The following is a 66,813-nucleotide window of genomic DNA, read 5'->3' as shown; positions in this document are numbered from 1 at the left end:
AACCTGACACAAAGCAGTCCCAGAGCAGTCCCGGGGACTGCTTTCTGGGACTGCTAAAGCAGTCCCGCAGCAGTCCCAGAGCAGTCCCACAGCGGTCCCAGAGCAGTCCCACAGCAGTCCCAGAGCGGTCCCAGCAGTCCCAGCGGTCCCAGAAAGCAGTCCCAGCAGTCCCAGAAAGCAGTCCCAGCAGTCCCAGTGGGCGGGGTTTATTAATTTAATGGGCGGGGCTAACTCAGAAATGAGATTGCCAATAAACAATGGAACTATAAAAGGCAGCTGAATTTTTTTCTGAGCAGTATGCAAGGAATCCTTACAATGCGAAGGTCATTTACATGAGCAGTACCCGTATAGATTTGAAATAATTTGAAATAATATTTATTGAAGGAAGAATTAAAGCTTACAAACCTACATAAATGAATTACACTGAACATGAATATTTAATCACAATTATCTTGGGCTTTATGTGATTGATACTGGATCCCATTTTTATTTTCTATACAGAAAATTAAAATTGAATTAAATATATTTCATCAGAATAAGTTTTTAATAGATCTTATCATTATAGATCAGGCCGATTTCCATACTATCGGGGTACTCTTAAGGCATTTTTTTTAAAGTATTAGGGCTTTTGAAAAATTCGTTGCTAATTTTGCAAAGTAATGTTTTTTAAGTATTGATTATTCTTTACTTACATGTTAATTTAAAAATTATTGTTTTATTTGTAAATTGTATAAGTGACCAGTATAGAATCATAAGATTATGTTTAACTTTAATTAATCTTGAAAGAAATTTATACTCATTTCATTTATCTTTTTTTTTTTTTGCATTACATTTTTTACATAGATTGAAATTAGGGCCATTGTTAATTGAGCAGCATGTTCAATGATGTGTAACACTGATACGTGTACCCAAATAACATGCATGATTGGTTTTCTGCCCAAAGGCGATTGAAACCGTGCAGGTGTTTACATACCATTTTATTTATACACATTATCGGCCAGGTAAACAAAAGCACAACAAAAAAGAAATAGATCACAATTCCCGGTATTTTCAACTGATTATTTATTTATTTTTTTAATTTACTCTTTTAATAACTTATTTATAAATTAAAAACTAATTCATCTGTAAATTCCCGTATAATTGTTCACATTGCTTATGTTAAGGAAGAATGGTGGCATAATTTTATTTCATGTCATAAAATAAATTGTTAGATTTTTTATTTTAGGGTTACATGTAATACTTTTTTAGCGTGATGCTTGTAAAACGTGTAGCCTTTTCAATTAAAATATCTTATATCTACTTGTATATAAATAGTGCCAAATGAAAATGTCACGTATTTAATTTTAGATTTAATAATAAAATAAATCTACATGTAGATATTTTTTTCTCATGAGCCTGTAGTTTTATATATTTTAGAAATAAAAATCTCCTCCTGACTTCCTTGTTTAACAACTTTATTTTAAAAAATATTCTATATTACATATGTGTAAATATACAGTCCCTAAAACTATAAATTGACTATAATACATGTAATCTCAAGTTATTAAAAGATTATAAGAAATCCTTGCTTATTAAACAGTTTAAACTCCTCTCTGCTGCAAGTAAACAAAACAACATGAAACCTGCAAATTCACAATACACAAGGGGGCGGAGCTATCTGTCACTCAGAACCAATGTCACACACGAGTGAACAAAGCAGTCCCAGAAAGCAGTCCCAGGGGCAGCTGGGACTGCTGGGACTGCTTTTCATAGCAGTCCCAGAGCAGTCCCACAGCGGTCCCAGAGCAGTCCCACAGCGGTCCCAGAGCAGTCCCACAGCAGTCCCAGAGCGGTCCCAAAGCAGTCCCGGGGACTGCTTTCTGGGACTGCTTCGGTGTCAGGTTGGGTCTGGTCGGTACTGTATGGAAAGAGGGGGTCAATGGCCAGCCCGTAAAGGGAGGTAAACCTACCTCTTTAAGAAATATATTGAAGAAAAATACACTGTACTATCAACATATTAAATAACATGATATATCAATATCATTTGAATAACAAATATTCTTTCCAATAGAGAAAAAAGTTCTCTTTTCATTATCCAACAATATTGCATGAATCTGAGGTTAGAAATTTTGATTTGTGATATTAAAATGTTTTTTCCTTTCTAATTCACTCGCATAATCTTTCCTTTTTTCGATTTTCGTTGGAAAAGATTATTTATTTCGAGGGTGATTATTTTCTTCATGTAAACAACATATTTAAGAAATATTTATATTATGACTCTATTGTTAAAATTTTTTATGCTGTTTTATTTTTCATTAAACATTCATTCTCAAGTTTATAAATTTATCTAAATCAATACTAGTATATATATGCTCTTGGATTGTCACTAGTAAGGCATTCCTTCATTAAGATAGCTTCTTCACAAAGTTTAAATGTCGAATTTCAAATTATATACACTACTCAAAATTCAATCTGTACTAATATACATGTATTTGTAACATTTTACTTTTAATAATACAAAAGATTTGTTATAATTCTTGAAATCAAATAAAATTTTTAATACAGCCATAAAACTGCATTTTTTTTTTTGGAGGTAAGCATAAAAAATGAATATAATTATATACAATCATTTTATGAAACCTGTGACAGTCTTGAGAAATGAGAACATATTTAAACAAAAGTGTGTTAAAAGCTAGCCTCTGCACTTAAACAAATTAAGTAAACAGATGGTTCATTTGGAATTGAAACAACCCCCTCCTCTTATAGGATTTAATTTACTAAAGAGGCCACAAATCTAATCTATAAGTTACCCTTGGTAAACATATTTCATGGGGAAAAGTGCCTTTTTCATCCTCTGAAGAACAATTGGGCCGAGGTGGTTCAGGTGAGCGTTGTGGCCCATGGGCCTCTTGTTTAGAAAATCACAGGGCAAAATTTGTATGGAAACCATACCTTCTTATTGGTGTTCTAGAATAGCAAATTGAATGAATAATTATTATATCACAGTTGACATGTTTACAAATAATATCTGTTTTTCCCCAATTCTAAAACAAATATAGATTAGAATTTTAAACATATATTCCTATTTTTCCAGATGGCATTATCTAAAGTGGATATTCCCCGCTGGGCCCAGCACTTTTTAGAATGTGGCATTGAAGAATGTGAAAGAAACTGTGAATTCTATTGCAACCCTTGTCATCAAAGATTGTGCAAACAATGCAGCGAGGAACATCTGAAAAGTCCAGAAAACAGGAACCATGAGGTGGTCCTTTACCAGCAACGTAGACGACAACTTCCTGTGAAGAAATGTAAGATCCACCCCACTAAAGATGTGGACATCCTCTGTGAAGAATGCCAGATTCCATTATGTTCTAAATGTGCTACAATGGGAGACCACGAAAGGCATAAATTTGTTGATCTTGAAATAGTCTACACAGAAAAATATACACTCTTCCAACAGGAAATCTCCAAAATTCAAGAGTACTTTCTCCCCACATCACAAGATTTACAGAAAGAAATTAAAAATGATTCCTCACAAATCAAACACATCATGGACAACATCAGAACATCCATGAAGACTGAAGGTGAGACCCTGAAAAGTCTGGTTGACACAGTCATATCTGAGAACATGAAGCAGTTAGACCAGATAGAGCATTCACTGTTAGAAGATCTAAAAACCCAAGACAAGACCATGGATGATTACATCACTTATCTTAATAACCTTGCCATAGAGCTCCACAGATGCCTGTCCTCTACAGAAACCCAGAAATTAATGTCTGAGAAAAAACCAAAGATCCGATCCATACCAGAGACAACAAAACCAGTCACACCAGGATTTACTGCTGGTCAATACAGCAAAGGTGATGTCACCAAGTTACTTGGTAAAATATATGTCCCCAGCACTAAAGCAGAAAAGAGAGAAATAAGGCCCATTGAAAGTGTCTACAATACATCAGTGAAACTTACACATAAACAGATGAAAGAAGACAGAAAGAAATCTGACAAGAAACAAACAATGTCTCTATCAGCCTCTGTCACCAAGGTCAGGGAGTTAAATGTACCAGATGTTGATAATGTATTCCATGTATCACTAGATCAATCAGACAGACTCTGGATCAGTGACATGAATGGTAATCTTGTCCAAACAGATCTACAGGGGAATGTGATACAGAAGATAAAAACCAGTGGTGATCGTGGTTACCACACAGTGACACAGGGCAGGGATCTGATCTTTACAGACCAATACAAGAAAGTCATCAATAGGATAACACAGGATAATAAAATCACTGAATTCATTAAAACTGGAGACTGGACACCACTCAGCATACACTCCTCCCACATCAACGGGGACTTACTGTTGGGGATGAGGTATGGGTATGGAGAGGGTAAAGTCACCAGGTACAACAAGACAGGAAAAGAACTACAGAATATACAGAGGGATAGCAAAGGATGGGAACTGTATAGATATCCACACTACATAACAGAAAACATCAATGGAGATATCTGTACATCAGATAATAAAGCAGTAGTGGTGGTGAATAAATCAGGACAACACAGGTTCTCCTACACAGGTCAGGGGTCAGATTTCCGTCCCTATGGAATCTGTACTGATGTCCTCGGTCACATCCTGGTGTGTGATTGTTTCCCTGAATCTGTTCACCTCCTTGATCAGGATGGTCAGTTTTTGTTTCTATTACTCACACAACAACAAGGGGTACACCGTCCCCGTAGTGTGTCTGTGGATGATGAGAACAATCTCTATGTGGGACAATATGACACCAACACACTGACAGTGTTTAAGTACAGAATGTATTTACAGTGAAAAATAACATTGCAGTTAAGTACATATATTCTTTTATACAACCATTCTGTGTGTTTACATGTCATTGCACAGTATTATTAAACAAGTAGACATTTTGAATCGTGTGTATCAGTGGTATTCTAGAAATATATTGTTTTGAGTTACACAATAACTGATTTTAATAGACACTATAGTTTGAAAATTTGAGCCATCGAAAACATGTGTAGTCAATTTAATCATTTAATAAGAACACACAAATACGTGACGTCATGCACAACACTAAACATAAAGGTCACATGGTACACAAACAGCTGATAATGAATGAATGAAACATGAATCCGAAACATCTTTCCCTCCCAGCTAAGGAAATACAAAGAACTTTAAACAAAATTATCTTTAGACTAGAATATACATTTGACTAGAACATGCATTATCTGAGTAATTTAAAAGGTACTAAATATTTCATGTGAACATAGAATACAAACAACTCTACAAAAACATAGTCAATTCAAACAAGCTTAAACATTCATTTTTTTCTTAAAAAGAACACATATATCTTTAACCAAATGTCATTATATTTAAACGTAATCATCAAGGTTCTTTGGACGTTGGACGACACGTCCGCTGCGCGTTTGCACCACTCCTGGTTTTGGAGACTGTGGAATATTAGGAATGTCGCTCGCGATTTTAGGCTCCTGTTGTGGCGATTGCGATTCCTTAAGAACAACTGGTGGTGTTTGGTAGGCATCTGTAATAAACGTCTCAGCAGGAATTACAGGTTTGCTGTGGTCAGAAAACGAAAGTTTGTCAGTCTTCTGCAGATGTCGACGGTTCCTGCGGTACGAACCTCTCGGCGTCTCTATGACGTACGAATGCGTGTTTGGATCTCCCTCCTGCACGGTTCCTTGCGTAAGCCACAGTTTGTCCTTGTCCGTCTTGATTCTGACTGAATCTCCTGGCTCAAGTTCCTCCAATGGTCGCACATTATGACGTCGGTCATAACCGGATTTATAAGCTCCTTGTGTCTTTGATCACGGAGATACACATCATCATGGTCCATCCACTCTGGGTCTAGCCTTTCTGGTAGCGTAGGAACTGTTGTGCGTAGCTTTCGTCCCATCATGAGTTCAGCTGGGCTTTGACCTGTCGCTTCAATTGGTGTATTGCGGTACGAAAGTAATGCCTTAAAAATATCATCCTGGCGGAGAATTCTCTTTGCAATCTTTACGGCACTTTCTGCCTCCCCATTGGATTGCGGATAATGAGGACTCGAAAAGGTCTGTCGGAATTTGTAATTTACTGCAAATTCGTAAAAAGCTTCTGAAGTGAACTGTGTACCATTATCAGATACGAGCTCCTCTGGTATTCCCCATCGTGCAAACATGTTTTTCATTTTCCCAATAACTTGTGCACTGGTTATTGACTGTAGGAACGCTATCTCTATGAATCTGGAGAAATAGTCTATGACAACTAAGAAGTGTTTTCCATCTAATTCACACAAGTCTGCACCAACCTTCTGCCATGGTCGACTTGGCAACGGGGTATACTTCAATGGTTCTTTCAGTTGCGATGGTCGGTGAGTTTGGCAAAATTCACAAGTGTTAATCAGGTTGCGAATGTCCGGAGTAATGCCGGGCCACCAAACGGAATCCTGGGCTCTTGCTCTGCACTTAGTAAGTCCAAGGTGTCCGTCATGTATGCTCCTTAGAACTTCATCTCTGAGAGTCTCTGGTATTACAATGCGATTTCGGTACAAAAGTAGTCCTCTCGACACTGACAGTTCACTGCGTGTAACAAAGTAGTCTCGTAACTCCTTTCTGTAAATCGAATTCATGTGATTCGGCCATCCATGTCTTGTATGGTTGATTGCCTCTTGAAGGATGCTGTATCCCTCTGTAGCCTGCTGCATCTGCTCTAGTAGTTTGTCTGTCAATGGTCTTGAATTCTCTACAAAGTCAACATAACATTCGACTTCCTCAGCAAGAGTATCCCCCTCATTTGGTTTTCCTAACGGACTTCTTGAGAGGGTGTCTGGAACAATAAGGTGTTTTCCAGGAACGTGTTCTGCATGTAAGCTGCATCCTCGTAGTCGCATAAGCATGCGCTGACAGCGCAAAGGTGCTTTGTCCAAGTCTTGCGTATTTATCAAAGGAACTAAGGGTTTGTGATCTGTAAGTAACTTGAATGATTTCAGTCCCACTACATAACGCGAGAATTTTTCACAAGCCCAAAGTGAAGCTAAGCACTCTTTCTCAATCTGAGCGTATTTCAGCTCAGCACTGGTCAGTTTCCTAGAACAATAAGCGACTGGCTTGAATTCGTCTCCTTCCTGCTGGAAAAGAGCTGCTCCTAAGCCAAAGCTGCTAGCGTCTGCACTGACGACAATTGGCTTCCGTGGATCGTAGAATGTTAGAACTGGAGCACAAGTAAGTAGTTCCTTAACACGACTGAATGCGTTAGCTTGAGCTTGGTCCCATAACCAGGCACTTCCGGATTTCAGCAGATCTGTCATTGGGCTAATCACTGAAGCTAGCTCAGGAATGAATCGTCCTAGGTAGTTCACCATTCCAATGAATCTACGTAGTTCTGTAAGGTTAGTTGGAGTTTCCATCTGTCTGATGGCATCAACTCGACTGTTGCTTGGTCGGATACCATCAGATGAAATAACGTGTCCAAAGTACTCTATCTCGGTCTTACGGAATTCACACTTTGCACGGTTCAATTTGAGTCCTGAATCCTGGATTCTATGTAGCACTGTGTCCAGCCTGTCATCATGTTCTTTGCGAGTTTTCCCGTGAATCAGAATATCATCAATGATAACTTCCACCCCATTGATTCCATGTAGTAATTCTGTCATCTTACGCTGGAAGATTTCTGGAGCTGATGTAATTCCGAATGGTACTCGTCTAGAGCAGTAACGTCCCATAGGTGTTATGAATGTTGTTAATTCACAGCTATCAGGGTGTAGGGGTATTTGGTAAAACCCGCTCGATGCATCAAGTTTTGAAAACAATGTTGATCCTGCTAGTCTCGGTGAGATATCGTCGAGATTTGGAAGCATGTAATGTTCTCTTTTCACTGCTTCATTAAGTTTCTTTAGGTCAACACAAATCCTTACATTGCCGTTCTTTTTCAGTACTGGCACCATAGGCACACACCAGTCCGTTGGCCTCTCCATCTTTTCGATGATGCCCTCTTTCTCGAGTCTGTTCAATTCTGCTTCTACCTTTGACATCAGTGGAAATGCGATACGACGGGCAGTTGTTAAACAGTACGGCTTAGCGTCATTTCTAAGGGTTATCTTTACAGGCTCACATTTCACTAGTCCGAAACTTCCGAACAAACTTGATTCAACACTGTCAACTTTCTTAATAAGTCCAAACTTGTGTGCAGCTGATCGTCCTAAAAGGTTGCTTGTCCCTCTGATAACATGAATTGGAAACGCAAAGTTTTGGTCCTTAAAGTTAGTCTCAGCTGTGAAAACTCCAAGACAGTCAATTCGTCCTACAGGCCTAAACAAAGCAGTGTTGGCTGATTTCAGTTTCGGTGGGTACTGAAGCTCACAGTAAGTTGATTCACGCATGACTGAGGTATCTGCTCCTGAATCGATCTTGAACGGTATAGTTTTCCCAGAGACTTTCAGGTTCACTTTCCATGCTGCTTCATCGTCATAACAAGTAGTGATCGAGCCAAGGAATCCTGATTCCGCATACAATCCTCCAGGTTCTGGATGTACTATTTCCGCTATGCTATTCTGGTTACAACACACGGCAAAGTGATCATATTTGTGACACCGTCTGCACTGTTTTCCCTTAGCGAAACAATGATCCCTTGCATGTCGTAGATTACACTTGTTGCACTTGCCTTGACCTTGTCCTGTGGTGTGATGGTTACCTCTACCACGCCCACCTGAGTGTCTGTGTCCTCGACCTCTGCCTCGGCCAGTGTTAAAATTCCTCGGACTTTTGACTTGTAGCACTATGCTTACGGACTGCTTCCACATTTGTAGCTGACACACTCTGGTCCTTGATCTGTGATTTAACCATTTCTGATTGCCGCGCAATTTCTACTGCTTTCTCGAGTGTCAGGTCTGATCTGAGCTGTAATTTCTCCGAGAGTTCTTTGTCAGAAATTCCTATCACTAATCGATCTCGTAGATGAGTGCGCTGATCTGGACCTCGGGGTCATCTTTGTTCAACTTCGACGCCATTCTGAAGCGCGAAAATCTCTCCTTCCAGTCGAGCCACTCTGTCGGGTTGCTGAAGTTAAAACTCTCCGGGGGGTTGAAACGAGGCATGGTTCTGTTTTCGGCTTAATCTATCTGTCCGCTAAATATGCAGGAAAAATTACTGAAATCCCACTTCTGACACCATGTTTAGACGAGCCATCGAAAACACGTGTAGTCAATTTAATCATTTAATAAGAACACACAAATACGTGACGTCATGCACAACACTAAACATAAAGGTCACATGGTACACAAACAGCTGATAATGAATGAATGAAACATGAATCCGAAACAAAATTATTCCAGTATGTAAATCAATATGTTCAGGTATTTGTTTCTATAATGACCTGCATCTGCCAAAAATTAAGCAATCTAAAGGAAGCAAAGGAGCAGATGTATGTTCTATTTTTTGGAGACACAATTTGACTAAAAAAAATATTCCACAAATGGAAATTAATTTTCCAAGAGAATCTTTATTTCATCCTAATATGCATCTACTACAACTACAAAAAAACAAAAATTTCTGAATTCAAAAAACAGTGATGGCAATCTGTCATCGTTTTTCCTTTACCTGTAACTGTGCGGCCGGTAGGTTGATGTCTGCCACCATCTCCGTACACGGATGTTCCACCTGTAGACGTGGATTGAGCTCCAGGAAGTGGAAGGTCTCCGTCTCCTCTATATAGATACTCCACCGTACCGGTACCTCACTTTCTTAGCCAGGGTCACCGCAGCCTAGAGAGAAAATATAATACACTGATCATACAGGGTCAACACAGCCTAGACAGAAAATATAATACACTGATCATACAGGGTCAACACAGCCTAGACAGAAAATATAATACACTGATCATACAAGGTCACCACAGCCTAGAGAGAAAATATAAAACACTGATCATACAGGATCACCACAGCCTAGACAGAAAATATAATACACTGATCAAACAGGATCACCACAGCCTAGACAGAAAATATAATACACTGATCATACAGGATCACCACAGCCTAGACAGAAAATATAATACACTGATCATACAGGGTCAACACAGCCTAGACAGAAAATATAATACACTGATTATACAGGATCACCACAGCCTAGACAAAAAATATAATACACTGATAAAACAGGATCACCACAGCCTAGACAGAAAATATAATACACTGATCAAACAGGATCACCACAGCCTTGACAGAAAATATAATACACTGATCATACAGGGTCACCACAGCCTAGACAGAAAATATAATACACTGATTATACAGGGTCACCACAGCCTAGACAGAAAATAAAATACACTGATCATACAGGGTCAACACAGCCTAGACAGAAAATATAATACACTGATTATACAGGGTCAACACAGCCTAGACAGAAAATATAATACACTGATCATACAGGATCACCACAGCCTAGACAGAAAATATAATACACTGATCATACAGGATCATCACAGCCTAGACAGAAAATATAATACACTGATCATACAGGGTCAACACAGCCTAACCAGAAAATATAATACACTGATATAATACACTATCATACAGGATCACCACAGCCTAGACAAAAAATATAATACACTGATAAAACAGGATCACCACAGCCTAGACAGAAAATATAATACACTGATCAAACAGGATCACACAGGGTCAACACAGCCTAGAGAGAAAATATAATACACTGATCACACAGGGTCAACACAGCCTAGACAGAAAATATAATACACTGATCATACAGGGTCAACACAGCCTAGACAGAAAATATAATACACTGATCATACAGGGTCAACACAGCCTAGACAGAAAATATAATACACTGATCATACAGGATCACCGCAGCCTAGAGAGAAAATATAATACACTGATCACACAGGGTCAACACAGCCTAGACAGAAAATATAATACACTGATCATACAGGGTCACCACAGCCTAGACAGAAAATATAATACACTGATCATACAGGGTCAACACAGCCTAGAGAGAAAATATAATACACTGATCATACAGGATCACCGTCAGCCACAGCCTAGGGTCAACACAGCCTACAGAAAATATAATACACTGATCATACAGGATCACCACAGCCTAGATATAATACACTGATCATACAGGGTCACAGCCTAGACAGAAAATATAATACACTGATCAAACAGGATCACCACAGCCTTGACAGAAAATATAATACACTGATCACACAGGGTCAACACAGCCTAGAGAGAAAATATAATACACTGATCACACAGGGTCAACACAGCCTAGACAGAAAATATAATACACTGATCATACAGGGTCAACACAGCCTAGACAGAAAATATAATACACTGATCATACAGGGTCAACACAGCCTAGAGAGAAAATATAATACACTGATCATACAGGGTCAACACAGCCTAGAGAGAAAATATAATACACTGATCACACAGGGTCAACACAGCCTAGACAGAAAATATAATACACTGATCATACAGGGTCAACACAGCCTAGACAGAAAATATAATACACTGATCACACAGGGTCAACACAGCCTAGAAAGAAAATATAATACACTGATCATACTGGGTCACCACATCCTAGACAGAAAATATAATACACTGATCATACAGGATCACCACAGCCTAGAGAGAAAATATAATACACTGATCATACAGGGTCAACACAGCCTAGACAGAAAATAATACACTGATACACAACACAGCCTGATATATACAGGATCATACACACAGCCTAGACAGAATATAATACACTGATCATACAGGGTCACCACAGCCTAGACAGAAAATATAATACACTGATCATACAGGGTCAACACAGCCTAGACAGAAAATATAATACACTGATCATACAGGGTCAACACAGCCTAGACAGAAAATATAATACACTGATCATACAGGATCACCGCAGCCTAGAGAGAAAATATAATACACTGATCATACAGGGTCAACACAGCCTAGACAGAAAATATAATACACTGATCATACAGGATATAATACACTGATCACTTAGGGTCACCACAGCCTAGACAGAAAATATAATACACTGATCATACAGGGTCAACACAGCCTAGACAGAAAATATAATACACTGATCATACAGGACAGAAAATATAATACACAGCCTAGAGACAGAAAATATAATACACTGATCATACAGGGTCACCACAGCCTAGACAGAAAATATAATACACTGATCATACAGGGTCACCACAGCCTAGACAGACAATATAATACACTGATCATACAGGGTCACTACAGCCTAGACAGAAAATATAATACACTGATCATACAGGATCACCACAGCCTAGACAGAAAATATAATACACTGATCATACAGGATCACCGCAGCCTAGACAGAAAATATAATACACTGATCATACAGGGTCAGCACAGCCTAGACAGAAAATATAATACACTGATCACACAGGGTCAACACAGCCTAGAGAGAAAATATAATACACTGATCATACAGGGTCACCACAGCCTAGACAGAAAATATAATACACTGATCATACAGGGTCAACACAGCCTAGACAGAAAATATAATACACTGATCATACAGGGTCAACACAGCCTAGACAGAAAATATAATACACTGATCATACAGGGTCACCACAGCCTAGACAGAAAATATAATACACTGATCATACAGGGTCAACACAGCCTAGACAGAAAATATAATACACTGATCATACAGGGTCAACACAGCCTAGACAGAAAATATAATACACTGATCATACAGGGTCAACACAGCCTAGACAGAAAATATAATACACTGATCATACAGGGTCAACACAGCCTAGACAGAAAATATAATACACTGATCATACAGGGTCAACACAGCCTAGACAGAAAATATAATACACTGATCATACAGGATCACAGGGTCACAGCCTAGACAGAAAATATAATACACTGATCATACAGGGTCAACACAGCCTAACCAGAAAATATAATACACTGATCATACAGGGTCAACACAGCCTAGACAGAAAATATAATACACTGATCATACAGGGTCAACACAGCCTAGACAGAAAATATAATACACTGATCATACAGGGTCAACACAGCCTAGGAAAATATAATACACTGATCATACAACACAGCCTAGACAGAAAATATAATACACTGATCATACAGGGTCAACACAGCCTAGACAGAAAATATAATACACTGATCATACAGGGTCACCACAGCCTAGACAGAAAATATAATACACTGATCATACAGGATCACCGCAGCCTAGACAGAAAATATAATACACTGATCACACAGGATATAATACACTGATCACACAGGATCAACACAGCCTAGACAGAAAATATAATACACTGATCATACAGGGTCAACACAGCCTAGACAGAAAATATAATACACTGATCATACAGGGTCAACACAGCCTAGACAGAAAATATAATACACTGATCATACAGGGTCACCACAGCCTAGACAGAAAATATAATACACTGATCATACAGGGTCACCACAGCCTAGACAGAAAATATAATACACTGATCATACAGGGTCAACACAGCCTAGACAGAAAATATAATACACTGATCATACAGGGTCAACACAGCCTAGACAGAAAATATAATACACTGATCATACAGGGTCAACACAGCCTAGACAGAAAATATAATATTGATCATACAGGGTCACTGATCATACAGGGTCAACAGGGTCACAGCCACTGATCATACAGGGTCACCACAGCCTAAAAAATATAATACACTGATCATACAGGGTCAACACAGCCTAGACAGAAAATATAATACACTGATCACACAGCCTAGACTAGACAAATATAATACACTGATCATACAGGGTCACCACAGCCTAGACAGAAAATATAATACACTGATATAATACACTGACAGGGTCACCACAGCCTAGACAGAAAATATAATACACTGATCATCACAGCCTAGACAGAAAATATAATACACTGATCATACAGGGTCAACACAGCCTAGACAGAAAATATAATACACTGATCATACAGGGTCAACACAGCCTAGACAGAAAATATAATACACTGATCATACAGGATCACCACAGCCTAGACAGAAAATATAATACACTGATCATACAGGGTCACCACAGCCTAGACAGAAAATATAATACACTGATCATACAGGGTCACCACAGCCTAGACAGAAAATATAATACACTGATCATCACACAGCCTAGACAGAAAATATAATACACTGATCAGGGGTCACCACAGCCTAGACAGAAAATATAATACACTGATCATACAGGGTCACCACAGCCTAGACAGAAAATATAATACACTGATCATACAGGGTCACCACAGCCTAGACAGAAAATATAATACACTGATCATACAGGGTCACCACAGCCTAGACAGAAAATATAATACACTGATCACACAGGGTCACCACAGCCTAGACAGAAAATATAATACACTGATCATACAGGATCACCACAGCCTAGACAGAAAATATAATACACTGATCATACAGGGTCACCACAGCCTAGACAGAAAATATAATACACTGATCATACAGGGTCACCACAGCCTAGACAGAAAATATAATACACTGATCATACAGGGTCAACACAGCCTAGACAGAAAATATAATACACTGATCATACAGGGTCACCACAGCCTAGACAGAAAATATAATACACTCATTATATAGATACTCCATCATGCCTAGATGGAAAATATAATACACTGATCATACAGGGTCACCACAGCCTAGACAGAAAATATAATACACTGATCATACAGGGTCAACACACATAGACAGAAAATATAATACACTGATCCTAGGGTCACCACAGCCTAGAAAAAATATAATACACTGATCATACAGGGTCAACACAGCCTAGACAGAAAATATAATACACTGATCATACAGGGTCAACACAGCCTAGACAGATCAAATATAATACACTGATCATACAGGGTCAACACAGCCTAGACAGAAAATATAATACACTGATCATACAGGGTCAACACAGCCTAGACAGAAAATATAATACACTGATCATACAGGGTCAACACAGCCTAGACAGAAAATATAATACACTGATCATACAGGGTCAACACAGCCTAGACAGAAAATATAATACACTCATTATATAGATACTCCACCATGCCTAGATGGAAAATATAATACACTGATCATACAGGGTCAACACAGCCTAGACAGAAAATATAATACACTGATCATACAGGGTCAACACAGCCTAGACAGAAAATATAATACACTGATCATACAGGGTCAACACAGCCTAGACAGAAAATATAATACACTGATCATACAGGGTCAACACAGCCTAGACAGAAAATATAATACACTGATCATACAGGGTCAACACAGCCTAGACAGAAAATATAATACACTGATCACACAGGGTCAACACAGCCTAGACAGAAAATATAATACACTGATCATACAGGGTCAACACAGCCTAGACAGAAAATATAATACACTGATCATACAGGGTCAACACAGCCTAACCAGAAAATATAATACACTGATCATACAGGGTCACCACAGCCTAGACAGAAAATATAATACACTGATCATACAGGGTCAACACAGCCTAACCAGAAAATATAATACACTGATCATACAGGGTCACCACAGCCTAGAGAGAAAATATAATACACTGATCATACAGGGTCACCACAGCCTAGACAGAAAATATAATACACTGATCATACAGGGTCAACACAGCCTAGACAGAAAATATAATACACTGATCATACAGGGTCAACACAGCCTAACCAGAAAATATAATACACTGATCATACAGGGTCAACACAGCCTAGACAGAAAATATAATACACTGATCATACAGGGTCACCACAGCCTAGACAGAAAATATAATACACTGATCACACAGGGTCAACATAGCCTAGACAGAAAATATAATACACTGATCAAACAGGGTCACCACAGCCTAGACAGAAAATATAATACACTGATCATACAGGGTCAACACAGCCTAGACAGAAAATATAATACACTGATCATACAGGATCACCGCAGCCTAGACAGAAAATATAATACACTGATCATACAGGGTCAACACAGCCTAGACAGAAAATATAATACACTGATCACACAGGGTCAACACAGCCTAGACAGAAAATATAATACACTGATCATACAGGGTCACCACAGCCTAGAGAGAAAATATAATACACTGATCATACAGGGTCACCACAGCCTAGACAGAAAATATAATACACTGATCATACAGGGTCAACACAGCCTAGACAGAAAATATAATACACTGATCATACAGGGTCAACACAGCCTAGACAAAAAATATAATACACTGATCATACAGGATCACTGCAGCCTAGACAGAAAATATAATACACTGATCACACAGGATCAACACAGCCTATAGACAGAAAATATAATACACTGATCACACAGGGTCACCACAGCCTAGACAAAAAATATAATACACTGATCATACAGGGTCAACACAGCCTAGACAGAAAATATAATACACTGATCACACAGGGTCAACACAGCCTAGACAGAAAATATAATACACTGATCACACAGGGTCACCACAGCCTAGACAGAAAATATAATACACTGATCACACAGGGTCACCACAGCCTAGACAGAAAATATAATACACTGATCACACAGGGTCAACACAGCCTAGACAAAAAATATAATACACTGATCACACAGGGTCACCACAGCCTAGACAAAAAATATAATACACTGATCATACAGGGTCAACACAGCCTAGACAGAAAATATAATACACTGATCATACAGGGTCAACACAGCCTAGACAGAAAATATAATACACTGATTATACAGGGTCACCACAGCCTAGACAGACATTATAAAACACTGATCACTTAGGGTCACCACAGCCTAGACAGAAAATATAATACACTGATCACACAGGGTCACCACAGCCTAGACAGAAAATATAATACACTGATCATACAGGGTCAACATAGCCTAGACAGAAAATATAATACACTGATTATACAGGGTCAACACAGCCTAGACAGAAAATAAATTACATTGATTAGAGATTAGAGATACTCCACCTTACTGGCACTAACATACCGCAGCCTAGACAATTATCATTAATTGATTAATTGCTACACTGTATAATGTTAATTTTGTGGCCAATGAATTTTTGTCTTGCTAGATGTCTCTGAAAACATTTACATTCAAACCTTGTTTTCTCCAACTGGATTGATTAAAAATGTTAAAGAACTAAAGGATTTGAGGTACAAGGCTGAAAAATTCAGAAGAATAAGTGGTTGGAGATTTTGATATATTGAAATGAGTAATATATTGGCATTCAAGGTATTGAAGTTCTACTGTATTTTGTAAATACATTAAAAGAAGTCTTTTCTCTGCTGTGAGGGAGGATTCAGTATTTTATTTCGCACAAAATAAAAATCAGACATCTTGGAAAAAGTTTTTTTAAGCAGCATTAATAGTAAGTTGACAAACAGATTCTTACCACAACTACTCCCAAGCCCTACCTACCTGTTCCATCTTTTCGAACACCTCAGGTTTGGCTATAGAGGCGGGTGCCTCCTCGATGATCTTCTGATGTCTCCTCTGGATGGAGAAGTCCCTCCCAAACAGATAGATGGTGCTACTGTAGTTATCGGCCAGGATCTGAACCTCGGGGTGACGAGTGTGGGTGGCCAGCTTCATGATGAAGATGGGGGATCCCGGAACCTCAGCCTGCACCTATATATAGAACACAGGATTCCTCTTTTCTTTTAGATCCATCAAAATTAGAGAACTTGTTGATAAAAGCTTAGAATTGAAACTCAATCGTAAAAATTCTGTTGGAAAGCAAAATGAGTGTATTTCTTTATAAGCAAATTTAACACTGATTTCAATTTGGCATTATCAACAAGGGATCTGAGGTGGCTAAAATTGAATATCCATTCCTTTCTAGATGTTATCACTATCTCTCTTTACATTATAAAACTGCTAAAACCACCTCTCACTTAAAACATAATTTCACCATTTTTTTTTTTGGAAAAATCTCTATGAATTTGCATCTCACTACAATTTCTATAATAAGGTTTCTCTCTTTATTCTTCACTTGCTTAAGTCTTCTTGCCATTCTTTATGCCCTAACACAATAAATACAAAATAACTCTTTCTATTCCATACCTGTCTGAAGAGATTGGGGAAGTGGTCGGCTTTCTCTGCCTTCCTGATGCCCTTCCCTCCCCCTCCCTCTGAGGCCTTGATCATCACAGGAAACCCGATCTTATTGGCCGACTTCAGACCCTCGTCCACGTCGGTGACACACCCCTTCCTGTTGAGGTCCTGGGGCACACTCACTGGCTTATTGTCACTCTTAGAGTAGTTCAGGGTCAGGCCTGGAATGAAAATGGACTGTAAGTTTTCAATTTCTATGGCCTGGGGGAAAAGAGACTACATGTAGTTCATTGAGATTTTTGTGATTGAAGAGATGAATATGAACACGCTTTTGCTTCAATTATTCATGGTTTGTAAATGACATACGTTTTTTATACTGTCTTCAAAAAATGTTGTTTTTTTCATTAATTATTTATTTTTAATAAAATCATTAGTGAATACTGATAAATTTTATAACATACCTGATCCACTCCATGGCATGGTGGGACTTTAGCAGTCTGGGCTACAATAGAGGAGGCAATCTTGTCCCCCAGGGCCACATAGCTACCTCTGGTGGACCTGTTCCAAAAAACAATAGCAGATAACTGTACACCTTATGTGAAACAAGCTACACCAAGATAATGCCTCATACAGATATGACCTTTCACTGTATAGGTTAATAAAAAGAAGTATTTCTTTACAAAATATATTTTAAAATTATTTCTGCAAAATAGATAAAGTGTCTACAGACACTGATACCTAAGAGTGTGTCTTAAAATTGATTAACATTACCAATTAATATGATTCCGTTTTTATAAAGTAGTTCTGGTAACTTGGGATTCTCTGAAGCATGGCCCAGCCAGCCCAAACAGCCTGTAAAACAGAAAAGAGAGTATTTAGTTTACTGGTACATGTATTTACACAGCCAAATTATTATACAGAACAACAACATAAATCAACAATCTGAGTAAACTATAGTTAAAATGTCTTAATTAGTACCGTATATTTAATGAGATCTAGATTTATCATGTGCAGCACTCCCGGATCAAGACTCATCTTCTCTTAGGCCATCCGCCTGTGGAACACCCTGCTACACACAATAGCTGTCTTGCCAACCCTAGGGGCCTTCAAGGCAGGGATCCAGACACCCGAGTCAAGACGACCTTGGTTTTTAATTGTGAATACAGACTTTAAGTGTACAGTCCTTAGTCACTGTATGTACAGAAGTTCCACAATATTCAGTGTACAGTCCTTAGTCACTGTATGTACAGAAGTTCCACAATATTCAGTGTACAGTCCTTAGTCACTGTATGTACAGAAGTTAGACAATATTCAGTCAACAGAGGAATGAGCTTAAGAAGATTTTGTTATTCAGTCATTTATGTGTACCGGTAACATTCACATTAAAGACAGTCTGTGGTCCGGAAGTTTAAGGGTTACTTCACTGAGCCAGGTTCGAGAAAATTCGTTTTCAGCATCTGAGGCACTTAAATTCTAAAGATTTCATTCTTTTGTTCTGATCAAGAGAGTGATAAATCTAATGCATGGTAAAAATCTGGCTGCATTTATTGTGTATGGTGGATTTGCATGCTGGGTAGGGCAGTTATGTGTTAACTTCTGAATTTAAAAGATAACATTCACCATTCTAATGAAAGCTCTGAGGTTTCCAAATAAAGTTTTATGTTACTGTCTTCGTTTTTTTAAATCATTACACAAAAAATTCAGATATTTGTATTTCACTGCTTGTTGTATTAGTATTTCTTTTGCGTGTCAGTATAATATGAGATGAAATCATGTATCAAAGAACACTTCGTTGATAAGATAGACAGTAGCAACAACCAATCAATGTACAGGACTGTAACAACGGATTTAATTGGGTGAGGGACAGACGGACACCTTACTATCGCATAAGCTCATCTGGTCTTCAACCAGTAGAGCTAAAAATAAAGAAACAAAACATTTCAAACTCAAAACCTTTTTTTCAAGAGGATGATGGCAACAAAAAAAGTGATGCAGCCAATCAGAGCATCAAAATGAAAATTTCTATATCGAAAGATAAATGATATTCAGAAACACATAAGGGGTCAGCCCCCTTCTTCCACCACTGTATACTACCAGCCTTTATCTAATTTTAAAAGTTAAAAACTTCCCTCTTTATTATTTGTGTAGCTAAAATGAGATGGAAAAGACAAATGGTCTTTACATATCCTGTCTATATTAGTATAGATAGTTTAGATATCAGATAATATCCTATATCTCTAACCACCTGTTTTAAGTGAAGAAAAAAATAAACAATTAATTCCTACAACATTTTCTTCATTAACCATGAAAGGAAAACAAAAAAAAAAATATGCAATTACTGATATTTTTTTCTTTATTAAAATTCATCACATTACTATGTGAAGCAAAATTACTTTTACATTCAATTATTAAATTTGTGTTCAATGTACCAATTTGAAATTACATTTACTGAAATTCAATGCACACAAATGGACAATTTGTTCTACAGTCAATAAATTAATATTCAGAATATACACAACTTGGTTTAAAAGTGAGCACTATATATGATATTCATCATAGGTAGAGTAATAATAAATTAGTACTAATTAGTACAAAAATAATTACAAACCCTGGTAATGTTCACATATAATACTGAATTGAATTACAAAACGAATTCATAAACAATTCTAATAATTAAGTCATTATGAATGACAGATATGGATTTCATAAAATGCAATTTTATGCAAATTTGATCCAAATTGCACCTAATGATTTCATATGATTGTTAAATAGATATGTTTTTAAATACAATCACTGTTGATTCTAATTGTCCATTCTGGTCACGTGTCCATGTTGGCCAGAATTCTGGAGACCTCTGACCTTTGACTTGAGGTCATGTGTTGTGTGATGTGGACAATAGAATCCATAGCAACCTCTGGATTGTTTTGTATCAAACTGAAAACAATAAGAAAGTGTGTTAATTTTAAAGTAAGCTTAGAGCATTATTTTATCAATTAAAGGGAGACAATCTGAAAATCATATGTCAAAAACCTGATATTTTAGCTAAATTTAATTCACACTGAGAAGAATACAACTATCAGAATTTCTAGACTGTGCAACAAAGCAATAAATTAAGGTTAATTAAACTGATATTTAAATATTAGCATGTTAAGCCTTTCAGTCAGACAGTCTGGTTCCTAATATTGTTAGCATGCTGTTCTTCATCTCTACATGAAGAAATGAAATAATGCTATCAAACCCTACTTGAGCCATTACCTACCTCCTGACATGTTGTAGGACGTGCTCTCTCTGTAGACATCTGATACCTACCTCCTGACTTGTTGTAGGACATGCTCCCTCTGTAGACATCTGATACCTACCTCCTGACTTGTTGTAGGACATGCTCCCTCTGTAGACATCTGATACCTACCTCCTGACTTGTTGTAGGACATGCTCCCTCTGTAGACATCTGATGTTGTCTGATACCTACCTCCTGACTTGTTGTAGGACGTGCTCCCTCTGTAGACATCTGATACCTACCTCCTGACTTGTTGTAGGACTCTGTCTGATGCTCCCTCTGTAGACATCTGATGTTGTCTGATACCTACCTCCTGACTTGTTGTAGGACATGCTCCCTCTGTAGACATCTGATGTTGTCTGATACCTACCTCCTAACTTGTTGAAGGACGTGCTCCCTCTGTAGACATCTGATTCCTACCTACTGACTTGTTGTAGGACATGCTCCCTCTGTAGACATCTGATGTTGTCTGATACCTACCTCCTGACTTGTTGTAGGACATGCTCCCTCTGTAGACATCTGATACCTACCTCCTGACTTGTTGTAGGACATGCTCCCTCTGTAGACATCTGATACCTACCTCCTGACTTGTTGTAGGACATGCTGCTCCCTCTGTAGACATCTGATGTTGTCTGATACCTACCTCCTGACTTGTTGTAGGACATGCTCCCTCTGTAGACATCTGATATCTACCTCCTGACTTGTTGTAGGACATGCTCCCTCTGTAGACATCTGATACCTACCTCCTGACTTGTTGTAGGACGTGCTCCCTCTGTAGACATCTGATGTTGTCTGATACCTACCTCCTGACTTGTTGTAGGACATGCTCCCTCTGTAGACATCTGATGTTGTCTGATACCTACCTCCTGACATGTTGTAGGACATGCTCCCTCTGTAGACATCTGATACCTACCTCCTGACTTGTTGTAGGACATGCTCCCTCTGTAGACCTACCTTCTGACTTGTTGTAGGACGTACTCACTCTGTAGACATCTGATGTTGTCTGATACCTACCTCCTGACTTGTTGTAGAACGTGCTCCCTCTGTAGACATCTGATGTTGTCTGATACCTACCTCCTGACTTGTTGTAGGACATGCTCCCTCTGTAGACATCTGATACCTACCTCCTGACTTGTTGTAGGACATGCTCCCTCTGTAGACATCAGATACATACCTCAAGACTTGAAGACGGAGGTGCTCCTTCTGTAGACATCTGATGTTGTCTGATACCTACCTCCTGACTTGTTGTAGGACATGCTCCCTCTGTAGACATCTGATACCTACCTCCTGACTTGTTATAGGACGTGCTCTCTCTGTAGACATTTGATGTTGTCTGATACCTACCTCCTGACTTGTTGTAGGACATGCTCCCTCTGTAGACATCTGATGTTGTCTGATACCTACCTCCTGACTTGTTGTAGGACATGCTCCCTCTGTAGACATCTGATGTTGTCTGATACCTACCTCCTGACTTGTTGTAGGACATGCTCCCTCTGTAGACATCTCATGATATCTACCTCCTGACTTGTTGTAGGACGTGCTCCCTCTGTAGACATCTGATACCTACCTCCTGACTTGTTGTAGGATGTGCTCCCTCTGTAGACATCTGATACCTACCTCCTGACTTGTTGTAGGATGTGCTCCCTCTGTAGACATCTGATACCTACCTCCTGACTTGTTGTAGGACATGCTCCCTCTGTAGACATCTGATACCTACCTCCTGACTTGTTGTAGAACGTGCTCCCTCTGTAGACATCTGATGTTGTCTGATACAGCATTGTCTATACTGTCCTCACGGATTTGTTCTGTCAACCACTCCACCATAGCTTTGTCATCCTCCCATAGATAGGCCTACAATGTCATTGAGAGGTCAGAAGATTATCTAGATTATAAAACCCTAATACAGCATGCACAATTACCCTGAATTTTTTTTTTTATCTGATACATTTAATATTACACACTTTTCAAAATTCAAGGTTAATTAGTAACAAAATATGTCTCTTCTTCTCTTTTTAAAACTAGAATAGTGCATGTTTGGACAATCAGAAAATCACAACAATCAATTAATTGTGAAGTTTTAAGTCTGAAAATCATTTAATATATTGTGAATCACTAAATTTACTTGTTTACATTAAATCGTGAATATAACTAGAATATAACTTATCTACTTACATTGACAGTGCCCCTGTCCTCTACAAACCAGCGATGTAACATGGAGTTGAGCTCCCCCTCCCCGACGTTCTGTGTGAACTGCTTCATCTTCTTCTTCAGCTGCCTTTCTAATAGACGCCTCTTCAAGTGCCAGTAGAAGAACTCACGGCTCTTCTGCCATTTAAGAATGTCCTGTGTGACAAACATTAAATCATTGAGTAATTTTATGAATTTGACCTATGAAAAGGTCGGATGTAGTTTTCAGAAAAAAAAAATTTTGACTTTAGAACAATATTTTGTGTTTTAAATTTTCATGATTGATTGCTGCCAATCAGACATAGAGAGAAATCGTCAGGGTTCTATATTCTCATCTGTGAAAACACTACCCAAGGCAAAAGCTAAAGTGAAGTTTAGATATCACAGAAAGACAGTTGAAAATTCAAATGAAATTCAATAAGCCATTCTTTGTTTTGAAGATATAAAAATACCAAACAAATAAATTTTTATAAAATAATTTACATCTTATATATTATATGTGTACACCACACAATGTGAAAAATAATCATAATAAAATCTTTGAATGCTTTCACATTATATCATGAATATGCATTATCAGAAAAATTTATGACTTCAAATTACTTCTTTTCAATTATCTCACTGAATTACACTCACAGTAATAACCCCCATTTCCTCCATTCTCCCTGGAGTGTCATGGAGGTCAGCGAACTGTATCGCTACCTGGTGGTACATGGGGAGTAACTTTTCCTGGCGAGCTGCCAGCTGTTTCTGGAGCTCCTCCTTCTCGTCCGGATTCAGCTGGGGACTGGTCAGTTTCTCCACGATCTGGCGACACGTCTGGTCCAATCTTTGTATGGTCTTCTCTAGATCCTTCCTCCTAAACTTGATTTCTACGGTTCCCTCTGGCTCAAGGACACCTCCCCTAGAATAAAATCGTCACAATCATTTAGACTGTACATTTAGGGAGAAAGTATGGTAGACTTGAAATGAAATAAATTTAAACATTTTCTTTCCTTTTCTTTTTATCTTTTTTATGAGTAAATATGTGAATGATAGTATTTAATTTTTTTTTTTAATTCATACAGTATTATATTTTATGCACAAATGGGCAGCAGGAAAAACCTATTTTAGCCCTCTACCTACAAAGGAGGCACACATGATAGTACATTATAATAATCAAGCCATATTTATTTATACAAATATTTTTTGCCTTGGTATCTTTGAATAATTTTCTTAGTTTCTCCATGCAGCTAAGAGAAGAATTTCATTCAGTTACTTCAATGTTCACTTCTCTTTTTAAATCCTCAATCAAAACTTCATACCTGCTGAGTTCATCCGCATACATTTCCATGTGGGTGGGGTTGATTGTTGGGTCCACCACTACCCAGGCTCCACCCCTCAGCTCAGCATAAGGGGGTATGTAAATCATAATGGGTTGATTATATTCTGTGAGGGCATCCACAATGTAGGAGCCAAACTTCAGAACCTGGTCGTGCATATCTGAAAATTTGAACAAGTCATTTAATGTAAGATTGTAATAGTTGTTCAATAAATGTTTCAATATTTACCATTAAACAATCAAGTTATAAATGTCACATTTACTGTAAGTATTAAATCATATAAATTACCAAGAAAAAATATACATGTAGGTAAGGCATCTGTCATTCATAAACAAGTTTCTAAAAATGCTGCACCATATTTTAAACTCATGCTCAACATAAAATTTTCAGTCAGCTACTGTACAGTAAAAAAACCTTTCAAGATTTTGTATCAAAATCCTTCCATGAGATTAATTTGAACAAAATACCAAAGCTACGTATCAAAAATTCATAAATCCATGATTTTCTGACTTTATTAACATGCTGTACCTTTCATTCCACCTGAGAATCCTCTCCAGTTAGCAAACACCATGAGAGGGAGGTCCTCTCTGTTGAAGTCCTTAATGGCCTGAGCTGTCTTATAGGCCGAGTCAGGGAACCATACCTGACCAGCTTGTTGTATCACCTACAAGTGCAATTTCATTTAAACAATATTTCATTTTTAAAGTCTCGTACTTTTAACAAGAATCCTCGGTTTAAAATCCTATCTTTAAAAAAAAATTCTAATTTAATCATAATTTGGAGCAAATTTTTTTTTTTTACAAAAATACTCAGTTTTAGTTTATCATAGTTTTGACATAATTCTCTAATAATACACTTGATGACTGTACAAAGGAAAATAAGGATTTTAATCTGTACCTTGGTCTCAGAGTCCAGATTGGCTGGGTCAGCTGGTATAGTCATTTCTACTGTCCTGGTCTCTACACAAATCACCCCCACAGGGATCCCGCCCAACCTGTAATACACACATAAAGGTATTACAGCTCATAATTTCCTCTTCCTTTGATATATGTTTATTTAATACTTCTTGGATTTAGAATAATATAATATACAGCAACTGAAACAGTAAATGCATAAAGGGAGACAAACCTTGCTCGACCTGTGACCACTGTTTGTGCCCAAGGCTGTAGGATTTCATGGAAAGACTTGTGATCAAAGAAACCTTTCTGCCAGGAATTCTTATCATCTACAATAAACACAGCATTAATTGATATTAAAAGGTATTACAATATTTATTCTTCAATAAAAGTTTTAGCATTAATCCACTGACCTTGCTATTAATAAAAACTTTTGGATTACCTGGATTTTGTCTGCCATTCAGCATCCACCTGGGATCGTAGGGAGCCTTTGTGGGGATGAAGTCCACCGGTCTGTCTATAGGATCCCCTGTATCTAGTACTGGTAATGGGGAGCCTTTACACTGAAACAATAATCCAGATAAATTATACTCAGTGACTAGCCTCTAGTAAACTAAAACCATAATTCACTGACAGATAAAATACAGTCTACCTCTGTAAAAGTGTAACAACAAATACTGTGAATATTTTTATGTGCCCGGATCGATAGATCCCGGGCGTATATTGTTTTTGTCCTGTCTGTTTGTCTGTTTATCTGTTTGTCTGTTTGTCTGTTTATCTGTTTGTCTGTTTATCTGTTTGTCTGTTTGTCTGTTTGTCTTTCTGTCTGTTGTCAACTTTAACCTTCGCCATAACTTTTGAACCATAAGAGATATTTGACTTCATATTTGGTATGCATACTCCACTAATAAATTCCTTTCAAATGACATCAAGGTCAATGACCTTGTGACCTTGACTGTGACCTATATGCTAAAAATAGCTTTTTTCCACTGTTTGTCATAACTTTTGAACCATAGGAGATAGGGACTTCATATTTGGTATACTTACTCCACTAATAAAGTCCTTTCAAACGTCGACAAGGTCAATGATCTTGTGACCTTGTCTGTGACCTATATGCTAAAAATAGCTTTTTACACTTTTTGCCGTAACTTTTGAACAATAGGAGATAGGGACTTCATATTTGGTGTGCATACTCCACCCATTAAATTCTTTCGAATGACACCAAGGTCAATGACCTTGTGACCATGCCTGTGACCAATATGCTAAAAATAGATTTTTTGAACTTTGTTGCCGCCGGGCGCATAGTGTTTCACAAACACATCTTGTTTTCTCTTTACAAATAAAGTTTTTCTGTTGATTCTCCAGTGACAGTTACTAAAATGTAAAGTACCTTAGTATACTGTGTCAGTGAATTTTTTTTATTATAAAGAAAGTGTTTTCTGTCAATCATCTTTTACTCCATTCTCTTGTGACAGTTATAACACTGGACAATACCTTAGGCATATATGACAGCCACTTGATGATTTTGTAGACACCCTCGAAGTCATCAGCTGTTACGTCGTGTGTGACTCCGTTTGTGTACATGATCTGGATTCCTCCCAGCTGATTGTTACTGGTGTACACCTCCTTACCAAGCACCTGTGTTTAAATTAACAGTGACATTAATTAAAACTTTTTTTATACCCTTCAAGTTACTTTCTTATATCTTACAATAGTATATGCAACAACTTCAGGACTGATAAATTGCAAGTGTGAGGATGACAAAATATCATATGTTTTGGCTATTCCTTTTTATTGAAGACACTCATTTATCTCTGCATTAATTGTAGTTCAGAACTTTATATACTGAGCAAACTACAAAGTGTCTTTCATCTCTAAGAAACTGCCATACCTTGTTAAGTGCACCTGCACCAGTGAGGATGATGTGGGAGTTCTCCACCTGTATAGTTCTCTGTCCAAGTCTGACAAGATAGGCACCTATACCTATAGCTCGACAGGTAACCTAAATATAGAACAATCTGTAAGCTATAAAACCAGATAGGCACCTATACCTATAGCTCTACAGGTAACCTAAATATAGAACAATCTGTAAGCTATAAAACCAGATAGGCACCTATACCTATAGCTCGACAGGTAACCTAAATATAGAACAATCTGTAAGCTATAAAACCAGATAGGCACCTATACCTATAGCTCGACAGGTAACCTAAATATAGAACAATCTGTAAGCTATAAAACCAGATAGGCACCTATACCTATAGCTCGACAGGTAACCTAAATATAGAACAATCTGTAAGCTATAAAACCAGATAGGCACCTATACCTATAGCTCGACAGGTAACCTAAATATAGAACAATTTGTAAGCTACAACAAACTAGATAGGCCCCTATACCTATAGCTCGACAGGTAACCTAAATATAGAACAATCTGTAAGCTATAAAACCAGATAGGCACCTATACCTATAGCTCGACAGGTAACCTAAATATAGAACAATCTGTAAGCTATAAAACCAGATAGGCACCTATACCTATAGCTCGACAGGTAACCTAAATATAGAACAATCTGTAAGCTATAAAACCAGATAGGCACCAATACCTATAGCTTGACAGGTAACCTAAATATAGAACAATCTGTAAGCTACAACAATCCAGATAGGCACCTATACCTATATCTCGACAGGTTACCTAAATATAGAACAATCTGTAAGATACAAACCAGATAGGCACCTATACCTATAGCTCGACAGGTTACCTAAATATAGAACAATCTGTAAGCTACTCATTAATCAGATAGGCATGTATACCTATAGCTCGACAGGTTACCTAAATATACAACATTCATATATAGTCCTAAAGTCAGAGCTAATCTGTAGGGCCTTCCAATATGGATCCCCTTTTGCATTTCCTAAATTCTTTTTTCAGCCTTTAAATTAGTTTCATTCCATTAGTAACAATAAAGCAGTAAAGGTTTTAAAATTAAACACTCAAGAATTTTTCACTCATATGGAGACGTCACCGTATGCTGGTGAAGGGCTTCAAATTTTGACCTTTACTCGGCACTCAGGGCCATTGAGCAATGAGGGATCTTTATCGTGCCAATGCCTGCTCCTGACAAGAGGCCTCGGTTTTTAAGGTCTCACTAAGAGAACTGTTACAGCCATTTATGACTGCTTTTTGGTCCAAATGATGTTTTATGAATAAAATATTTTTTTTAAATCAAGCATGTACTTACCAAATTGATTGTAATGATATCGTTGTAAGCTATAGATGACTCCCCGGCAATCATTCCTGACCCTCTTAAATTCTCTACCCCCAGTCCTTCCTCTCTCCCTGTAAATATAACAAACATTGAATTTATAGAGCAGATGAAAACAGAACAGAATAGAACATTGTTCTGACAATCATCAACCTTAGACTCAAGTTTAAGATGTTCTCACTGGTCAAATTAAATGAAGTCCTTACCTATGACGTCAATAATTTTATATCTGGGTTCTCCCTCATCTTCTATTAGTTCAGCATGGACGGAATTCATGGCACTAACTTTCTTAAAATCTACAGGGGTCAGGTAAAGGTATTTAAATCCCTAGAAACAAAACAAAATTGTCTCAATAGAATACAAATGTAAGCAAGAATTACTGTTTTAAGGACCTCAAACAAAGTAACCTCATCTCTGTGTACTTTTTCAATGTTGACTTTTGTATGCAGTAAAATATGCTTAATATAGGTATGCACAGGCATCAAGCAATTTGAGTCTTTATGAACAACATTTCTTATATTTTTATGTTGACTACATATGATACTTTTTTAACGTCTGGGAATGAAAAAATCTTCACTTTAATAATGAATTCCTTATAAGGCCAAAAAAAAAAAAAACCTGTGTTTCCGGTAACCCGACCGACCCTAATTTTATGCGCCGACCCTAGCACTTTTTATTGCAAATCCGGATTATGTACCTAATTTGTTCTAAAACTACAGTCTTCAAAACGCGCGCAGTTAAAAAGGCACTTGTAACAGATAAATAAAAACGTCTTTTCAAGCATTTTAGAATTATACATGCATAGATAATAGATCTTTTCCCATTAGATCGTTCCCTCCTTCACCCTTTAATGACGACTTTTGACACTTAGCATCCAACCCTTAATGAGACTTTTGACCGCATGTTGACACGTGTGTATATTTTCATTGTTGATTTGATTGAAATTACCGCTTGTTTATAAATTATCAGAGCACTAACAATAGATGATTGCATCATACTACAGTTGGAAATCACATGATTTACTTGTGTAAAAAAAAACAAGAATCTCGGAAAGTCCCACCAAAATTCAAAATGGCGGAGTTACTTACGATGTTTTTTTTGAGCATATAACTCCGTCAATACGCAATATTTTCTCATCCAGTAGAGCATTACATGAAATTCAAGCTATCAACTACATATTTCTTGAAAGGTTTGATAATTATAATGATCTATACGTGTAATATACTTCAATATAAGATACGAAAATTTTGTGAAGTTCGGGACCTCGCAGTGCAGATTTCGTTACCAGTTTCTCAGAAATTCAGAAGATATCTTCCATTTTACACATATTTATAAATGTAAAGGTGTTGATAATAATTATTTAAATAGAACTTGATCATTTAAATAATCAAAAACGTTTAGAAATCAAGTTTTATCATGCAACTTTGAAAATTTGTTGGCGAGATTGACATTGTGGTATCACCAGAATTATTGATTTCTGATGAATCAAACTTATAAAATGGATAATAATTTAACCATTAATTATATCATCACATATAAATTTCATAGTTTTTAAAGAAAATTTTGGCATATTTGTTTAAAATATCTATTTTGCGATTTACACCTGCCTTCACCTGAATTATTTATTTATAGAAAATTACAATAAAAATTCTGTAAATAGATGAGAAAAAATTAATTTATTACGAATCCAATGATATATAATACACAGCATAAAAGAAATATTTTGACCCCTATTAGCATGATTAGTTCAGTTTTAAAATGCACTCCAATTCATTTAAAACGCTGTAAGGGGCAGCCACTAGGCAAACACTCCAGGGATATGGCTAGTGTGTCAAATTGTGGCCCTAGATGTATTGCATCACTTATTTTATATGTGCATATCTCAACTCCAAGTCCACCACATGTTGTCATTGGGTTTAAGCTCAAGAAATGTCCACATTCATACGAAATTACTGCAATATATAACTTTCTTTGGCACTGGACTGTGGGAAATTTATTTGGAGATAGTCATAATCTTGAAGCTATCAACGGCTGTTTAACTCGGACATTATTGGCCGTGAAAGAAATGGATATTAACTATGTCTTTACATGTAATGATAATGAGGTCGAGGTAGAAGTAGGCCTGAAAAACAATGTTGAATTCTTTATTTTACTTTTCTTGATAAATGTGACAAAATTTCATTATTAAATTGAAATTAAAATTCAAATGTCTTTTTCTGTAAATCAATTTCTTGCAATTGGTTCTGCTATCTACCTCTAGAAAACAAAATATTACTTGTTAATATTTAATAGCATATACAGTTTACCTAAAAAACAGTCGAATATAATGTTCACTTAAAATAAAAAGTAAAAGTAAAAAAAAAAGTAATTGCCTACCTACCCTAATTTTGAGGGACATGTTACCGGAAACACACATTTTTTTTTTTGGCCTAAGCATGTTCAGCATAACCATGTTTTAGTGTATATCATCGGTGGTAAGTATATAAGCTAAGCCTTTAAAAAGTTACCTTTTCTATATCTTTGGGGTCATTCCAGGCCACCTTAAACAGATGTTTGATCTCCTCAGCTAGCCCTATCCTGGCTCCACTGTTAGCCGAGATGAAGATTCGGGGAAGGCCCTCTCTCCTGGCTTTCTCTGAGGCTTTCTGAAAGGTGATTTTCAAATGGCTAAAAATATGGATCTGGCTAAGAAATCTTTGATTTTTCACCCAGAAATGAAATTTTAAAGTAATCATTACATAGTCTTCAACAGTCAACAGAGAATGCTCACTCCTCCAAGGCACCTGATTCCACCTCTGGAATTTCCAGATTCCATTTCACAGATAGGTATTGTTTATATTAGACTTTTTTTAAATCAATCATTTTTTATTATATTTCATTTTCCAACTTTAATGAGCTTTATGATACTGGATGATACTGTAAATGTACATGAATGCCGTGCAGTCATTGGGTATGGCGTAATCATTATCTGGCACTACAGAGGTCCGAGCGGTGCATTGTATTTATAAATATGAAAGCTCACTTTTTAAAGTACACATACAGTACCTTAAACAGGAGATCCTCCACAGGTCCAAATGAACCAATCTTGTATGTGATGTCATTAGATATAACAATGATGTCACGACCTTCAGGGCATTCTGGTGTCTTCAAGGTCATCTGCCAGGCCACCATTCCAATCTGAAAGGTAAAATGTCCAACAGAGGATAACATTCCAATCAAGCATAATATCAAGAGATTTACTTTCCAGACGTGAACAGAAAACAGATTGGTATCAATACTACAGTCTAACCTCGTTTTCCCCTGGCAGTCTGTTCTGTTTACACAGATCTATATGTATCAGTATTACAGTCTAACCTCATTTTCTCCTGGCAGTCTGTTCTGTTTACACAGGTTGTTGTCTTTATCCAGGACCAGCTCTATACAACTGAAGGCATCAGCTGGAATCTTGTTCTCCTCTCTGTGATCCTTCCAAAACTTCTGTAAGGCCTGAAACACAGAATAACAAAGTCATAACAACAAAACTTCTGTAAGGCCTGAAAAACAGAACAACAAAACTTCTGTAAGGCCTTAAATACAGAACAAAAAAGTAGGGATGTCAACGAATATTCGAATAATCGAATATTCATTCGATGAGTTGATATTCGAATATAAATTTATGATTTGAATATTCGTTTTTAAGTATTCAAGCATTAAAAAGAGAGAAAAAACCTTGCAAGTTTATCGGAAATTGAACCAAGTTCGTACAAAATTATAAAATCTATTAGAGTAATTTATTTATTTGTTCACTTAAGTAGCGATATAATCGTTTCCAGTACTAACAATCAGCTTGCATTATTGTAAGGAAACGGTTTTACAGTAAACACACGGACCCCTTGTTTATGCAAATATCATTAAAAATCATTATCAAGAAATTATAATAGGCAAAAAATAATTGCTTGTAATAATTCACCATTAGATCTTCTAGCTATTCCCACTTTTTAAAAATCTCAATTCCACCTATTCCCACTTGTAAATAACAAAAGATGTTTTGATAAGTTAATTTGTTTTTACTGTAATTAGAATAATTACATCCCATCATAGTTATAACTGTATTTTACCTGTATTTTGTACATTTTAAGACAGAAAATAAATATATTTATCTAAAAAAATATATATATTTTATCAGAAAAAAATGCATATAAATATTTATTTAAATTGAAAAAAAAATAAATATATGAAAAAAAAACATATAAATAACTAAAGTTGTAATATAAAATAAATAGTTTAACAGAAAAATATACTTTAAAGTCTGTACTTAAATTCATTGAAATATATACTTAGTCAAAATGTTTAAATTTATTAAATTTTTCTTTAAGGCCTAAAATAGTTATTTAAATCCAAGTCAAAAAGATCAATGAAAGTTTATGTAAAATTCATTGGTTTACAAACAGTCCCCTAACAACAGTGGTGTAATAATTACTGTTTTCACAGTCATGATATGTTTATTCGGCAAATTATTTGTTTACACAAAAATTCAACCTACTCCCACATGAAATTTTACCTTTTTCTACCTGATTTTCAAAAAGTGGGAATAGGTAGAATGAACCCTTTTCTGATTGGTATAAATCTGGAACATACTAAAGAATCTTCTGAATTTTCAAAAAAGCAATCATTACATTTTGGATGTATACTATTCAATATTTTTATTTATAAAAATTTAATTGCAGTGCATTTACCGAAATATACATGAGTTTTATTCCAAAATAATAGCAAAAAACCTATACTACTTGACAGGAGGTTGAAAATTCTGTAAGGCCAAGGTGTATTTATTTTATCGACATATTCGAATATATTCGAAACAACAAAATTCTGTCAATTATTGACAATTTTGACATCCCTAACAAAAAAGTCAAAACAACAAAACTTCTGTAAGGTCTAAAATACAGAACAACAAAGTCATAACAACAAAACTTTTGTAAGGCCTGAAATAAAGAACAAGAAAGTCAACACAATAAAACTTCTGTAAGGCCTGAAATACAGAACAACAAAGTCAAAACAACAAAACTTCTGTAAGGCCTGAAATACAGAACAACAAAGTCAAAACAACAAAACTTCTGTAAGGCCTGAAACACAGAACAACAAAGTCAAAACAACAAAACTTCTGTAAGGTCTGAAATACAGAACAACAACAGTCAAAACAACAAAGCTTCTGTAAGGCCTGAAATACAGAACAACAAAGTCAAAACAACAAAACTTCTGTAAGGCCTGAAACACAGAACAACAAAGTCAAAACAACAAAACTTCTGTAAGGCATGAAATACAGAACAACAAAGTCAAAACATCAAAACTTCTGTATGGCCTGAAATACAACAACAACAAAGTTAAAACAACAAAACTTCTGTAAGGCCTGAAAAACAGAACAACAAAGTCAAAACAACAAAACTTCTGTAAGGCCTGAAATACAGAACAACAAAGTCAAAACAACAAAACTTCTGTAAGGCCTGAAATACAGAACAACAAAGTCAAAACAACAAAACTTCTGTAAGGCCTGAAAGAGAGAGACATGATTCAAAACAGTCATCCTACAACAGCTAAACTTCTGTTGATTGATTGATTTGAACATATTTTATTTTAATATAATTACAATGGGATTGAGCACAAACTTCTGTTACTCATCACCTTTCTATTATTTATTTAATTATGAAATATGTTGAAAAAATTAGATAAATGGAAGCAGGTATTTTTGATTGAAAAAAATAAAAATTGATAACATTGGGACTTAATTTTCTTGTTCCAAAAGTAACCATTATATAACATTGTCTGTATAAAAATTTTTTCTTGAGGATTTCAATATCCTTGATAATTGTTGTCATAATGTTGCTTTCTCAGTAGGTGTTTTATCTTATATTATAGCCATGTCAATTTCTGTGATACCTGAGTGAACATTCCTGGAAAATCATAGACATAAGTTGTTCCGCTTGACTGGGCCTGGAATCTCTTTAGCTGTAGATGGTCCTTTGTGGGGTAGGGGGTGCTGATCAGTAGACCGTGAAGGGCCCCTTGTTTTGTTCCATAGGCTTCAAACATCACCTACAAAATGTATTCAAGAGTTTGATAAAAAGGCTTAAATCTAAACAAGGATAAAATACATGTATCAAGAAACCTCAAATGCTCATAAAATACAATTCCAAAATGATGTCAAACTCTTGTAAAATTTAAAACCCCTTATTTACTCTGAAAATATGACCTTGACCTGATATGAAGTCTTGAACTGAACAGTTCGTATGTATGTTGCATTTTTTGACATTGTTCAAATAAATTATCAATACAATATTTAAATGTGGAAAATGTATATGGCAGGCAAAGAATACTAAAAACAATATATTGCCCTTAACTTCCCCAACCCACTTACTACACATTTATCTACATACCCCAACTCTTCTCAGATTTTTTTTTACATGATTCAGCTTAATTGGTACAAATTAACTGAACATGCAGAAAATGTCATTAAAGTGCAAGTAAAAACAGACTGATAAACTGAAAGCCATACTTGTCCCATGTTAGGATCTGTGACCTCCCTATACATGCTCATGTCCAAGTAATATCCACTCTCATTGGTCAAAAACAGACGAATAGGAATGCTTGTATCACTAGATGCAAACCTAAAACATTCCAAAATATTTGTTGTATGTTAAAAGCTTTTCCAGAATTTTCGTCTTTAGAGCTAAATATCCATTGTACATGTGTTTACAACCAAAACTATTTGTCTCATAAGAAGTTTGAGAATTAAGAAGTAGACTTACTTGATTGTGAATTTGAGCTCAGCATTGAGAACTCTCATCTTCATGAGACGACTGCCGTATCTCATCACCATAGCTCTGACTGTCTCCTCCAGCTGTTGAGATATAATGACACATGGTAATGGTGAATAGACAATGGTAATAACCAGAAATGGAAAGAAAATGAGGGGTATTTATATTCAAACATGAGTATATTATATGGTAATGTTGAATTTACCTTGCCTGGTTCTGGAATGGTCAGAGTTGGTGCAAAGTTCAGGAATATGTGATTACAGTCAGTCTTCTTAGACTGAAATTATAACACAAGATCTATTTAGTATCATGAATGTTGATTCCGATACAAACTGAAAACATCATTATGGTCAATTCTGAAATACTTTGAAATTGCTAATTCTAGTTGGAAAAGGGGGGGAGTAATTTTCTCTTTTCAAGTATGATGAGATAAAAAAAATTATGTCCTCCAGAAAATTCGAACTTTCAAACTCCAGTACCATAATTGTTTATTTACATTAACCATTAATTTCTCCCTCAAATGAACCAATATTTTTTCTCAAACCAATAAAATTAAATCAATGAAAATAAGTGAATTTACAGGACTTTATCAACCCTAACTCACCAGTGGATGGGAGAATGCCACTTCTAATGAATCCAACGCCTCAAGGAGGGTTCTCTCTGCTTCATTTTGTAAGTACTCAAAAGAGGCCTCCTAATGAAAAAAATCATTAAAGATTTGTCAGTACAGTGTAACTAAAGGCCTGTCTTTGTTTGAAAAAGAGTATAAACAGTTCATATGATGCCAACTACAAACACATAAATATATATGACAACTCTGACAAGGAACACTTTGTTCAGATAGATTTTTTGCTTATTGTAAAATTTTAAATAAAGGGAAGGAAAATAAAGAAGTGCACAATGCATGAACACAAGATGGTACAGATCATACAATATCTTGTAAATTTCCTGCATCAAAACAAATTTATTTTCTTCTTGAAAAGAATAACTTTTTTGTTCATAATTATTGTTGTGTGTAATGTTACCTTGGTGACGAGGTCAGAGTGCCTGATGATGACCCTCACAAAGAATCTGTAATCCGTCACTTCCTGTCCCGCTGCCACCTGTTATACAATAAACAAATAAGTTTATGATGCAGGTAACCCTGAAAAACAATTGTAATCCGATTGTCCAGACAATAAACAAAACATTTATAAGGCAAGTTACACAGAGTTATTTCCCTTTGAAGATTGTTGGATACAATTCCCCCTTTAATGCCACCTGTTATCAACTTTGATTTAGAAGGCAAGTCTGCAACTTTTGAAATTTTTACAATCAACTTTGTTCAATTTCCCACAAATTTTTCAATGTAATTTCAACAAATTAATTTAAAAAAAATAATATGATTTCAAGAAGATTAGACATATTTATTAACTAATTCTAAAACAATTGACTTGTTTACATGTGAAGTAGGCTTTTATATTAATTACATGTACTGTAAGAGTTCTCTCCCTTTAATCAGAACTGAGTTAAATTCTACCTTAGCTTTTCCCAGGTATAGATGCATCTTGTAGTTGTTGGTCTGAATGGCCTCCAGGTCAAAGTTCCTCAGTCTGTTGATCTCCATCTGGAAGGCCAGAGCGGGCTCTAAATGTCGGTAAATCCTGTCCTCACCAAACTAAAAATAAATAATGGTGATTATCATAGTCTAAATTATTCAAAGGAACAAGACATTTCTTGAAAAACATAATGTGTTGTTTTCATGTGTTTTATTTATATCATTAAAGGTATAAACGATTCTTTTTGTTACCATGTTGTCATTTACTTACATCAAATTTGGCACGATATGTGAAATATTTTGGGGAACTTCTCTAAAAGAGAAAATAAAATTCAAGTTAATCATAAATGTAATTAAATACATACATCAATTGCTTTATACATACAACATTTGTAAATTGTAACACATTATTTTTTAAGTTCAATCACACTGAAAGCATTCAATTTTAGACCTACCCTATAACTATCATTTTGAAAGCTAAGGCTATGTACCCTAAAGAAATAACAGTGAAAAAGTTCATTTTGAGACTTACCCTACAGTAGACTAGGAATGTGATTCTTCTGATGGCCTTCTCACACAAATATTGCTCCTAAAAATATCACAAAACACAACTTCCAATTATCTCAAACTAAACTCATAATAGATTTATAAAAGAGAATTGCAGCTTTATAATTCATTATTTGTATTCTGTGAATTTAGTCCACACCCTCTCTTTACAAAAATCCTGGAACTTGACAGCCAGGGCATTGTCGTCGTACTTCTCCTTCTTGCTGAATTTAATTCCTACGTTGATGATATGGATAGGTTCATCTGGATCTGAGGAACTCTGTAAAGAAAATTATCAACATTGGTTGTCTGGCACCTTTAATGGATAATTTACATCATTTATTATACACTATGAATGGTTTCACAGCAAGATATTATACTGAAACATATGCAGCAGGTGATGCAACTTAGTATTTTTTAAAGACTTTTAAAACTTTTTTCCTTTCTGCTTTTTTTCTTATCAGAAGGTACAGTAAGTAAGACTGACATGAAGAGAGATGGAGTCCTCATTGCCGGCGGGACTCTTGGCCAGTATAGTGGGACTGCTAGGTGGGCTGTCTGACTCCACTGTAAAGCACTCCAACACCTGCTCAAAGTGGCTACAAAAAAAAGCATTTTTTTTTTTAATCTTTTATAAACATGAAATATTTATTTTTTAATTAAAAGATGATATATATGAACAGCTGAAATAATGTCTGATATATTGCTTTCTTTTAAACTTTGGTATTTTGTCAGACACTACTCACATTTCGAATTCTGCCATGGAGTTAAATGAGGCCATGATGCCCATTCTCTGACAGGTGGGCGGTTCCTCCAGCTGATCAATGTGGGCCTCAGGGTCTGACAGACCCGACACCTTGTCACTGCTGTCATAGCGCATCACCATCAGTCTGACAATTAACACAACAATTAACCAGTTTACTGATTCATAATCAAAATAGATACCTCCCTTACTCTTAGTAATGTACATTGTGGAATTATACTTTTGAGCAGTGACAAAACAAAGTGCAGAATTTGAAACTGTAATTTGATCTTAATTACCTAAATGACCAGAAAACAGAAAAATTTCAAATGTCTGATTCAAAATTTTTTATTTTCATTTATTTAACTTGTCTAATGTCTTCATAATCATTTACCTGTTGGGGTGTGACCGGGGAAGGAGGAACCTGAATTCCACCATTGACATGTCCCCGTTAAGTTCTCTGTGTTGGAGACAGTTCACCTCATACGTAATGTACGCTCTCCTTATGTACACCTACATTATAATATATTACAGCATTTACAAAATCATGTTTATAAAAGTGCAATGAAAAGTAAAAAGTCAACTTTTAAAGTTCTTGGACCCTCTCTGCTAAGAGAGATAACTCTCACCAGATATGAAATTCCTTTAAAAACTGTCAAATTTTTCAGATTTTGAATAGCTAAATTAATTGCAAAACATAATTTGAATTTCTTTTAAAAAGTCATAATCTATGTAAAAATGAAAGCTTCATTTTATTGACTCCATGGAATAAAAGAACCTGAAAATAAAGAAAATGAAAAGACTTTTCCCTCAAAAATTGTAGAACTTGGGTTCTCATGAATTTATGAAACTGTCATCATTTAATCAATTCCTGACACTGACTGCTTTGTTCTCACCTCTAAGGCAGCAGATCTGACCTGACACTGACTGCTTTGTTCTCACCTCTAAGGCAGCAGATCTGACCTGACACTGACTGCTTTGTTCTCACCTCTAAGGCAGCAGATCTGACCTGACACTGACTGCTTTGTTCTCACCTCTAAGGCAGCAGATCTGACCTGACACTGACTGCTTTGTTCTCACCTCTAAGGCAGCAGATCTGACCTGACTCTGACTGCTTTGTTCTCATCTCTAAGGCAGCAGATCTGACCTGACACTGACTGCTTTGTTCTCACCTCTAAGGCAGCAGATCTGACCTGACACTGACTGCTTTGTTCTCACCTCTAAGGCAGCAGATCTGACCTGACACTGACTGCTTTGTTCTCATCTCTAAGGCAGCAGATCTGACCTGACACTGACTACTTTGTTCTCACCTCTAAGGCAGCAGATCTGACCTGACACTGACTGCTTTGTTCTCACCTCTAAGGCAGCAGATCTGACCTGACTCTGACTGCTTTGTTCTCACCTCTAAGGCAGCAGATCTGACCTGACACTGACTGCTTTGTTCTCACCTCTAAGGCAGCAGATCTGACCTGACACTGACTGCTTTGTTCTCACCTCTAAGGCAGCAGATCTGACCTGACACTGACTGCTTTGTTCTCACCTCTAAGGCAGCAGATCTGACCAGGTTGTTAGTGTGCCAGAAGAATTCCTGTAGGATGTCATAAATGGCTGTCTCTGAATGGATGATTTTCTGACCTGACACAAATTAATGTTCACAATTAATAATAAAATATCTCCCTTAAACTCTACTATTTGTTCATACTTTCTATAGGCATTATATATATACATTATAAATTGGATTAGGCTGTTCAGGTTCTAAAATTACATGCATAATATATTTTCAGGTGCTAAAAAGATATACATGTAAGAGATTGATTTCTTGATGCTTAACAATAAATTAGTGGATTTTTACAATTTAATGTTCTAAGTTGTTGAAACTTTAAGTTGAATTGCTAAGAACCTTTAAAAGATAACAGATTTCTCTAAATTGTATCTCATTTTGTTGTTATCTGAAATAATTATAATTATATAAGTAATTTAATTTAAACTTAATTTTTATAAAATTTTCATACTGCAAAAGATATTTCAAAACAAACTCTACATAAAGAAACAAATTTGAATTCAAAAAAACTGCAAAAAAATTTTTAACCTTAAATTCTTACGTCATACAAGTAGTCCAAATAAGCCTTTCTCTTCTAAATACATGTACAAGAAAGTTTTACAATTGAACTAGAGGAAGAGACATATTAGTCTTTTTTACTTTCCAATTTTTTATTTTCTGTTGACTGACAAGGACACTTAATGTTAAAGATAGAGATCAGGAAAGATCCGCCACACCTGTAGATTTTCAGGATTGAACTCTGGTCCATACATATCAATGGCCGACAGAAAGATGGATTCCATCTGGTTATGTCTGAGTTCATAAGGGGGAGTGTGAGCTGCTATCAACACCTGGAAAGTTAATCCAAATCCAATTACACAGAATATACATAATACAAATGTATTATATTTAGTAAACGTACACATTTTGGAACAGAAATTGATAGGACTTTTAAACAATAAATTCACAGATTTTATTTAGCACATACTAAAGATTGTTCTTTTCATAATTTTTTACAGATATGTGCGATGATGTAACAAATAGCAATTTCAATACTTGAATTAGCTGACACTTTTGTGCAAAAACGCTAAAAAGAATTAACAAAAGCCAAATGTAATAAATCATAAAATAAAATGTATTGAAGTACTTTTTTATGGTAAAAATTTACACTTGATACGCTCACAAATTGTACATGGAAATTTTCAGAAAATACTTGTAAGGCATTTATGAGATTGATACGCATATAAAAATAATAAATATATAATCCACAATATTTTATATAAATGTACACATACACATTGTAATACCTGTCTATACTTAAACTGAGAGGGAAATTGGGAGATTCTGCATTGTTCAGTGTGGTGATTTTTCTAGTCAATGGAGTCCACGTCTACAGTCAGACCAGCATTTTCACAGTATCTAAATAAATATATCATGATCAAAATTTTTAAGAAGTTTATTGCCTGTGGAAAATTTTATTTTAAATCATTTGTGTATATTGCATCACCTAAAAGTATCTTTATCCACTCCTATGTTTTTCAAAGATCTAGGTGAGATTGATACTCATATAAAAATGAATATTTTGTATGATAATAATGACCGAGTTTATAACGGCATTGTAATACCTGTCTGGCCCTGAGAGCTACTTTAGCGTTCTCTGCATTATTCAGTGTGGTGAGCTCAGTCAGTATGGAAGCCAACTCATCTGTCAGACCCGCTTCTTTCTTGCAAAGGTGGTCCTATAATAAATAATCATAATGATTGCAATTATTTCTAGAAAATTTTGCCTCTTTGACCTCTTCACTAAAGTAATTCCAAAATCCTTTTTACACTGCTTTCTGAAATTTATAAAACATTTTCTTTAAGTATCAACATTTTTTAACTGGATTTAAATTATGCTTGAAGTAATTTACAGCCAGTATTTCAGCTACATTTGTAAATAAATAAGCTTAATATTGGTGAGAAAATTATATACCTTAATGGTAAGCCATAAAAAAAACAAATCAACCATATTTATTTAACTGAAAGCAATCTGTATCAAGGAAATGCTGCAGATATTTGAAATGTCAGCACTTTTAATTGAAAGAAAAAATATATCAAAGTCGACTATTCTTACGATGAGCATGGTGATGAGGATGTTTTTCTTCTGTACAGCCAGATGAGAGAAGATGCTACCAGCCACTGCAGACATGTCCTTGGTCTTAGATATCAGCTGAGCTATACACTTGTCATAGTGACCTGTCAAAAAAATCATTACCAGGTTTATTAGGTAAATTTTAAAATTAAAAGTTTTTCTCCCAATACTACCATATTTTGATTCACACAATGGCAAATTATGGTACTCAAAAAGTACTTAAATATGCTGGTATTAATTAAGTTGTATGCAAGGGCAGAAAATTTGGCTACTAAATATAAAAACATATAAATTGTAATACACTTTTTGAACTATTTTTTAAACAGTCAATGCAAAAAAATTAATATTACTTCATTTATAATTAAAGCAATGTTTTAATACACTTTAAAACCATTTTCCTTTTTGGAAGTGGGTGGGGGAGGATGGGTGACTATATTCTTACCATGTTGAAATTGGACCTCTACCCTGACGTACTGTTTTAGTAAGTCCTGTACCACACTCTTCATGTGACCTCGGATTCCATTCCGGTACCTACAATTCAGAGATAACACACATTTTAAACACTGGTGAATTTTCAAAGCACATATGGCGACGTTTTGATATAAGACTAGTCTTTTTTTCTTCAAAACTTTTTATTAATACAGTGTACTATGAATTGAACATATTTTCTGATTCTTATTCCTTCTAATTCTCTAAAAAAGTCAAGTGGGCTTCAGTACATATGTTTAGGACTGTAATTAATAATGAGTTATGATCATTATGGAAGCACATTCAAAGGAGAAAGAAAGGGGTAGGGGGTGAGAAAAGCAATACACAGACACAGACAAAAACCACAAAATATAAGATGCAGTTCCTGGAATTACACACACAGACAAATACAGAACATTAAGGCTGTGGTAACAAAAGGAATAGAAATGGGGTTAATGCCAGAAGGTCTATGAAGAGTGCAAAACAGTTCCATACAAGTTTTCAAGATTATTTGTCTCAGTAAGGGCCCCCTCCCACTAATCAATTAAAATGTTTACTAAAAAACTTGAAACTTAAAACAGTTTTAATGGACTGGTAATCTCTTTTGAAATATGTATAAATAAAGTATCAAGTGGGATTATGTATTTTGATTTTCAGATAATGCTCTTATTCAAGTTTAGAGGCATGCATATCTTATCTGACTATTTCTTTAACGAAAATGAAAAGAAAATTCAGAAATGTGCATGTACTGGACTTCAAGTTTATCTGTTCAGATCAAGTGTGAAAAAAAGTTTGAATGGTGACCAGAAATCTTAAAACCTTGTGATTCATCCTACTCACAACCCACTAGCATTACCCCTTAGATCCACTGTCAAAAGAAAATGTCACATGCGTTACACCAAGAACAATTATACACAAAATTCATTCCATTAAGCTTTATGATAGAACTGTCACATGCAAAAGGAAGAGGCATTCAATTTTTTGGTTCAATTATGAATCTGATATGGTTGGATTGACATGCATGCTTGTCAGAAGAAAATATACTCTCTGATATGCTTTACAAGAAATTTGGGACACTTGAGATTACCAAAGGTCAGTAATACTATGACCTCTAACCTCTGAACTAGTTGAACTATGCCCTGTGTTGTCATGAAGAAGTTTTCTCTCTCTGTTCTTCTTGTAAGAGTGGCAGCATGGCTGTCTATCACATTTGCAATCTAAAAGGAAGCATGTGAGCAAATAAACCTTAATTTAGTGGCAAAATATACAATTATATTTTAGTTTCATTTTAGTGGCAAAATAAACATTTTGATAAAGTAATTCTTTCAATATTTTAATTTGAAATTAAAACACTTTTTAGAGTTATCCCTTATTTGTAAATACACAATTTTTTTTTTTGGTTGTCTTTCTCTAATCAGAGAGAAGAATTGGTAAGCATGGTCTCTCTTTAATCATTTATCATTAATCATTAATTTCAAAATTTTATTTAAATATTTTTTTTGGCATGGCAGCATTTCAACAACAACAATAGAATTGATTACTTATTTTTACCTGTTGGCTGGGAAACTGACTGAGTACAGAAGTGATGTTACTGGAGTATGACTGAAGCTGTCACTAATTTTTACCTGTTGACTGGGGAACTGATGGAGTACAGTGATGATATTACTGGAGGATGACTGAAGCTGTTTCTGATTTTTACCTGTTGACTGGGGAACTGACTGAGTACAGAGGTGATATTACTGGAGTAAGACTGAAGCTGTCACTGATTTTTACCTTTGACCTGTTGACTGGGATATTACTGGAGTACTGAAGCTGTCACTGATTTTTACCTGTTGACAGAAGTGATGTTACTGGAGTATGACTGAAGCTGTCACTGATTTTTACCTGTTGACTGGGGAACTGACTGAGTACAGAGGTGATGTTACTGGAGTATGACTGAAGCTATCACTGATTTTTACCTGTTGACTGGGGAACTGACTGAATACAGAGGTGATGTTACTGGAGTATGACTGAAGCTGTCACTGATTTTTACCTGTTGACTGGGGAACTGACTGAGTACAGAGGTGATATTACTGGAGTATGACTGAAGCTGTTACTGATTTTTACCTGTTGACTGGGGAACTGACTGAGTACAGAGGTGATATTACTGGAGTATGACTGAAGCTGTCACTGATTTTTACCTGTTGACTGGGGAACTGACTGAGTACAGAGGTGATATTACTGGAGTATGACTGAAGCTGTCACTGATTTTTACCTGTTGACTGGGGAACTGACTGAGTACAGAGATGATATTACTGGAGTATGACTGAAGCTGTTACTGATTTTTACCTGTTGACTGGGGAACTGACTGAGTACAGAGGTGATGTTACTGGAGTATGACTGAAGCTGTTTTTTGATGGCTTTCTCCAACTGTGGTGAGGTGATATTACTGGAAATCACTGGCTGTTTTTTGATCCTACAAAATAAAATTAAATGTTTTCACTCACAATGGCCACAGATTTAAAGCTGCAAAATCTATTTATTCTCTAACAATAAGACACTTCGTGCTTGAAAATATTTACAACTATGAACATGCCATCATCAATCTCCTAAAAAATCAGAATTCACAATGATGTGAAGTTTTCCATAAAAATGCTTATTTCTGACTAATATTGAGGAAAAAATGAGCACGAAATGTAAATTCACATAACAGTCACCAAATGTAAATCATATCTAGTTGCTATCATTATCATGATATTTATAATGATATAATTTTTGTTAATTAAATTTCAAATCAAATAAATTGTTACAAAACACATTATGACTGAATCCTTCTTTTAAAATTACTGCTTCAATTATAAATTATTCATACCTGCAGTTCCAGTAGAGGCAGTGATGGGTCCCTCAGACACTTCATCAGTCTCTCTATGGAGGTCTGTAGTTTAGGTTTGAAGTAAGGATCAGGCAGTGTGTACCCGGCCAGGATGTTCTCTAGCTCGGCCCGCGTACTCTGGAAGATCTGGTGAAGCTTCTCCCCGTGGGTGGGCGGGGCCTGGGGTTGGGGGAGTGTCCCTTTGAAGCTCTGGGCCTGCTGGACACGACTGGGGTCATCAAGGTCAAGGTGGGCCACGATACTGCCCCCTTCCAACACCGCTCCCGGCCTCTTAACATAATGAACACTGAAACAAGAAAAATGTTGGTTAATTCTTAAATAAAAGCTTATGTTCTCTATACCTACTTCTTTTTCTGAGAATGAAATTTCATACATTGATTAAAAATTTTTAATTTCAGGTAAGTTAGTTTTGACTTTAATAATAGGCATAACTTATAAATTTTTAATCCCTAAAATGATCACTTCTGAACATTCTGCCAAAATATGGCTGAAATATTGCTGACTTCGTTAACAACAATCAATGAATTTGTAATAGCTTGTTTTCCATAACCAAAACAAGAAATTTGTAGACATCTTTTACCATCCATTTTCTGTGACCCTAAGTTCCATGACCATTTTCATGACTTCTATTTCAGCGTACACATCCCCAGCAAACACATGGCCTCCATCATCTATCATGTAGTTCAACAGCTTACCAGCAGACGGGGACCTTCATAGAAAACATAGACATTCTCAAATCATTCACATTCATGCATGAAAAAAAGACTATCTACTAAAGGTAATTTTTCAATTTTATTTGTGTAATCTTTGAATCTAACAAGAGATATCTGTCTTTTAATACATCTGTGTCTGAGGAGTTTTAAAATAGAGCCAAAATATTTGGATGCAGTCACAAAAAATACCTTGTATCAATTTATTATTTTAAATATTTTATACCTGATATTATTAATTCTAAATATGCATTTCATAGTCCCAGTTTCTGTGATGTTACATTTCTTAACTAATTAGGTCTTTCCAACTTTCTCTGGAAAGACCTATTGATTTTCTTCTGTTTTTTTTTTTCTTTTTTATTATTTTTCCGCCGTGTGATTTTGAGTTTCAAGATTTATCGAAAAGATTTTTAGTCGACAAGAATGTACTCCGTAAAAGATTTTAGCAGTTGACCCTGCGTATACTGATTTTTACCACTGAGCTTTGACCCCTTTCGGAGTTACGACCCCTTTCGCAATAAAAGCTTGTTATCGCTACTCCTCCGAAACCGTAAACCGCAGAGAATCCAAACCTTTATTAATGTGTACGACTGATTTAGAAGACTCTTCAATCAAACATTGCGAAAGGATTCGTAAACTCCTATAATGAATTATTGCCCCTGAATGTTTGCGATGTTTACGAATATCAAGAACTTTTCTAAAACGACAAATCGTAGAGACATGGGGCCAACTGCAAAAGATTTCTTGACCTCTGACTTTAAAATCTAGGTCAAGGTCAAAGGTCAAGGTCATTCAAAATATGTAAAATTAAGCATTTTTTATAGCTCTTTTGTTCTTAGCCAAATTCTAAACTTCTTTGCATTTTTAGTATGTACTCTTAAAACCATTTCAGAGATTCCATGCTTGTCCCTTAAGATTGAACCCTATAAAAGTTAGTGCCCCTTTCATTGTAAACCCTTGTTATCGCTACTCCTCCGAAACCGTAAACCGTAGAGGTATAAAACCTTCAACAATGTCTGCGACTAATTAAGTACACTTCTCATTCTATTGATGCGAAAGAATTCGTAAACATTTAAAGTAGTTATTGCCCCTGGCAGTTTATGATGTTTAGAAAGAACTAAAAACTTCTTAACGACAAGTCGTAAGGACATGGGCCCAACTGCATGAGATCTTCTGACCTTTGACCTTGAATATAAGGTCAAGGTCAAAGGTCAAGGTCATTGGGAAAGTATCGAAATTGCTTATTTACGGGCTTTTGGTTCAAATGACCTTGACCTTTGACCTTGATATTTGACCTTTGACCTTGACCTTTCTCAAAAGTTTAAAAAGATATATTCATTTTCTTTACCTAGATTAGATTCAGCTTCAAGTGTAAAACTCAAGTTTATAAAAGTGTTGTTTGTTGGTTGTTTTTTTTTTTTTGCATGACCTTGACCTTTGACCTTGATGAATGACCTTGACCTTTGGCCCATAGGTCACATTCAAGCTTAAGTATGTGGAGGTACTTATAATTCTCACGTCAACAAATACTTATATAATCCCCTCCCCCTCCCCTGATTTCTCTAAAAAAAAAAAATCAATAGCGGCATAGAAATTTTTTCTACAACTCAAAGGAAATAAAAGATCAAGATAAAATTCAGTTCAGCATGTAGAAGACACCTCAAAGAAAGTGCTCTGAGAGTTTTACGGTGAGTCTCTTAAGTACAATTAAATTCTAGTGAATATCGGCGAAATCTACATTTTTTTCTGTCTGAAATTTAATTGTTTCTGGGTATAAAAAATAATTTAAGCTTGTATTGGCCATTTCTTCGATTGTTGTTAATATCACTCGATTCTCCTGCTCCAATACGATATTTCGATACTAAATATTCTTGCTTTCTTTAGTATGTGGAATTTATTTCAATTTTATTTAGATTTAATATTAATGAAATGAATCTCGAAAATAGCAATTTTTCCTGTCAAATAAATTTCCACGCTCTGAATGACACGTTTTTTTTTCCCTGAGATGCATTTTTCAAGTTTAATTTATGCTGGTAACTATGAATTCAATTCAAATAGAAATGATTATTAAATCATACCTATGAGTTTACCATATCTGTCAAAACGCACGCGGCCTTTTTCAAATACATAAATTGCTACGCAACCTCAAATGCATGTATCCCCGTTAAAAGCAATATCATAATTGTAATCAGACAATATCCCTTACATATTAACTCGAAAACAATCTCATTACAACTCACATATACAACCAGGAGCTTGTCAGAAGTTTGTTAAGTGGATCTCTTTGACTGGTCAATGAATCAAGGAAATTCCGGTAACTTTAACTCGACTATAATACAAGACAATTTCAACGGAACCCGTGTAGTGGTTAGAGCGCTCGAACTGCTAATCAGAGGGTCCAGGGATCGATTATGTTGGAGCACATCATGATTTTTTTTTTTTCATTTTTTTTTTTTTTTTTTTTTTTTTTGTTGTTTTTCTATTCTTTTTTTCAACCCAAATGACACGGAAACACTTAAAAAGCTGGAAAGACCTCTTATTGTTCTTTGAACAATAAGTCTCCTAGTTTCTTTAGAAGTTTTTGATTTTGTACCAGAGTTTTCTCCCTTTACACAGTTTCCTATTATACCTGAGTTTGGTAGGATCATTCTCCTTATGAAGTACACAGGTCTTGTTTCCTATAGTAATCCTGTAACTGTTTTATACAATTCTCCTTATGAAGGACACAGGTTTTGTTTCCTATAGTAATCCTGTAACTGTTTTATACAATACCTGAGTTTGGTAGGATCATTCTCCTTATGAAGGACACAGGTCTTGTTTCCTATAGTAATCCTGTAACTGTTTTATACAATACCTGAGTTTGGTAGGATCATTCTCCTTATGAAGGACACAGGTCTTGTTTCCTATAGTAGTAATCCTGTAACTGTTTTATACAATACCTGAGTTTGGTAGGATCATTCTCCTTATGAAGTACACAGGTCTTGTTTCCTATAGTAATCCTGTAACTGTTTTATACAATACCTGAGTTTGGTAGGATCATTCTCCTTATGAAAGACACAGGTCTTGTTTCCTAAAGTAATCCTGTAGCTGTTTAATACAATTCCTGAGTTTGGTAGGATCATTCTTATGAAGGACACAGGTTTGGTTTCCTATAGTAATCCTGTAACTGTTTTATACAATACCTGAGTTTGGTAGGATCATTCTCCTTATGAAGGACACAGGTCTTGTTTCCTATAGTAATCCTGTAACTGTTTTATACAATACCTGAGTTTGGTAGGATCATTCTCCTTATGAAGGACACAGGTCTTGTTTCCTATACATGTAGTAATCCTGTAACTGTTTTATACAATACCTGAGTTTGGTAGGATCATTCTCCTTATGAAGGACACAGGTCTTGTTTCCTATAGTAATACTGTAACTGTTTTATACAATACCTGAGTTTGGTAGAATCATTCTCCTTATGAAGGACACAGGTCTTGTTTCCTAATAGTAATCCTGTAACTGTTTTATACAATACCTGAGTTTGGTAGGGTCATTCTTCTTATGAAGGACACAGGTCTTGTTTCCTATAGTAATCCTGTAGCTGTTTTATACAATACCTGAGTTTGGTAGGATCATTCTCCTTATGAAGTACACAAGTTTTGTTTCCTATCGTAATCATGTAACTGTGTTATACAATACCTGAGTTTGGTAGGATCATTCTCCTTATGAAGTACACAGGTCTTGTTTCCTATAGTAATCCTGTAGCTGTTTTATACAATTCCTGAGTTTGGTTGGATCATTCTCCTTATGTAGTACACAGGTCTTGTTTCCTATAGTAATCTTGTAGCTGTTTTATACAATACCTGAGTTTGGTAGGATCATTCTCCTTATGAAGTACACAGGTCTTGTTTCCTATAGTAATCCTGTAGCTGTTTTATACAATACCTGAGTTTGGTAGGATCATTCTCCTTATGAAGTACACAGGTTTTGTTTCCTATCGTTATCCTGTAGCTGCTTACTTGGTCCTTCATGTAAGTAGTGAAGCTGGCTCCATCAAACGAAATTAACAAACCTCCATCACTTAGTCTGTAAACAAAATTAAGTATTGTAAATCAACTTTTATTTGTGTGCGAGAAATTTTCACTAGGTTTGCGAAAGCCTCATCATTAAGAATTTTTCTCACCATGAACTGGACCTTAAAGTCTCTTTGTCTATTAACAATAGATAAAACAAGAAATCTGTGAGCCAAAGCTCACTAGCAATACCCCCGCTCTGATGTAAATAAGCACTATCATGTTAAAATACACAAGTTCAATTACAGGCAGATGCACAGAAAAATATGAAGTTGACATCAGATTCATATCAAAATAAATACCACCATATGGTATACCTCAACAAAGAGTGTAATAAGATTTCAAGCATCCGCTATAAATAGCTAATGAGAAAACTGCGACAAAGATTTGTAATGTATGAAACGGACAGACGCACAGGCAAACAGGATATTAATATCCGAGATGAGCAAAAATATATCCCACCATATGGCATGCCTCATAGAAGATTGTGTTAAAATTTCAAGCATCTATGATGAGTAGTTGCTGAGAAAACTGCGACGAAAATTTGTTATGTATGAAATGGACAGACGCACAGACAAACAGGAAGTTGACATCAGATTTATAAATAAATGTATCCAACCATATGGCATGCCTCAGAGAAGATTGTGTTAAAATTTCAAGCATCTACGTTGAGTAGTTGCTGAGAAAACTTCGACAAAAATTTTTTATGTATGAAATGGACAGATGCACAGACAAACAGGAAGTTGAAATGGGATTTGAACAAAAATGTATCCCACCATATGGTGTGCCTCAGAGAAGATTGTGTTAAAACTTCAAGCATCTACGTTCAGTCGTTGCTGAGAAAACTTCGACCAAAATTTGTTATGTGTGAAATGGACAGACGCACAGACAAACAGGAAGTTGACATCATGACATGGGATTTGAACAAAAATGTATCCCACCATATGGCATGCGTCAGAGAAGATTGTGTTAAAATTTCAAGCATCTACGTTTAGTAGTTGCTGAGAAAACTTCGACGAAAATTTGTTATGTGTGAAATGGACAGACGCACACACAAACAGGAAGTTGACATGGGATTTGAACGAAAATGTATCCCACCATATGGCATGCATCAGAGAAGATTGTGTTAAAATTTCAAGCATCTGCGATGAGTAGTTGCTGAGAAAACTGCAACGAAAATTTGTTTCGGACGGACACACAGCTAGACAGACAGACAGACGGACAGACACACAAGGGTAAAACAGTATACCTCCTGCTCCGAAGACTTGATTGCAAAAATTTATCATTGAAAACTAGTTTACCCACAGTTAATTGCAATATAAAGTTGCTGCAAGTTAAAATTGGTTTACAGTTACTGTATTAAATATTCTACAATTGAAAGTTTCTGTAACTTTCATATTTTTTCCCTTAAATACAGATTCTTTATCATTTATTTCAATGCTTGAGATATCACACATTTACAATCTGAATAACCAAACTGCTCTCTTGAAATCACCTGTGTGCCTCCACTTCCAGCATGGAGTCATTCATACAAATAAAGTAGTTGTTTGGCCCTGTCTTCACCACCTAGAAAAAATAAACAACAAAAATGGAATTCATAAGTATTTAATAACAAGAGGTCCATGGGCCACATCGCTCACCTGAGAAGCTTTGACCATGCTGTTCTTTAGTAGATTTGCCCTTTGTAAAAAATTTTGTGACCCCAACCTACCCCACTGATCATAATGTACTCAATTTGAAATCTACACTCTCCCAGAACGCTTCCATTTAAGTTTCAGCTTTTCCGGCCCAGTGGATCTTGAGAAGAAGATTTTTAAAGATTTTTCCTATATATTTCTATGTAAAACCTTGATTCCCCTGTGGCCCCGCCCTACACCTCGGGGGTCATGATTTGAGCTATTTATATAGATTCTACACTATCCCAGAATGCTTCCGCATAAGTTTCAGCTTTTCTGGCCCAGTGGTTCTTGAGAAGAAGATTTTTAAAGATTTTTCCTACATAGTTCTGTGTAAAAATTGATTCTCCATAGTGACCCTACCCCGGGGGTCATAATTTGAACAATTTAGAATCTACACTACCCCAGGATGATTTCACATAAGTTCCAGTTTTTCAGGCCCAGTGGTTCTTGAGAAGAAGATTTTTAAATGACCCCACCCTATTTTTGTTTTTTTTTTATTATCTCCCCTTGTGAGGGGACTTGGCCCAATGGCATCATTTTAACCATTTATATTCCCTTCACCCATGGATGCTTTGTACCAAGTTTGGTCAAAATTGGCCCAGTGGTTCTTGAGAAGTCTAAAATGTGCGAAGTTTACAGACAGACGGACAGCTAGACAGACGGATGGACAGACGGACAAAATGCGATTAGAAAGCTCACTTGAGCTTCGGCTCAGGTGAGCTAAAAAAAAGTTGTCAAAAGCATTATTTTTCACACTTACTGAACAGTGTTGAATTCTGATCAGAATTTATTTGATGTACAATTTATTTTCTATTGTACAGTATTCAAATTGATAAAAGTACAACCTAACATTCACAAAGAACTTTATTTGGTAATAACCAATATTTGCCCCCCAAATCAAACTTTGATGGAGATATATTTAATTAAGTTCTTAAACAGGGGAGAATATGCTGACTTCAAAGCACTGAATTTTGAATATTTTCATAATTAATGACGCCATATGTACATAATGACGTCACAAACATGACATAAATTTCATTTTTTTATGAATTTTACAGAAAAATGTACATATTTTGTCGATATTTTGAGTAAATGTCACCAAGCGCATGTGTGTTCAGGATCAATATTTTAATATAATGTGTATAATGATAATATCAATGAAATATGTCAATATTGTTCCTGAACAAACTTGCGCTCTATAAATTTTAAAGCTAAAATTGTTGAAATTTTGTCCATTTTGTCCTCTTTCTGAAAAAGGATATAGAATCGGACTAGTTTGTGACATCATAAAATCAAAAATTGTGAATACACTGCTTTGACACTATAATATTTTCTGTTAATTCATATTTCTCATACAATTTATTGAATTCAGCACATTTCAGGAAGTTTTCAAAATATGACTTTTGTGGGGGCAAATACATGTATATGTAATATACCGCATATAGTTCTTTCTCATTAAAGCCCGAGATAATAAGCACCGCCCTCAGATTTACCTGGTCTGTATCTCCCCGTCAATCAAATAATTTAAGGTCCATCATTGGGTACTTGAAATTGATTGACATTTAGCTACTTGTCCCTGTGTATATCTCTTTTGACCTTGTTTGACACGCGTCGCCATCATCAAATTAACTTTCGGTCTTCTAATGTTTACCGCTAAATCACAATCGTAAACAATTTCAGCTTGATTATAATTAATCAATTATCTGTTTTACAAACATCTCTGTGAGTCATTGTATTTCAATTAAGGGGGGACCTATGTCCGAAAAGTCTTTGTGTGAAATTTTCAAAACTTTGACATTTCTTTTCTGACCACTTGATCTTAATTTTTAGGTATTAAAAACAATACCTTTATATGCTTATTTTTACACAGGAGCATGTGCAAAAACAGTGTGAAATGCTAAAAATAGATTATTTCCAGAAGTTATTGTTCTACTCTAAATATACGCTAAAAAGAACCAAAAATGTCAAACCACATTCGAAATCAACCTGTATTTAATTTATATGACTTGTATCTTTAAAATGAAGGCAAATTCATTGTAATTCATCTCGCATAAAAAATTATACAGGAGCACAATGTAAGTTTCACCCCGTTTTTCTTGTCGTAATTTTTACAATTCCGACATGTATAACAGGTAATATCTTAAAAAGTCTTTGTGTGAAAATGTGGTAATTCATATTTTTTTAAGAAATGACCCCTTTCTTTATTTTAACGAGGAAAAAAGTATACCTTTATGATAAAATAAACGCGAAATATAACCTTTTCTGTTATTTTCGCACTCTTTGGTCATAAATAATGACCTTACTGCACTAAAAAAAAGGTAAGTTAGCATTGACAAACTTCTAAATATAAAACTATTTTGCAAAAAACGAGTATTTTGTTTTGATAAGAAATAATTTAAACATATATACTCTTTTTTTCTTCATTCTTATCATTCTGCCCCCCCCCCCCCCTCTCCGTCAACAACCAACACCTAATAGGAATGACTTTATACAATAAAATCTACATACACTAAAAATCAATAAGTAAAAATAGGTACAAGTACATTTCCTTTTTTTTTAGTTTTATCCAGAAAATACAATTAATGGTAATCATGAAATTTAACATATCTCCCTAATTTAAGCCGCTGTCTTTGCTGAATTTTATCTTACATTTTTTGCATTTTTATATCAGCATATCATAGAGGTATTTCTTCACAACAGAAATTTTTATGAATTTTCAACCAAAGGAAGAGAAATCTGATATTAACAAACTCCATACATGAAATAAAACTGTTTTAAATGATGAAAAAAAATCTTTTTGTACAATGTGTGCGTTTTTGATTAATAACAATGTTACGCCTATAATCACAGTTGCAAAAGTCAGCGGGAAAAAACAAACGTCGCTATTGTGACGTCATATAACGCTGCTTTGACGTCGAACGACATAGGTCCCTCCTTAAATAAATCAAGATTGTGTATATTTTTATTAATGAAAATTGCAAAGGTGAATGAAAACTTGTTTTCACTTGTAAAAATTAAGAATGATTCTTGTTTTCAAACGCAGCGAAAAATTACGATGAAAATTAAGGAGAAACTAAGCTGATAACACTTTTTGCATGTAATGATTAATTAAGGATGAAAACAAAATATCTGATAAGAAACAACCTTATCTGGTCAAGAATTAAAGTATTAAGATTCGTGGGTTGCATTTTTACCTTCGTTCGAGGTCACAGGTGTAAAAAATAGTTTTGAAAGAAATGCATATGAAAGCAAGAATTTAATATTTTGTTTACAGTTTTTTTTATTATAACCTAAATTAACTTAAAATACACACATACTAGTATGAAATTTAACTTTACAAAACCATCGTTATCGTGATTTTTTCACAATAGGTTACAGAATGTACAATTGCTTAAAATTGGACCACGCGACTTTTGATACACAGTAAACAACAAGTAACTGTTACTAATTGACATGATTCCATAATGATTATTTTTTTCTACAAAGAACCCAAGTCGTTGTTGTTGTACATGTGACGTACAACATACAGTAGATTTTTACAAAAGTCGGTCTGCGAGATATCTTCTTGTCTGATATGAAATATAAGTCTGAAATTACAAAATTTTACAATTATCATTAACTACTATTGATATTTTTTTTATTTACGATGTCAAATTCTCCTAATTTTATAATGAACAGTAGACCATCAAGCTGTACAGGTACATTGTAATACACAAGGACTTCCTGTGTATACTGTTTGTGTATAGGGATTAGCGCTTCCCACGGTCTGCACGACCGTCAATGCCTCGGGGTACCATGCAAGTAAAATTTAGTCCCTCCCCTTACCTGAGAAAACCGTACGGTTAAAAATCTCGGCCTTTAACTGAAAATCAAACTTAGTATAAATATTCAAACAAGTCCTTCCCTTGACCTTACCATTACATTATAATTGTTCCCTTTGCTTACAACATTACATTCAGGAAATCTAAATTTCTCATTCACAGAAAATCAAACTTGGTAATAATGCTCAAACAAGTCCTGTCCTTGACCTTACCTTGACGTTATACTTGATCCCCTCACTGATGAACTCCACGTCCACGTGGTTTTTGAGCGACGTAGCCGGCAGGATCTGTCCGCGCTCCAGTGAGGTCTGGAACATCTGGAAGCACTCCTGGATCTGGTGGTCCCCAATATGGAGCGCTCCGGATATCACGCCCAGCATGACGTCTGGCTTCTCAGCCTGGACGTTCTCAGATATCAACTTGTCCAGCCAGCCCGTCGTTATCTTGTTGTTCTGGTATTCCTCGGTCTCGAAGAGTTTGATGAGGTATTCTACCGTGGTTCTGAAGTCTCCACGGATTGAGAGCTCCTTCAGCGCCACCACCAAATTCCTGTAATTTGTTAAAAATGAAGTTAAAGAAATGCTTCCTTCCTAACATTTTCTATTTAATAAGCTTACTATTTATTAGCCTTGTAAATCATTAAATCTTCCTAATAAAGAATTTCTCATATATTTCAGATAGAAAAAGTTAAATCAATGGAGAAAATAAATTCAAAATTCAGGGATAATATTTTGACTCTGATAAAGCAAGTATCTAACTCAGAACAAATAATACAATCAATTTGAAAATTTTTTTGTTACAAGATAATTACATAATATCAGACAATATCCTGAATCCCACTACCCCCTCCCAATTAGTAGCCCTAACCTTTCCCCCTCCCTAGATATTGCTTGACATAACAATAAATGCAATCAATTTCAAAATATTTGTTACAAAATATTGTGATATCAAGCAATATCTGGAATTCCCTAGTCCCTCTTCTTCAATTTCCCTTACCCCCATCCCTATAAATACTCACTCTCTGGCGTCCTCCCTGTTCTCTCCCCAGGAGAAGCAGTGTCCAAACTGAGAGTCAGCGTACTCATGTAGTCCCCCCGTGGCAGACACACTGAAGTACCCCCACACGTTCTTACTGCTGCGGAAATTCAACTCCTGGACAGTCCCAGAACTAGGCTTAAATCCCTGCAAAAGGAGAATTTTAATATGGTATATGATTATTGTACTGTATATAATATAAATTATTAAGTTCATGATAAGGGATTCTACAATGATGAAAAGGAATATTTATCCTGGCCATCAAACCAAAATGTATTGTAGCACAAAGAAGGGAATTAACATTAAGTTTACTCTTTAAGGGAAACAACTCAATTTTCTGATGAATGGATTGAGTTTTCCTTCTCATTTTGCTGCAACAAATTTTGATGTCTTTTTACAGAATCTTACTTCGTCAGGGTTTTCGCTGGTGATTCTGGCTGCTATGACATGGCCCCGGGGTCGGGGGTGTATGGAGGGGTTAGAGAAATCAATAGGACTGTCCCCCCACGTATCCACTTCATACAGCTGTCTGATGTCCTTCAACCGGTACAGCGGCAGACCCATAGCAATCTGTAATACACAAAATATACACTTATAAATATGGTATTATGCAACTTTATTTATGCAACGACTGCAAATAACATTTTCTTTTTCATCAATAAGTGTCTGGATAAAAATTGCCAAAGTTCCACTAAGTCTTCTAAAATTCATGTGAACTATTAAATGAAAATTCCGAAACCTTATTGCATATCTAACTAATCAAAGTACAGAAAGCACTCATGGGAGTTGAACATGGTGTTAAATATAATCTTTGATCGGGAGGTTAAGTGAGTGAACAATATTATTATTTCAAATACAGACAACTGTTTCCGATTTTTTGAGTTGCAACAATCTTGAGAAAGACATTCAGAGACATTGAATAGCAAAAAAAAATGCAGGGGCCATAATGCTTGCCTGCCTACATTAGTCCTTTTCTATACCCCCTGCTTGAAAAGCAGGAGGGTATATATTACTGTAAAATCACATATTTTCGTGGGGTCAAAATTTCGTGGTTTGAGGAAAAAATGTTGGTTCGTGGGGATTTAATTTCGTGGATTAAAAATTTTTTAGTAGTTGTGCACATGAGAATTTACATTTCGTGGTTGATATAAATTCGTTGGTCTCTTCATAGCATGAAAACAACGAAAATTAAACCCCCACAAAAATTAGTGATTTCACAGTAATCGGGATTTCCGTCTATCTGTTTGTTACGCTTTAGGTATACCCATCTCTTATCCGCAACTCTTATAATACCACTGAACGAAAGTTTCATAGAATCTTTAATACATACTGCCGTTGTGCACCTTCTATTACTTTTCATTCTACACATATTTTGGGTTTCCCATTGCCAAACATTGACACTGCCATTATATTTATATTAGAGGCGGTTGATAATTTATATAATTCACTGCTCACAGTCTTCAAATATGTAATTATTTAAAAAATATATACTTCATTTTGTTGTTTTTAAAAATTGATTTTACGAAAACATCAGTGTCCTTTTTTGGTTTTTAACTTTTATAACAGAGAACAAGATTTACCGCTTTTGGCAGGTGATACTGCTGATTTAGTAATAAATACGTATGTTTCCTAAAGTTTTTATGCATAAATGAATTCATTTAAACCAAGGAAATGTTCATGAAAAGTTTGAATAAATTCTGAGAACCGATAGGAAAGAAATTGCTAAAAATCTGGGACCGTCGGGCGTTGGGACGACTAGATTTACCGCTTGCCGTTAGTATGTAGCTTTGTCGATCGTATCTTTTTCAGTGTTTGACGCCACATAAAAAATGAGTTCCATTACGAAAAACTTTAGAGGTTTTTTTATAATTTAGTTTTACTTTGAACGAAATCTAATATTCAAAGTAAGATTACGTTATCATTATTACATCTAATTACATTTCAATATATGAAAATTAGATCAATTCAGGAGAAAATGACATGAACTATTTGTGGCGGATGTTTATGTATGTTTTCTGTTGAATATCATCGGAGAAAATCAGCTGACACAGTAGCCTCGCTTTCGGCTCTATATAATCAACACAAATTAATGCGCATGTTAAATACGTGATGACCATGGGAGATTGAACATAGTTCAACTCCCAAAAATGATTAGGCTACTGTGTAAAATGTAAGAGGAGTTCAGGGAAGAAAAGTGACAGACCAATGAACGGACAGCTAGATGGACAGACAGACATGAGTAACAAGAACATACTGCAATTTCCTAAATATAGTTTGTGTCAGTTGGATATATATATATATATTGCAGCAATATAGTTTTGGTGCTTATAGACACTGAAAAATGTAAACATAAGGCATAATTTTCTTGAAGCGCTAGCACGCTTCATGAAATATGCCTAAGTGACAAGTCTGTGTGATTTTTCACACACCAATAATTCACACTAAATTTAAAAACATTCCTTAAATATATACATAGACTTATATTAACAATGGGTGATGTCATGGAAGTTTTTTAATGGAGGTATAAAGAATGTTTGCGAGCGCTGGCAAACGTTCGCTCTGTTAAACAGGCCTCAGGTATGGGTATTTAAATATATATTTATCTCTATTTTAACCAGGAAGTAAATACAGATCTTGTTCAAGTCTCGACTGAAATCTCATTGACAATCCAAAGTCTAGCTGTCAACAATGTCGTTTGTCGGTCATTCATAAAAGCTGTAAGTACATGTATAATAAAGGTCATTTAATCTCATTTAAATCAACTTTTAAATTTTATATGAATGATGGAATAAAAACCAAGAAAAAATTTATTTAGCAAATTGAATGAATAATTATATCACTTTTGACATGTTTACAAATAATATCTGTTTTTCCCCAATTCTAAAACAAATATAGATTAGAACATATGTATACTAACAACATACAATCCTATTTTTTCAGATGGCGTTTTCTAAAATTGATATTCCCCGCTGGGCCCAGCACTTTTTAGAGTGTGGCATTGAAGACTGTGAAAGAAACTGCGAGTTCTACTGCAACCCTTGTCATCAAAGATTGTGTAAACAATGCAGCGAGGAACATCTGAAAAGTCCAGAAAACAAGAACCATGAGGTGGTCCTTTACCAGCAACGTAAACAACAACTTCCTGTGGAAAAATGCAAGATCTACCCCACTAAAGATGTGGACATGCTCTGTGAAGAATGCCAGGTTCCACTATGTTCTAAATGTGCTACGATGGGAGACCACGAAAGGCATAAATTTGTTGATCTTGAAGCAGTCTACGCAGAAAAATTTGCACTCTTCCAACAGGAAATTTCCAAAATTCACGAGTATTTTCTCCCCACATCACAAGATTTACAGAAAGAAATTAAAAAAGATTCCTCAGAAATCAAACACATCATGGACAACATCAGAACATCCATGAAGACTGAAGGTGAGTCCCTGAAAAGTTTGGTGGACACAGTCATATCTGAGAACATGAAGCAGTTAGACCAGATAGAGCATTCACTGTTAGAAGATCTAATTTCCCAAGACAGGACCGTGGATGATTACATCACTTATCTTAATACCCTTGTGAAAGAGCTTCACAGATGCCTGTCCCCCACAGAGCCAAAGAAATTAATGTCTGAGAAGAAACCAAAGATCCAACCCATACCAGAGACAACAAAACCAGTCATACCAGGATTTACTGCTGGTCAATACAGCAATAGTGATGTCACCAAATTACTTGGAAAAATACATGTCCCCAACACTAAAGCAGAGAAGAGAGAAATAAGGCCCATTGAAAGTGTCTACAATACAGCAATGAATCCTATGAATAAACAGATGAAAGAAGACAGGAAGAAATCTGACGAGAAACAAACAATGTCTCTATCTGCCTCTGTCACCAAGGTCAGGGAGTTCAATGTACCAGGTGTTGATAATGTATACCATGTATCACTAGATCACCCAGACAGACTCTGGATCAGTGACAAAAAGGGTAATATTGTCCAAACAGATCTACAGGGGAATGTGATACAGAAGATAAAAACCAATGGTGGACTTGGTTACCACACGGTGACACAGGACAGGGATCTGATCTTTACAGACAGATACAAGAAAGTCATCAATAGGATAACACAGGATAATAATATCACTGAATTCATTAAAACTGGAAACTGGAGTCCACTCAGCATACACTCCTCCCACATCAATGGGGACTTACTGGTGGGGATGACGTGTAAAGTCACCAGGTACAACAAGACAGGAAAAGAACTACAGAACATACAGTGGGATAACAAAGGGCAGGGTCTGTATAATAATCACCATGCTACATAACAGAAAACATCAATGGAGATATCTGTACATCAGACCTTCTTAATAGGGCAGTAGTGGTGGTGAATAAATCAGGACAACACAGGTTCTCCTACACAGGTCAGGGGTCAGAGTTCGATCCCTTTGGAATTGTACTGATATCCTCGGTCACATCCTGGTGTGTGATTATAACAGTGAGACTGTTCACCTCCTTGATCAGGACGGTCAGTTCTTGTCTCTATTACTCACACAACAACAAGGGGTAGAGGATCCCCTTAGTGTGTGTGTGGATGATGAGAACAATCTCTATGTAGGACAATATAACACCAACACACTGACAGTGTACAAGTATCTACTAGAGGTGTAACAATACAGCAATACATCGATACGTATTATCGCAAGGTCTCATGATACGCATATCGTATCGCCATGTATGTATCGTGATACAGTACAAGTTAATGTTCTTTGTCTTATTTTAAAATTCTTTATCAACCGCGTTCAATGTTGCTATTCGAAAATTGTACGGCTGCTAGCAGAAATAAATATGTTGAAAACTCTTAGAACAAGTTGTAAAACAGTGAAATTAAGACCCCAAATCAAGATAATCTCTGAAAAGTCCAGGTGCACGGAACAAGTAAGATATTTCTATAGATGTTGTCATGTGTAATTTGCAGAATAGCCCTTTAATAATTTAGAATTAGTAAAATTTCCGAAGCCTGTACCAAATCTCAAGTCAATAAATACCCAGTTTTTATGCTTTTTTAAATCATCTATTATTCAGATTGTGGGTATTTTGGTATTTAAAGATGCGTCAATCTATAATAATACTTAGAAATAATTTTTAAAAATTGAAAAGTGAATATTAAAAGAGATTTTGGATAAAAACACGATTTTTTAAAGTTACGGTTGCTATCAGGGTCTTAGCAAATATTGCACCGGTTAATAACTGAAAACATTGCACCGGCTGCTATTTGAAAATTTTCCTTATAACCAGATATATGAAACAAACTTATGGCAGCAAATGTCTATAAATCTACATTTTTAATATCCCAAATTGCCTGTGAAATAAGATGTCTATATACAGTATGCAGTTGACTTTTACCATCTTAACTCAGGGGTGTAACTTCGATTTTGAAAAGGGGGGGGTAGAAAAATTCAAATCTATTTTTAAAAAGGCTGACACGGAAAAAAGGAAAATTGTCAAACTTCTTTCAGTAACATTTTTTCTCACGCGCAACCGCCTACCCCTGTTTGACTATGCTGCAATAAAAAAAGGGGGGGGGGCTTTAGTGAAAATTTTCAATATAGTAAAAGTTATGCTTGGAATATAGTCAACAGGTCTTTCAATGAACATTTTAGAAAGTAAAGGTTATGCTTGGAACAAAATGTGGAGGGGAGGGGGGGGGGGGCGGGGGCGCGTCTGTAACTCGAATGTATTGTACTTTTGCAAAGTAGAGCTGATCTTCGAAAAGGATTGCTACACAAATAAAAAGAAAGCTTTACGTAATGACCCGTAAATCAATTTGATATAGCATATAATATATATTTACAATCAATTACAATCATTTCTTTAAAACCTTTCTTAAGTTAGAGTTTTGGGGGATTGTTGTAGCCTACATGTATACTTAAACATGTATAATATCTAGTAAAGTTATAGTACAGTGTATAAGCTTTGTCAAATATTTCTAATTCCATATTTCTTTTTCGAAGTACGGTGATGCATTGGTTTGTTAAACGACTAACATGCAATATTCAAAACATCACCCCCCCTCTCCCCAGTAGGCTTTTAAGAGTTCTTTAAATTATATATATAGGTAAGAAAGACAAGCCACCGCCCCCCCCCCCCCCCCGCCACGAAAGAAAGCGTGGTGTTTATATTAATGTTTTCCACTTCTTTTTACTGTCGAATTTCTTATAAATTGACTTATATATTTTCATTGAATTTGTACCTGAGTAAGTATCGACGTTGGACAGCAAAACTTTATAACTTTATGTGAGCTTTATTCATTTTTCAATTCATATTTTTTTAAAATCAGATATGGAGATTGCTAATTTGTAGGTTTATGTTTGGATATATAGAGGTGGGTTGCATAAATATTTGAGACAAATAATCTCTCGTGGTTTGTGTATCGATAATTATGATTTTTAAAAATTCCGATTCGTAAATTCAATCAATTTGGAATAATAACATAGCTGGAATATAATAAATTGAGTGGTTACATGATTTAATGGCTTACACAAGACAGGTGTGTGTGTGTGTGTGCATATGTCATAGAAGTCGGAAGCAAATTGAAAGATGGGGCTACACCTGGTCCAATAAAAAAAAGATTAGCCCAAGTTTTCGGTGCCTATATTATGTCTGTATCTTTGCAAAAAAAAAGTGTGAAGGCTTAGCCTCCCCCTGTTTCAAAGCCAATGTGTACAGGGGTACATGTACATGTACATGTACATGCCATACATATGTACAAACTCTACTACAATGTATTTACAATATACATTATAAATATACGATAAATTTGTCATTATATGCATGATGGAAAGTAACATACACGACAAGTCAATCATTTAGAAAGAATGTAAGGTGTATATATAGTTTTCTTAAGGAACTATATTAATTGCATAAATATGTAAATTGAGGATGTGATTTTAATTTATGAAATTTGAAAACAAACCTATTCAAATAGTAACTGGTGCCGTTGTCTAATAGTAGCCGTAACACAAGATTCTCCTAATAAAAACGCTCTAGCTTGTAAAAAACCCATCAAAGCGGACAATGATATAAAATAACCAATAATATTTACAAATACACAACGAACTGTCGATTCATTTTTATCAAATATCTAAAACTTTTGACGCAATTTTAATATATTTCTTACGTGCATGTAAATGTGTCCAACACTTTCGACAGTTTTCGTCATATATATCAGTAATTCTTCAATTCATTAAAATTCTAAATATACATGTTAGTTTCAAAATGTATGTAACGTTCCGTAAGGGTGAAATACCAAGCGGATAAGTTTTAATAATTGAATTATTGACCATTTTGTTGAGCCAGCGAAGAAAAATACTTACAATTTCGTCCATTTTTTCCACTAGCAACCGCTCATTTTTCAGATAGCAGTAATGAACGCGCAATTTTTTCTGATAGCAACCGTTTAGGTACTACACCGTGTATATGCCCTCCTCTAAATAACTTTGATTTTGGGTCTCAAGATAGTTTTCTTTAATATTTTCTATAACTGTAGAGGTTAACAAGCAAGAATACTTAAAGATACCATAAATTTGACTGTTGACAGCTGTATCATGATACATGTTGTATCGCAAGACCATATCGTGATATGTATTGTATCGTTAGATAGCTTGCGATACTCAGGCCTAGTATCTACAGTGAAAAATAACATTGCAGTTACATGTGTCCTTTTCTTTTATACAACCATTCTGTGTGTTTATATGTCATTACACAGTTATAACATTTTCATTGTTAAACAAGTAGACATTTTGGATTGTGTGTATCAATGGTAAATTGGAAATTAATTGTTTTGATTTACACAATAACTGATAAGTTTGAAAAGACACTATAGTTTGAAAATAATCTAAATGCTAAATTATTTAACAAATAACAAATTTGCTAATTCGTAAATTCAAATGATATTTATAGTCAATTTTTATTCTGAATAATTTAACAGTTGATAAATATATATAGGTCTACTGGGTATTGTTCGGTTTACATATTGATGTGTATAATTTGGGAACAATCTTTATATAGCGTTTATATCTTAAACCTGTTCTCTTGATTCCTAACATGCACATTGTCGTATAGTAAACTGTTTTATTTAATATGTAATGTACATTGGTTCTACATTTATAAAAATAACGTATTGTCATGGCACAACATAGTACAATTTTGAAGTTGTTTGATACTAATATGATAAGTTGTAATAACAAGAGGCCCAGGGGCCACAGAGCTCACCTGAGCATATCGGCTTGGAAAAAGCACCACATATCAGATTAGAACTGAAAGTTTACTGAGGTGATGGTGGGGAGGGGTGTCTTATTTTTAACCCCTAGGGATTCATGTATTTGAAACTAAATCCTACACACTATACCTTAGGATGATTCCATATAAATATCACTAATCATGGCTTTGAAGTACTTAAAAAGAAGATTTTCAAACATTGGTTTCACAGGATACATGTATCCCTATGTAAAACTAGGGTTGGCCATTTTAGCCCCACCCTTGCCCCAGGGGTCATGATTTGAACAAACTTGAATCTACACTACCTCAGGATGATTCCACACCAGTTTCATTTTTCTTGGCCTTGTGGTTCTGGGGAAGAGAAGAAGAATTTTCCTATATATTCCTATGGTTAACTTGGATTTGCCTATTTTGGCCCCACCCTTGCCCTTAGGGTCATGATTTGAACAAATGTGAATCTACACTACCTGAGGATGATTCCACATGAGTTTCATCTTTCCTGGCCCAATGGTTCTTGAGAAGAAGATTTTTCCTATATATTCCTATGTAAAATTTTGTTCACCCATTTTGGCCCCACCATAGCCCTGGGGATCATGATTTGAACAAACTTGAATCTACACTACATGAGGATGATTCCACATGAGTTTCACTTTTCCCGGCCCAGTGGTTCTGGAGAAGAAGATTTTTTAAAATTTTTCCAATATTTTAGTAAAACTTGGGTCAGCCATTTTGGCCCCCCCTTGCCCCCGGGGGCATGATTTGAACAAGAATTTACCCAAAAATCCTGATTTTGGGCCCAGAAATTTGAAATTATGAAAAAGGGGTTAGAAAATATGTTTTGGGTTATTATCAACATAGAGCATTGACACATTTCACATGTGCCCTTTTTTCAAAACCGGATATTATGATGTCATACTAAATTTAAACCGCAGCATGGTTCGAGGTTTTCCGGAAAATTGCTGAATTTTACACAATAAGTGTGAATTTCACATAAGCACAGTCGTTACCACAAAATATTGAAACAGAAAAATAATTATAACTGTTGGCAATTGATTTCCAATGAAAATATTTTGCGGTAAAAAGTGTCTCATGGGGAAAAAAAAAAAAAAAAGTCAACGCGGGAAAAATGCGATGATCATGAACCATCATATTTGTTTTGTCTTTTATACAAACTTTAAAGGATCAATTGGAAAGGGTTTTAAAATTGATTATGTAAGTAGATAGACACTAATATCACGCAAAGAGGAAATTGTCAACTGAGGCACCGATAGACACGTCTGAAATAGTTAAAATATTGTTTTCACAAGTGAGCTATTCCATTAGTTGGAAACACAAATTTAAACGGGGGAATTATGGAAAAAATGTAAATTGCCCAGCTGATAGCAAAAACTTGTTATTATTAAAAAAAAAAATCATAATCATAGATGGTAAACCCGAAATACATCGGATTTTTTAAAAATACGGTTTTATTTTTATAGTAAAAAATTATGCTACAGTTCCCATTTCAGCGGTCGTCAT

The 66,813-nt window shown here is 35.6% G+C and overlaps 2 protein-coding genes and 1 pseudogene across 5 annotated transcripts; 2 read left to right on the top strand and 1 right to left on the bottom strand.

The window, feature by feature from the left end:
- The first annotated feature begins 3,073 nt into the window (after positions 1 to 3,073).
- On the top strand, positions 3,074 to 4,977 carry LOC134243745 (tripartite motif-containing protein 2-like). The gene has a single exon (XM_062725983.1). The coding sequence runs from the start codon at positions 3,074 to 3,076 to the stop codon at positions 4,799 to 4,801; it is 1,728 nt and encodes a 575-aa protein (XP_062581967.1). The 3' UTR covers positions 4,802 to 4,977.
- A 15,625-nt stretch (positions 4,978 to 20,602) lies between these two features.
- LOC134243746 (acetyl-CoA carboxylase-like) lies at positions 20,603 to 57,593 on the bottom strand. Of its 4 annotated transcripts, XM_062725985.1 has the most exons (43): positions 57,438 to 57,593; positions 57,013 to 57,176; positions 56,207 to 56,543; positions 51,990 to 52,060; positions 50,367 to 50,507; positions 46,310 to 46,438; positions 45,709 to 46,015; positions 43,974 to 44,074; positions 42,832 to 42,920; positions 42,372 to 42,493; positions 41,881 to 41,994; positions 40,993 to 41,106; positions 40,256 to 40,345; positions 39,110 to 39,228; positions 38,720 to 38,863; positions 38,461 to 38,572; positions 38,134 to 38,253; positions 37,960 to 38,016; positions 37,699 to 37,740; positions 37,410 to 37,547; positions 36,916 to 36,993; positions 36,495 to 36,584; positions 36,096 to 36,167; positions 35,882 to 35,973; positions 35,629 to 35,740; positions 35,013 to 35,168; positions 32,454 to 32,585; positions 32,145 to 32,276; positions 31,607 to 31,744; positions 29,306 to 29,426; positions 29,076 to 29,173; positions 27,734 to 27,844; positions 27,337 to 27,480; positions 26,285 to 26,405; positions 26,075 to 26,171; positions 25,844 to 25,940; positions 25,475 to 25,610; positions 24,929 to 25,106; positions 24,261 to 24,528; positions 23,610 to 23,780; positions 23,211 to 23,288; positions 22,181 to 22,236; positions 20,603 to 21,094 (listed from the first exon to the last, which is right to left on the bottom strand). In XM_062725985.1, the coding sequence occupies exons 1-43, from the start codon at positions 57,591 to 57,593 to the stop codon at positions 20,980 to 20,982; spliced, it is 5,460 nt and encodes a 1,819-aa protein (XP_062581969.1). In that variant the 3' UTR covers positions 20,603 to 20,979. The 4 variants fall into 4 exon arrangements, with proteins under 4 accessions (XP_062581969.1, XP_062581970.1, XP_062581971.1 ...); XM_062725986.1 differs by lacking the exons at positions 22,181 to 22,236; positions 50,367 to 50,507; positions 51,990 to 52,060; ... (1 more) ...; positions 57,013 to 57,176; positions 57,438 to 57,593 and adding an exon at positions 49,069 to 49,127 and having other exon boundaries at positions 23,155 to 23,288; XM_062725987.1 differs by lacking the exons at positions 22,181 to 22,236; positions 45,709 to 46,015; positions 46,310 to 46,438; ... (3 more) ...; positions 57,013 to 57,176; positions 57,438 to 57,593 and adding an exon at positions 44,742 to 44,792 and having other exon boundaries at positions 23,155 to 23,288.
- Positions 57,594 to 59,695: 2,102 nt separating this feature from the next.
- On the top strand, positions 59,696 to 61,686 carry LOC134243744 (E3 ubiquitin-protein ligase TRIM45-like; annotated as a pseudogene).
- Positions 61,687 to 66,813: the final 5,127 nt, after the last annotated feature.

The sequence above is a fragment of the Saccostrea cucullata genome, unplaced genomic scaffold (genome assembly GCF_032062105.1).
Source record: "Saccostrea cucullata isolate Sc308-1 unplaced genomic scaffold, CSIRO_AGI_Scuc_v1 ctg2379, whole genome shotgun sequence".
Classification (NCBI taxonomy): Eukaryota; Metazoa; Mollusca; class Bivalvia; order Ostreida; family Ostreidae; genus Saccostrea; species Saccostrea cuccullata.
Note: the sequence above shows the minus strand (reverse complement) of the source record. Positions and strands in the feature narration are given on the sequence as shown.

Excerpts from the sequence above, each read along its gene's own strand:
- LOC134243745 (XM_062725983.1), top strand. The coding sequence starts at position 3,074 with ATGGCATTATCTAAAGTGGATATTCCCCGCTGGGCCCAGCACTTTTTA.
- LOC134243746 (XM_062725985.1), bottom strand. The coding sequence starts at position 57,593 with ATGGGTCTGCCGCTGTACCGGTTGAAGGACATCAGACAGCTGTATGAA. Across the intron at positions 38,017-38,133 it reads AGGATTTTTGTAAAGAGAGG|GAGCAATATTTGTGTGAGAA; the intron begins GTGTGGACTAAA and ends TGATATTTTTAG. Across the intron at positions 32,586-35,012 it reads TTCCAGGAATGTTCACTCAG|GCCTTACAGAAGTTTTGGAA; the intron begins GTATCACAGAAA and ends TCTGTGTTTCAG.